The following is a 56,770-nucleotide window of genomic DNA, read 5'->3' as shown; positions in this document are numbered from 1 at the left end:
AAATATAAAATCTAAAAATGTTTGAAGATTTCATTTATTTTTTTCATATGTATATTCTATTTTTGAATAATCACCTTACATGTTTTTGTCCAACGTATATTTTTAAATTTAATTTGAATACCGGAATTAGCGTAAGAATGAAAGAACTATAGAGTACTAATCATCAATGTTTAACACTAACTTAATCTTGACTTTGAGTATTGAAACAAATTTGCAATCACACGCACTACACATGCGACACACGGGTCAATAAGCTAGTTGTTTTGTATAAACTTGTTCATGTAATTTACAAGGGAAGTCTGAGGATAATGAATAACCAAATACAGTATAAATCTCAAATAAGACAAAAAGTCTGTGCTAAATTACATTGATAAGGTTCTTTTTTTTTAACCTCTTAGAGAGGGTGTGAAGGAGGGTATTTCAAGTTTCTGTTATGTCTGGTTACGTTGGAGGTTTCTAAGATTGCGAAATGGGTCAGAAATCCTACTTTTACCATTAGAGCAATCCAAGAACTCCTGCTTGTTAGTCCATTGTTTTTGAGAAATCTGATCTGCCCCTCAACGTATGTGTACTATTGGAGTCTCAAGTGAGAGTAAGAAGTCCCATATTAGATGAAAATGTGAGTGTTGAGCAACATATAAGTAAGGGGACTATATGCTTAATGTCATAAGATTTTGTGTGAAGATGTGGTTTTCAAACCACTTTTGTGGTTGTTCTTAGCCCACATGATGATCCCTGGGTGTTTTAGGCTCCCATTGTGACCCAACATGTACACACATGAATGTGTCATAGAAGAAAGGTCGGTATATCATGAGACATAAGACGACCCTCACTCAGCTCTTATACTTGTAATGAACTATTGATACTTGGGAACCTCGAAAAAAAGGCCTCATTATTAAGTCTTATGATATTCTGTTTTGTTTCTTTAGTAACTCTCTACCAACTACTTCCCTCAAAAACTGAAGTCATTTTCCAAATGTTTGGCATATATTTTGGGCTCTTATCAATCAAGTTCTTATGTTTGTAAATTGTAATTCGTCCACCAGCAAATATAAAGTGGATTTGTATCTTCTCAAAACTTCAAGTATACCAATTTAGCATGTTTTCTGTGCATACTCCTGACCATTGGATTCAATTTCTTGCAGATGGATAATTGCCCCTCCTCTGGACATCACTATCCCCTCAAAACATACTCCATGGCCAGATGCATCTCCTGAGATCCCAATTAATGAAAAAGTGCTAACTCGCACACAAGAACAGACAACCAAACATTCTACAAAGACTAGAACGTCCAGATCTAGGCGTAGCCGAAGTAAGAGAAAGCATGACAGCAAAGTGATAGGTGTGCGAGCCTCTACACATTCTGAGTAAAACTGAGATGTCAACAAATGCAAATTTAGGAATATATACTGCAATTATGGATACAAGACTGCCTGTGCCGGCCCTCGTTGACTCACAAATGAAGAGGCTGATGTTCTTACATTCTAGTACACTGGATTTTACCTTACACGGGCCAGCAAATGTGTATTCTAATCTGATTTACCAAAAAAATTCATACTGATTGTTTTGCTCATTTTTGTTGAGGTTGATATATATATTCTGTTCACACGGAGCAATGCCATATTTGTTTGCAGCAAATGCCATATTTGTTCATTGGTTGTAATTGTAATACAAGTTCTTCTCAAAAGAAGTATATAGTGTCTTTTTTTTTTCCTTTTTCTTTTCAGTTTCTCTTTATCTTCTTTGGTTTTCCATACTAACGTGCATAATTTATTTATCTATCTCTTATAAAAAAACTCTTCCACTAATGACACATAACAATTTTACACATCTATTTCTTGTCATTTTTTCTCACATCCATACAATTTTCCGAAAGTTTTGCTAGTTTTCTCGGTCAAAATCACAGTAAAAAATTATGTCAGGTCAAAAATTACATATTGTAACTTTTAAAAATCATAGAAAGACATCCTTAAACTCACATTAAAAAAAGAAATAAAAAATGCTTAGTGAACTTTTGTTAATAAAAAATTGGCGAGGGGTATAATTTTTACTGACCAGGCATTACTGCATAAGTCTTGTTGACCGTGTAATATTAATTATTAAAATATTAATTTCATTTTATTTTGTTATTTGATTAAATTGCACCGTAGTTTATTAACTTAATTTCACAATGTTTTAGTTTTTTTTTTTTTTAAGTTGATCTTTTATTTTAATTTTAAGTAACAATTTGATATTTTATGTTTTAAAATGTCACCAATGTTGTCCATTTTTTTTACAAAAATTCAAAAAAGTCATCAAAATTTTTCAGCAAGACCCATAAAATTCATTATCATCTTCAATAAAATGCAAATTTGATCAAATTCATAACTTAAATCATAAAATAAACGCATTTTATTCTTTATTTGATGTTGTTGGAGATGAAAATATAAATTTATTTGAATATTTGAGTTATGGATTTGATAAAATTTGTATTATATTAAATATGATTATTAATTTTATAAGTTTTATTTGAAAATTTTGATACTGTTTTTTGAATTTTTGTAAAAAAAAAGAATATTTTAGATATTTTAAAACATAAAATATTAAATTGTCGTTTAAAATAAAAATAAAATATCAAATAAAAAAAATAAAAAAAAATAAAAATATTAACCAAAATTAAATTAAGAACCGCAAATTCAATTTAACTATTATTATTTTAACAAATTAATTAAGAAACCCAGAAAAACAAACATTCAAATCCAATCCAACCAAGGAATCTTCATAAAGATGAACATGAATCTTCCCAATTGAAGTATGAGAGGAACTCGTCGAACTATTCCCAATTTGTGGGTTTCTTCCCTTTCTCGGCAAGTTTGGAGCAGCCATATAGATCTAAAATTGTGGTTAAACTAGCACATCGATCCATATAAAGGTATTCAACCATAAATGATCCATATAAAGGTATTCAACCATAAATGCTCTGGTGAAATTTGGAGTTCTACAGTTCATATATTTATGCATCCCGTTGAGAAAGGGCGAAATAGGGATTGAAAAAAAACCTACAATGGGTAGAGTAAAAATCTGCATAATTGGTATAAGCATGGGGACAGGTAATTACCTGCAAAATTAAGCCGGTATGAGTGCGGGTACATGTACTATAGTACCCGCCCCGCACCCACACTTATATAAATATATTATTTATTTATTTACTTATTTATTTATTATATTAGTATTTAGTTTAATTAATTGTTTTTTTTATGTTTTAACATCTATTAATATCATTTGATCACTACAATATTTATAATTGAAAGATAAACATTTACAAACTTTTTATGAATCTGATTATGATAAATAGGTAAATAATTGTGATTTTATAACTAATAGTTATATCTTATTAATCATGATTTTATAATTATACTTGCAACTTTGTATCAATTATCCCAAATAATATTGTCATATGACATACAAATTTATAAAATATAATTATAGATATTTAAATAAGTATTGTAACGAGTGTTCATTTGAAATGTTTTAGTTATAAAATATTTTGGTTTATAATATTTTATGATTGAATTTAATATATTTGAATAATTTTAATTTAATTACAACAATGTCATTTATTTATCAATTTTTTTAGTTAAAGCGTGGGTACTGGGTATGGGTACGAACACTTAGGTATCCAGAGCATAAGTTGATACCTAAGAGGATACGGACACGTGTATGAGTATTTTTTTAAACCGTAGGTATGAGGATGAGTACTATAGTACTCTACCCAAACCCTACCTATTTCATGCCTAGGATGAAGGAAGAAGTGGAGATTGTGGATTTTTTGGATTTAATTTAGGATTAAAATTCATTTAAGTTGGATTATAAATTAAAAAAAAAAGATTAATTTAAGTTGAATTCTATGAATTTTTATTGATTTTATGAGTTTATGATTGGGTATTTTTAAAATAAAATAGATAAATAAATTAATCAATTTTTTTAATAATAAAAAATACACAATCAGCAATTTAAATAGAGCCAACACATGTTATATCACCAAAATTTGTTAACTTCCATATTTATATTAAAAAATTCAATAGACTCTTTTGATTTTTTTTTTTTAAATTTCAAACATATATACCAACAGCAAAAATTACATGAATTAAAATTAAAATAATGCATATTCACATGAACCAAAAAATATTTAAATCTTAAAAATATTAAGTTTAACAAACTAATTCCATATAAACTATTTTATTATTATGATTATTATTATTATTATTTATTTTGAAGATAAGGGTGTAATATTTTTTTGTTTCCAAAGTGAGTGGAACCATATCCATGAATGATTTGGGCAAGTGATTGCAAGTTGGGCAGTTATATATGTCTTTTTATGTGATCCATGCCACCCAAGGGCGTTGGGGTTGTCAGATTAAAGCAATGTTGAAATCAGACTCCATCACCGACCTTAACAACTTGTCGAAATGAAATGAATTGTGCCCATTACGAAGGAATCACAAGTTTTTTTTTCCAAGTATCTCAGCAATTAAGCTCACCCTGAATCTTCCCATTCTTTATTTTATCCAATTATCTTAAAGACCGATTCGTGTACTCAATCGAAAGTTTGGTATCACACATCCCATTTTATCTTCATTGCTATCACACATCCCATTTTTCAAGAAAGGATTTTTCATTCACGGTTATTTTTTAAAAACTAAATAATTTTTGAAATTGGAATTTTATTCTAAAACAAATTAAAAACAATAAATAACTATTATTATCCGTTATATTTTCAATATATCGATATAATATATATTTGGTCCAACGAGAAAGAAGTAACTTGACTTCGAGAACGACGGTGAACCAACGAATAAATCCGTTGTTATCAACTTCATGTCGGAGATATACCTACACACACTCCAACAATCAAGTAAAAATTTATTAGAGAATAAAAGATTTTAGAGTAAGAAATCATGTGTTGTTTTATATCCTCTTTATGTACCGAATTTTTTAAAAGTTTTTAAAAGGTTTCCATTATGATTATTAGAGAGAAAATTCACGATCTTTAGATTATCCTTTGATTTAGGAGACATGTCCTTCTAATAACGGAATTGGTGGCCTTAATCACAGTATAATTGTCATCAAGTGACTCAAGATAGGAGTATAGATAAGTTATAGTGTCTATCACCGTCATATTTCCTCTTTGTTCATCTAGTAGTCACAATTAGAGATCCAAATGAGGTACCACATACAAAAATTCCATATTCTCCCATAGATGGTTGCTAGCTCTAGTTTCGAACGGCTATTTCAAAGTATTCAATTGGCTTGGATTGATTCCAAATTACACGCTCTTATATTAGACTTTAAAAGACTCTAAGTTCGGTCTTGAACAATATATACCATATATATACTATGAAATAATAATAATAATAATAATAATAATAATAATAATAATAATAATAACAATATGATTGTATTATCAAAATAATATAAATTTATTATGTAAAATAATTTCTTTTTAGCAAGTGTCTATAAAATAATTAATCCACCAAATAATGTAAGGAATGGGTTAATTTCTCTAATTCTAGATTTCAATTATTCAACATCAAGTCTCTCATAAACCAAAGAGACAGAAAAAAAAAAGTCTCTCATATATCACATGGTATGGCAGTTTTTTAAAATATACGTTATAATTTTCGCACCACAATTGTATTGATCACCACTTGCCTAAGTTATTTATTTTTCCTCGCATTCATCAAACCTCTTCCAATATTTAACAATTTTTTCCTCTATAAAAAACCTACTCTCACACTTATATTCGTCACAACAAAAACTTCCAAAACTAGTTCAATCCTAACTAATCTTTCTTTCCTTAACCAAACACCAACTATGGCATCAATAACCACACCCTCCTTACTCTTCTTTTCCTTAATCTCTTTATCATTGGCATTAGACATGTCAATCATTAACTATACCCAAAAAAGTGGTCGTAGTAACGACGAGATAATGACCATGTACGAGAAATGGTTGGTAAAACACCAAAAGATGTATAATGGGTTAGGAGAGAAGGACACAAGATTTCAAATTTTTAAGGATAATTTAAGATTCATTGATGAGCACAATGCTCAAAATTACAGTTATAAAGTTGGGTTGAACAAGTTTGCGGACATAAATAATGAGGAATATCGTGACATGTATTTAGGCACGAAGAGTGATGCTAAACGTAGGGTTATGAAAACTAAGATCACCGGCCACCGGTATACATATAATTCCGGTGATAAGTTACCGGTGAAAGTAGATTGGAGGTTAAAAGGCGCCGTTACTCATATCAAAGATCAAGGAAGTTGTGGTAATTTGTTTTCTATTTTCTTTTAATTTTGCTATTTCTTTTATTTCCTAAGGTTACTTAACGGTTAAGAACTTCATTTAAGTTCTACGTATAACAAACTTTTTTCTTTCTTATAAAAAAATAAACTTTTTTTGTTTGATAACTACGACAAACTTTATCTTTGCCCAATAAAGGTTGTTTGATTATATATATTAGACTATTAGTCATATACAAAATAGTTTATTAACAATATAAATAGCTAAATTGCTAATTGAACGTATTTTTCGAAACAATTTAAAATTTAGCTAGAATATATAATATTTTAAAATTGAAATAAATAATAAATATGAATTAAAATTAAAAATGCATAATTAAGCTAAGAAATTAAACTAATATTTAATATACATAGATATGTTATCATATTACGATTTCATATAATGCATTGTTGATTTGAATAAAAGAAATGTGAAGCCATGAACACGGGATCATAACTTGATCTCTAAATTCATAAGATAAATAAGCTCAAAAGATATCTTAAAAAATAAAAGGCGTAAATGAATTATTTTTGGAAGACTAAAAACACATTTGAGCATTAATTATTACTTCGTATGTTATACTTCGATTTTCTTTAAACTTTGATCTTTTTAGCATGTTACACTAGTATTGTCCTTAAACGATGTTGGTTTAGTCTTTCATATCTTGTATTTATTAAATAAAAATAAAATTTATTTAATATATGTTTTAAAGTTTGTAAGGATACAAAAAGAAAAATATTATTAATTACATCTTAGTAGTTTTCTAAAAAAACTAAAGGTTTAGACAAAAATAAAATGTTTAAAGGATCAAATATTATAACAAAGTGAGTAAATCACTTTGACAAACATAGATTAAGGGTTTGTTTGTTACATATTTTAAAAAAATGATTTTGATATTTCATAAATAAGAGATTATTTTTTAGAGATTTTTAAAAAATGAGTAGTTTTATATATATATATATGTCGTATTGAAAATCCTTTTTTTTTTTTATAAATAAATCAATTATAACAAATAATTTTTTTTATAAACTATTAAAAACAGCTTCGCAAAATATAGGAAAAACAACATTAATATTTTATTTATATTATATAAGAAAATTATTTTTACTGCAATGATAGAGACAAAGGAAGTATTTTGTTTTAGAAAATTTGAATTATTAGTAATTCTTCGTATTTTTACGGCGTTTAATTTATTTCTATTATACAAATTTTGCTGGTAAAGAATGGTACGTTGGACTATTAGATTCATGAATGCTATTTATTTTATTTTATTTATTTATTAATGAGATTAATGGAGTGTTTTGTCCATTGTTAGCATAAAATAGTGAGTTACATGGCTCTGGTTTACCGTGCATAGTATATTTTGTTTTTATTAATTTACATTTATCTTTTGTAATGATGCAGGAAGTTGTTGGGCATTCTCAACCATAGCCACAGTGGAAGCTATAAACAAAATAGTTACAGGGAAGTTTGTGTCTTTATCGGAACAAGAGCTTGTGGATTGTGACAGAGCCTTTAATGAAGGGTGCAATGGTGGTCTTATGGATTATGCCTTCGAATTCATCATTCGAAATGGTGGCATAGACACAGACCAAGACTATCCATACAACGGATTTGAACGCAAATGTGATCCAACAAAGGTAACATTATAAATTAAATATATTCAACTTCATTATTATAATAATGTTGATTAACTGTTCATGAAAATAAGTCATTTATGGGTCTAATAGATAATATTTATAAAAAAAAATTGGCACATTCTTTAATGTTACTTTTAATATATTTTGAGTTGTTGATTGATTGTGTCACGTTCAATAAAAAAAATTGTTTTTCTAATGATATATGGGTACTTGTAATGTTGCAGAAAAATGCCAAAGTAGTGAGCATTGATGGATATGAGGATGTTCCATCATACAATGAAAATGCATTAAAGAAAGCTGTGGCTCATCAACCTGTGAGTGTTGCTATTGAGGCCTCTGGCAGGGCTTTACAATTGTATCAATCGGTAATTCCATACTCATACTCACGCATTCCCATTTATTAATTGCACTTTTATAAATAAATCAAAATAGAAAAATTGAATAATTATTATTTATTCAATTGACACCCATAATCATTTTATAAGTTATTTGGACTATTATATATTTACTGTATCAAAATATAATAAATAAAAGAAAATTGATGTGTTTGATAATTTAAATTTTGAACCATGTATAAAAATTATAATATTTTTTCAGGGTGTATTTACCGGTAAATGTGGGACAGACTTGGATCATGGTGTGGTGGTTGTTGGATATGGTTCTGAAAATGGTGTTGATTATTGGCTAGTGAGGAATTCATGGGGCACTAACTGGGGTGAAGATGGGTACTTCAAAATTGAGCGTAATGTGAAAAGCACTTCTACAGGGAAGTGTGGAATTGCAATGGAAGCCTCATATCCAGTGAAGTATGGTCAAAACACTAATTCAGCTGCACCTCAACTTTATGTTACCAGTGCTTGAAACACCCATCATTATTATTATCTTAAGTTCTAAATATGGTTACTGGTATGTCTAATGGAATTAATCTTGTAGATAGATTATGAATTTCTTCGAGTGAAAGCTACACCCCAATATCAATTTGTACTTTGGCTTTCACTGTTTTTTATTTCAATGTTTAATTTGAATTCAACGTGCAAGTTATATTTTGGATTTAGATGGACTTTAATTTGCCAACACCCTACACCCCTGTTTTTCAATATGAAAATTTGGTACACTATTTCATGGTGCTACTTTCTAATTGCTTACACCCAGTGTTTCATATTGAGCTTAATAATTGAAACAAAAAGGTTACATATTGAATATTGAATGTGGAGAAACGTTTACAATTGTCAGATAACTAAGCACTAGCTTTACAGTCATATATGCTAAATTTGTTTTCCTTTTTTTTAAAATATAAGGTCAAGTCCCAAACAAACAAAAAGAAACAAAGTTAAAAATATATGAGAAAAACAATCAAACTCTTATCAGTCAATACGGTGAGGGAGAAAAAATCTAAACTATATACTTAAGAAGAAGAAAGACCAAATTTAGTAAAATTATTCATTACCTGATTGACTTCAAGATAAACATGAGATAGTTTGTATTAGGGACTATAGTCAATATATATAGGATGATAAACAAATAAGATTTTCATTATTCTTAAATAAGGCATCAATGACATTCATTCATATTTAAACTTGTATTTTTATATCGCTAATAAATTAATATATTAATTGCTAAATATCTAATTTAATTAAATAAATATACGTTGCCACCTCCTAATATTGAAATATAATAATTAAATAAAATGTTCAAACTCAACTATCTCAAATCACATGGTGTTATCTTTAAATATTGTGATATTTTTCCCACCACTGGCCTAAGTTATACATTTTTCCTTGCATTCGTTAAATTAAACCTCTTCGAGTATTAAACAAATTTTCCTCTCTACAAAAACCCACTCTCGCACCTTATCTTCATTCACCAAAAACTTCCAAACAAGTTTAAATCCCAACTAATCTTACTCTCCTTAGCCAAACACCAACCATGGCATCAATAACCACACCCTCCTTACTCTTCTTTTCCTTTATCACTTTATCATTGGCATTAGGCATGTCAATCATTAACTACACCCAAAAAAGTGGTCGTCGTAATAACGAGGAGGTTATGACGATGTAAGACGGATGGTTGGTAAAACACCAAAAAGTTTATAATGGATCAGGAGAAAAAGACAAAAAGTTTCAAATTTTTAAGGGTAATTTAGCATTCATTGATGAGCACAATGCTCAAAATTACACATATAAAGTTGGGTTGAACGAATTTGCGGATATAACAAATGGAATTTCTATTCTGCTCCTTTCCACTGTGTTCCATTATGTCCACTCATTTTAAACTATCGAAACATGCCTATAGGGGAAATGAAATTTCACAGTCGCATATATCCTTGATGAACGGTTATCAGCAGTTTGTAAATTAAAAGGAATCACTTAATGAAATAAATGAGGGAGGAAATGATGAAATGTAAGGAAAGCACAATCCGCTCACCATAAATTTTTTGCAGAAAGAAAAAAAACTGTAAGGAAAGCATTTACCTTCGTTTATTTCTTAAAGAGAAACAGGTCAAGTTTGCGACGTGAATTTCCAAAGCAAATGGTACCAACAAAACTACTTTCAAACTACATCAGTACAAGGGCATTGCAAATGCTGAAGGGGATTCACTCTACTCAAACTACCTAAAATTCGTTATTTGAATAAGAATTCAAGAATAAGATGCATTGCCCACCTATACAGATATAGAAAATAAAGGTAGAGGAATTGAGATAGAGAACTGATGTAAATCCCAATATTTTACCACCAAAATCTAAATCCTTTACTAGGTTTAAAAAAATTCCAGGAAGTCCAAAATCTAACAATTTTAAAACTGGGAATTGAATTTCCAGTTGTCCACACTAGACCAAAAAGTAACCTCTTTCGGCAGCGATCACATCTTCATGTTGCTCCTGCTGCCAAAATTTACTGCAAATGATATCAAGCTAGATGTGGTTCTGTGACTAAATGAAGCAAATGAAGTTCCATTTAACCTGAAAAATCAGTCATCTGAAAGGCTTTTGCTTTCTGCCGATGTTCTCTTCCGATCATAGCGCTAAAAGAAAAATAAACAAAACCAAATATTTATCATTGCAACAACGATGCAATCATATAAAAAAAGAAAAACACCACTACATGGACTTAATATTAGTCAAACTATCTATGACAACAATTTTGCATGAATGAAAATCTAAATTTACCTGCTTTCCAAACGAGAATGGTACATATTTATACTTGATCATGTGAGATATCTGTCTCCTCATAGTAAGTGTGAATAGGACCACCCAGTAGAAGAGGAGTATTGGCCAGAACACTGGGACATCAAACGCACTAAAGAAAGTCATCACAAATGCAATACAAAATGCCTTCGTGATTGAGTACCTGTCCACAAAGGAAAACATTTCACTTATATAAATAAGAAACTTATTCTATAACTTTGAAGCACAAAACTCAGAGAGAAGAACATCCAAATAGCATATTTTTTATGTTAAAAAATAACATTAGCTTCATGTAGTAGTAATGAGGTGAATACAACATTGTCAAACTCTAATTTAAAGGTAGCAAAGCACGCAGAAAGGGGGAGACATTAACAAGCATAAGAAATCTAAAATGATTTTTGCATCCATCAAGATCTCTTTCCAGAGCTCATAATTGTCATAGATATAATGTAATGCTAATTTGCACTGTGGGCATTTTGGACAATTCATAGTTCCACACATGACTACAATCTCGTTCAGATAACCCTACAACTTTTGCAGAACACATACCCCTGTAAATAACACATCAGTAACTTCAAGAATAATAGGTACAAATAATATGATAAACGGAAAAGGAATTAATGACAAATTCAGAGGATGAATCCTCTATATAAGGTGAGTAAAACAGTAAATTAATTAACAGTTGATGGAATCTTCTTGCAGAATGATAAAAGATAAACGACGTCTCAATGAAGAGAGAGAGCCTCCTACTGAGATGAGAATCAATCCCAATACCCAGCACCACTAATTCGACTTCACACTCATCATACCCTCACTTTCCCCCTATGTCCCTTTTATAACTACCTCACCTTATTTCTTACCCTCCAATCACAAAGTGCCACCTGTACAATCAGTTATAATTTCCGCCCTATCTTTTCTAACTGTGTCCCTCCAAAATCACAGCACTTTGTTATTTTCCTATCAAAGAATGACAATTTGATAGAGCATAACATCAAAAAAAAGTTAAACGTAGAAGTATTAAATTCCAATGTATTTGTAAACTTCTTATTTAAGATAACTATTTTGTTTGAAAATAATCTAACAAAAACGTCCACTTTACAGTCATTAAAATGTTCCAACAAATGTGAAATATAAAATTGAGGGTGAGCTCAAAGATCAGCAAGAAAACAATAAAACAGTTAATGGTGAATCTAAGATTAACCAGAAAAAGGAGAAGTTCAATGTTTTTAAGCCAAGGCTAACTTAGTTAGCACCAAGACATCATCCCATAGATTGACTGAACCAACTCAAGACACTTGTTCTTCAGCAACAATGCCAAAATGAATATTTGCAGATATTATTTGCAAAAATGGAACTTTTACTCTCGAGTGCCAGCATCTCATCGACAAACATTGAAGCCAAAGATGCTGGAAATGAATTATATCCCTTAAAATTAGGGTCTGGATTTGGGTTGTGGCAATTGCAGGTAAGTGAGAGATCACATCACCAAATTCAAGTCACAAAATCACTTACGTAAGGTACCAAATTCAGATTGATTAACACAATTACATTTTCCATGCTCAAACAAATGAATTTAAAAAAGCAAAACCATTTTATTTAATTAATTTAATATTTCATCTTCTATTTCCACAATTACAAACAAGAACACCATGAAACATAGAATAACCGAAACAGCAATCGAATTAAACCAACAAATAAAACATACGAAATCTAAATTAGAAAAACAGAATCAATGAGGAAACCCTAGAAATAAAAAAGTGAAAAGGGGAAATTACCAGAACTTGAACTCAGGGAGACGACGAACGAAGGGACGAAACTCATCCGAACCGGAGGTAGGTAAGGAAGGGCCATGATCAGCATCAAGAATCTCTGGATCAACCTGAGGCGAAAGGAATCCGATCAAGAGATTGAGGATGTAAATGCCGAGACCGTAGGAAACGACGTAGAAGCCTTGAACCATGTAAACGCGAAGCACGTAAATCAAAGCAACCATGAGAGAGCCTAACCATCGTTGACCAATGTGCGGCGTTGATTTGTCGAGAATGTGTTGGTACCGGCGTGATAACTCGAACTTCCACCGTGTTATGGTGGCTGCCGGAGATGCATCTTCCGTGTTCATCGTTGGGATCAACCCAATAGCGCTTTCAATAAACAAACTTAATCTCTCTATCTATCTTTCTCATCTGTTTGCGGGTTCAGTTTAGTCGGGGATCATTTTCTCGGTTTTTCTTTTTTTTTTTACAATTTTATTGGTGTCGGTTCGGGGTTAAAGCCGGTTTAAGTATAACACACTTCTTTTTCTTTTTCTTTAAGGAAATTATCAATTTTATAAACTATAAATTTATCCACATGTGTTATTAAAGTATCTATTAAAATTAATTAAATTAATAGTTTTGATAAATAAATAATATATTATTAAATTATTAATGATTTAATTTTAATAATATTAAATTTTTTTAATTTTTTAGTATATCTTAGTAACATTAATTTTTCATCTCATTTTATCACAAATTGTAATTGTCATCACAACACACATCGTGGTTGTTAATGTCAAACTATTTACTGGCTCTTAATATCAAACTATTTACACTAATTTTTAGGTATGTCTATTAAATTGTTTGTATATTCTTTCTAATTCATAATAATTGACTCATTTGCGGAAAAAAATGACTCAAAATAATTTACTTTTCAACGCACTTTTTTTAATTATACCTTTTAATTAATATTATATATATTATTTTCAATGCAATATATTTCTTTCATGCAATTATGATGTTGATAATGCATAAATAGTTAATAAAGTTTATTTAATAAAAGTTGTATGATCTCATTTACTTTTATATATTTTTCTTAATATGTGTGAAAAGATCAAATAGTTTAGTTATTTTAGAATAGATAATGTATTCGGTTAGATGACCATTTTGTATATGAAATATTGGCATTGTCATATTCATCTCAAAAAGTAAAAATCTTAAATACATCCTCTATTTAAATTTAATATTTGAATACTAGGTCAAACGTTGATTTAAACGATGACATATCTCAAAATGTATAAATAATTTGACTCTTGATTAAAATGGCATAAAGACTAATTTTTCCATTAAAAACTGCAATCTATAAATTTAAAAATCTTAACTTCTTATTCCAATTTCTTTTAACCTAATTTATTTCTCCCTAAATTTATTTTTAACTTCATTTTGTTATTTCATTTAGAAATCATGTTTGCCCTTCATTATACACAATAATATCAGTTTTAATCATGTTAGACTGAATAAGTGCTTGTTTGAAAAGTTGAAAAATCACGGCATAAAACCCACGCTGAAGTGGAAGCTTCAATTAATAGCTTCTATAAATCAAGGCAATTTTTTATTAGCACACGAGAAACTAGGTAATAAATGGGTAACCAAACAAATGCTAAATATAAGAATATTTATAAACCATTTCATTTAATTTTATTGGGCTAACTTTGATTAAATATCTCATATAAAATTGTCATTTCATCTTAAATTTAAGAAGAAAGAAAAGAAACAAGTCCCATTAGACTTAAATATTTGGAGTCTCCAATTGTTATAATCCATTAATATATGATGAATGTCTATCTATCTCCTTAATTTTGGCACCTCATCTTTAGATGTATTATCAAAAAATTAAAATTCAGAATAATATTTTACACTATCAAATACTAAAATCCAATAAAAATTTAAAAATTGAAGGATTAAATGAACATTTATCTTTGTCTGGTTAACACTTTTGAGTCTAAATTCGCATAAAAACTATTTTAAAAAATTGATAGGCATACCTTACACCAGAAGATACAAAATCTTGCACATGTTGAACATAGTTGGACTTATATGTGGAGAAGTTTTGTTAGTTTGAAATGCTCAGTAAATATTTTGTAAATTATGGTTTGAATGTAAAAATTATTGAAATATAAACCGCATTTAGAAAGAAAATGACAAAAAATTAAATTAACTGAAGTAAATTACTTCTATGTAAATGACTATTTAAAAATATGTCATCGATCTAATAATAATTGTCTTATTTACAACATAAAAAAAGAAAATCATTATTCCAAAAAGACATTCGCTCTTATCTAATTGTGTTTACTTAAGCACCTTTCATTAAGAAAATATACACTCTCAAACCGTTAGTTTGTTTGCCAGATAAACTAAAATGAGAGTGAGTTAAAAATAATTTTTATTTTCAAATCAGTATTTGTATTCAAAGATATCTCATTTTCAATTATATTTAATATATGTGAGGTTTAATTGTACTTTCGATCTCTTTATTTTTATTGATTTACATAATTGGTATTCCTATATTAAAATCCAAAATATTTGATCCTTCACACAAATAACTTAATTAAAATAATAATGATTTAACATATTTTTAAAAATATGAAAATGATTTTGTAATGTAAAACAATCAAAACGCATTAATTATTTATATATTGTTAATTAAATTACAAAAATGAATAATTTTAAAATTTTAAATTAAGTTTTAAAGAGTTTTATTATAATTTTATATGTATTAATTATTTAATATCATTAAATCAGATATTATGTCATTTAAAATATGTCACACAATTATTTTTTTAATTAAAAAATTCAAATAAGAGATCAAAACAATTGAATTTTAACATCAGTTAATTAATTTTGTGAATTGATGAAACTAGAAAATCAAAACTTTAATAACTTTAATTAACGTATGTGTGAATATCACTCACTAATAGAATTCCAAATATGACCCCAAATTCAATGCTTCAAATTCTCAAATCTTGTCACAGCTTGTTATATTAATTTATTTACTTTGGTTCAATAAATTTTGGGTTTAATTAAGAAAATTGTTTCCAATAAGTAGGTTAAAAAATAAATAATAGAGGTGTTCACATCTAAACAAACTCAAAAAAAATTGTAAATTGATCTAAAAAATAAAAAATTGTAAATTGATCTAAAAAATAAAAAATTGTATAAAATTAAATATTATTAGATGAGTTTGAATTTTTCTGTGTAAAAATTTCACGGATTGGATTTCAAATTAATTTTTAAGAAATGAACCAAACCGTATTTGTATATATTTTTTATTTATCTTTTACTAAATTTATTTTTATTAGTAGTAGATACTATATTAAACTATTATTTGTAAGTTTCAATTAACTTTTAATAATATTTAATTAAGTTAATATATTTTTATTACTATTTCATATAATTCAAACATAATCAATCTATGTTATTTTGTAATATTAATTTTTAGTATATTATATATAATATTTTTTTTTAAACTTATTACATTAATAAAATTTTATAATACTATTATGAAGATCATATATTACAACTGAAAATTAATCCAATTTAAATCGCATTAATTTAGATCAGATCAGATCAGATTTTTTGTAAGTTGTAATCCAAACCGAACCAAACTGTAAATACTTTAATATTTGGATCAAATGAGTTTTTCTCTCAAAATCGATTGAAACTGCACTGCGAACACTTTTTTGTAACTGTAAACCCGATACTTGGGGATAGGTATCGTCGTCCATTCAGCTCAATTGGTACAAAAACAGCTCAACCCTTACTGTTACTAGCACGGTTAATTACGAATTTCTCGCATCTTCTTTCGTCCATTGAAAATAACGAGTTCTTATCTTTCGTATAAATCAACCCAAATACCACCATCCATTAATTTCGACTACTAATTAAGCCACAACTCAATTGGCAATAAGAGTGAATGGAGCTATTTTATATGGATGGAAAGAGAGGATAATAAAGTCGTAATTAACCTAACGGTAAAAACTTGGTTGTTACAATATACTTTCTATCAATGACACTTCATAGCTCAAACTCTATGTGGATTTAGGGTTGTTTTTTATTATTAGACCAAATCATTATAGTTAACCCATTATATTAATAACTATATAAAGTATTAGTTATTTTATGAGTTATATTTACGGGACAGCATCATAGTTTTCTTTATTTCGACTATATAAAAAAATATTTGTAACAGTCAAGTCCTTACTCTTCGTGACACTTTGATGTCCCTAATATTCATTCGACTATATGTTAGAAAAAATGTAACATTTTGATGTCCCTAATAAAGCAAGATATATATGCTTCATACTACATGTATGGCGGCAACCGTGGTATGGGTGAAACAATGGAGTGTGGGTGTCCCACTAGAAAATGAACACAATGATTTGTAAAAGTTGATATGGGCTAGTCAAAGTGGTTAGTATAGTCAAATTGGACATATTCTCTATTGCTTTTTAGCCCTTTTGCTAAAGTCAAAGGTATTATTGAAAATCACTTTTACAAGTAATATATATATGTTGAAGCTTAGGTGGATGGCACAAGCATGCATCCTTAACGATGATTACATTGTTCATTTGTGTGCGTGTTTTTCTTACAAGCAAGCAGTTAATTATATATTGCGACATCACATTGGCAGTGGAAGAAAATAATGGCCACTTATTGCAATTTGATTTGCATCCTCCAGCAGGACTCGTGGAGCTAGACCTTTCCTTGGACATCATGATTTCCAATTGGCTCGTTACTCAAGTTTGAGTTAGTCAAAAAAACAAAGTTCGAGGAGTCACAGCACTAAGCTTAAAATAATAAGTTGGTCGAGATGTTCTGTCTTTGTTGGATTAAAACAAAATATGATATGTATTTGTATTTGATCTAGAGTGCAACTTAGATGAAGGTAGAAAGTGATTAGTGCTAAGGGAGTACGCTGGAACACTTTTCATTGAAGTGTATACGTAAATACTTTGACGTTTAAATTGATTATGACACTTAGAGGGAGTGAAAAATATTAACTATTAGGAGTTGTTTTGCCGTACTCTTTCAATATTAATTATTTTCAACTATCACCAAAGTTTTACAAATATTATTGACTTAAGAATTGAATCTATCATACACAAAATTAAATAGACTCTTTCGTCTCTTAGCCTCAATTGAAATCTACTTATCTAATACATCAAATACTCTCAATTGTTTGAAAATTGATGTTAAAGATAATTTATAAATATTTATACACCTCAAGTCTTTTCACACAAAACAAAATTATAAAGACTTACACAAAATCAAAAGCGAACAATTCACATAAGGCAGAAAAATATTCCAAAAGCATATGTTAAAAGATAAATTTATATATTCAACTTCTTAAAATTTAAAAAAAAAAATGTAACAAGTGTCTCAAAGGCACTTTTTAATAAAATAAAAATATATATATAATTTTAGATGGAGCATGTGGATTTAATGTCTTAGTTAAATATTAATTTTTTTTACCTAAATTTTTTATTTTATTTTTTAACAAGTAATCTTAAAACACTTAGGAAGGCACAAAATAATATTATCACCACTTCTTCCATTATATTGCTATTTATTTACATCTCTTACTCTCGTCTTTTTCTCTCTCTCACAAAACACATAATCATATCACAATAGCTCATATCTACGGAAACAATTGACTTTACAATGCACTCGGTTGTATGAAAAAGATATTATATAAAAATAATAATTTGTAATTAAATTATTTTAATAGGGTCAATGTCTAAAAACTTCTATAAGAAAGAAAATGGGCAAGTCAAGTTGTCTTACTTCAATTATGTCATAATAATGCTTCTAGTAAAAAAAACTTATGTCATAATGGTGTTTTCTATTTTTATAGCAATGGCTCACAAGTGGAATATTGATGCATAATGGGCAGATTTAAAAGTGATTAATGTTAAAATTCACTTACATCTTGGCTTATTTGATCAAAATCAAATATTCATTTTTCATTTCGTTAAATCAAATTCAAAATATATAGTTGGAGTTATGTTCCAAGATGCATGATACAGAAAATTTAAAATGATCTAATAAAAAAGTCCTTGAACTAGAAGCTTTAATAGTCTATATTTTAACTATGAATAGAATAAAGGTTTGGTCATTCAATTACTGCTCAAAGAATTATTTATATTGAGTGACGAGCAAACAACCACATAAGTGAGATGAAAATCATATACTAATTTAAAATCTTAAAATTATATATAATATATATATTACTTATATATTGTTTAATATATTGATTTTTCTTTTTAACTCACACTTTTAAGAAATACAATTATGATATATTTAATTTTAAGTATGTCGGCAATGACATCTTTTATCAACATAATGTTCAGACTTTGTGCCAAACTTGATTAAAGGGTTGTCTTGAAAAAGTCAGATGTCCCATACTATACTACAATAGTACAATTGATTGTTTTCGCTGTGCAATTTGCCATTTGGTGAATATTGGTCATGCCAGTAAATAATATATAAACCTTTTTCTCTTTGCAGGTAAATTGCAAACGGTCCTTAATCTCTACTTATCTCTTTCTTTCTTTTTTGCCTTATTCTTCTCTAGAATAATGAGTCACGGGTTATGGACCAAAAATAAAAGTTGTGATAGTACCATAATAGGAGCTAGGAAAAAAGAAAAGGAGAATACGGGTAACAATTTCACAAGGTCAATTTTCTATATCCTAATTGTTGTGGAGGAAATAGGAATGAGGTCAAAAACTTAAGGTTTTAAATGGAATACAAAGTACTAAACTATTAGATCTCAACCACATGGATTAACGCTAAATTATTATAGCACAACAATTTATGATCTCTTAGACAAAGAAGATTGGTTGACTTCTAAGTAGGTTAATGCAAACACATCAAGTTATTTTTGTTTCTCTATGTTTGTCTTTAATTTGTGCTAGGAGCAATTATACGAATCGAATATAATGACTTAACCAATTTAATCCATCATTTTAAACAAGAGAATTTGGGTTTTAATTACTCAAGTTTAGTCACTCCACTTAATTTGCTGGAAAAAAAATAAGACGGTGATGGAAAAATAAAAAGCATTTTAAAAATAAAAATAAAAAACATTTTTTTCTATAATTTTTTTACTGTTTTTTTTTTCGTTACAACTCAATAAATTTAGCGTTTTATTATTTATTAATAATTATTGAATTACCTTAATTTTTAGTAGATTAAATTTGACTAATCAACTTATCTAAAAATTAATGTAGTTAGTTTTTAATATTTTTGTTAATGATATATCAACTCGTCCTCTTGTTGTGGAACGGATGGAAGTTTCAGTTCACCTAACTAAATTGATATGTAAAGCATTATTTTAGACAAATTGATTGTAGATGGATGAAAGTTTCAATTGAGCTAACTAAATTGACATGTAACTGGTGGATCAAAATGGAAGTGTAGATGGGTTTTGCCACCTAAATAGTGATGATTTGAATTGGAAACTTGCTTTTCAATTTGTTACTTTATTTATAAGCAAAAATATTTATTTCTACACTTATTAAGAAAATAAGCTAAATATATTTAATTTTTTTATTTCATGTAAAAAATAAAATAAATTAACTAGTTTACCTCTAGTTATAGTTGTCATATCACCACAACATTGAAAATTAATTTAAGTATACTTTTGGAATAATAACGTCAATATAAATAAACATTTACATTTACTTATATTTAAATTTAAGAAACATAAATATTTTTAATTCATAATTGACTCATTAAAAAGTACTTTCTTCAATTATTATTATAAACAGAAATAATTATTTTTACTATTATTAAAAAATTTAATCAAATACAATTAATTTTTAGTTTTTATATAAAATATAATTTAAATTTATTAAATTGTTTATTTGAATTTCAAAAATTATCAATATCAAATTTTTTTTTATTAAAATGAATGTATATTACAAACACTAATATTAAATGAGTTAAAAATAATTAACTTTTTTATTTATAACAGTGATAAAAAATTAAATTATAATTTTTCTTATAACAACGACCAGAGTACATGAAAACATAAGTGCATGCCTTTTGCCATTGATATATTAATTAGTATTAATTTTAGATGAAAGTTATGGAGTTTTTTAACTAAGTTAAAAAATAATAAAATAAATGGAGAAATATAACTCTGTTCACAGTGAAAAGTACGTCAGAGTATTCGTCTCTTCTTTATTTCAAAGTTTGGTTTTGCTGGATGACACTGCTTTCTCAATGTGCCTCGCACCTTGAGCCATAAAAGTGAAGAAAGAAAAGAAGAGAAAGTGTAGTAGAAGAAATATAGGAGCCTCACATTCAATAAAAGATGAAAGGAAAGGTAAAAAATTAATCTACACATATCATTTTCTATGGGCAAAGAAATGCAAGTTTGGCCTCTATCATTGCTGGAATTTCAGACCCTTTATCGTGCAACACAGTCGAATAGTTAAAAATTAAATAAAAACATGTGGATGATTATACCAATAAGGGTCCTTGTGTTTACCCCAAAAAAGTTTACACATGTTTTTACTGTGATGTTTTTTAGATTATTGTTTTTGTACTTTAACTTTAAAAAAATTATTTTACACTATAGAGTAATTTTTTAAATAAATAAATATTTAATTTATACACATTAATCATGTAAATTTAGTTATGTCGTCAATCAACTATATTCTTTCAATTGTGAAAATAATTTGCAGCAACATTTGCAATAATTTCTTGAAAAAAAAAACTGTTAGCATGAAAATTTGTAGAAAATCAAATATAAATTGAGAGATTAATAAATTAAATATAAATTTAGAGATTAACAATCTCCTAGTTAGAGATATCAATTGAATAGGGAAGGGGTGGAAAATACACTCTCGCTCTCCGTGTCACTTTAAATATCTTTATCACTGCAATAAAATAAACTTATACTCATATTGTGTGTGAAAAGAAAAATAAACATAACATATATAATATAATTGACGAGTTAAAGGACACCAAAAAAATTATAAAAATGAAGTTTTTAATTTAAATCCAGAAAAACTAATTTAACCACTAATTTATTAATATTTATTTATTAAAAAAATATAACATATAAAACATTTGAATATCTACATACAAGATTTATTTTAATAAATTATTGGAAGACTAGATATCCATGATATGGAGAGTATAGTCTTTGTTCACATCCTGAAATAAAATTTGAGAGCATTACTCCTAGTCTTGAACGGGCTACTTAGCTGATTAATGTGCATAAATTTTATGCTAATTTTTAATGTTAATCAGCTTCCGTGGTAAATGCTGTCTAGCTATATTTAGAATCTCATGTACTTTTTGTACTACTAGTATGTCAAATAGTGGACTACTATGGGTTTGTTTACCGATCATGTTTAATAATTTAATTAACTTCAACAAACCCCATCCCCAAAATAAGAACAATTTTCAAAAATAATGCGGTGGGAAAGGGAACAAAGTAACCCAGTGGGGCTCTTATATATACATATTAGATTTTAAGTTGGACACTAGTACTTAATATACTAGTGTGACGCTAATAGTGGACATAATATTAATTGCTCATATGACGTAGGACATCCTTTAATCCATGTAAAACCAAAAGGACAATGATGTGCCATCATAATGGTTGTTTTGGCTAGTAAAGATAAATGATTGAACTAATTAACTTGTCAACTTAATTATGAAATACCCAGTGATCCTTTGATTCATTTTCCATTTTTAACATTTTGTTAGATATTCGTCGGAATATCAATAAAATAAAGAAATCTGTGAAAAGTAAGTTACTTTTGATAAAGTATGAGTTTCATCATTCCTTTGTTTCATAATAAATTCAACCATGAGAAATTGAGATTCATATTAATCTAAGAATGTCTTTTTCTTTAAATTCATTTTCGTTTTTCATTTTTCTTCAGCTAAGAGTAATGATTTAAGACCAATTTTTACTTTGGAATTACTCATTTAAATTATCTTCTTTTCTTATTTATTGACTAAATAAGTGATTTTCAGAGATATATATATATATAGTTTTTTTTTTTTTGATTGCGTCGTTTTAGTGCGACGTTGTATTTGATTTTATGTCTTATTGTGGTGTTTGGACAGTTCAATTTTATCATATTTATATGTTTTATTATATTTGTAGATATTTTATTGTTTTATATTATTAGCTTTGACGCTATGAGTTTGTATTTAGATTCATTATTTTCAATTTTAACTACTTTGAACGGTAGTTTTCTCAATCAATATAAAATTTATCAATTTGAATAGATAAATACCGTTTTTAATCTAAAATAATAATAATAAACTCAAACATGAGAGTTTACAAATGAGATGAAAAAACATGTCTACAATAAAAATAAATAAAGTATACCATATAAATCTAAGACATTCTGTGTATTGTTAATATTTTTGAAGGCTCATTTCGAATTTAAAAAAATTAAATCCTTAATAAAAATAGTGCAATTTTAATAATTATAAGTTATTTTAAATAGTATATTTTTATCAAGTGAAACACCTAAAACTCAAACTATTTTATGTAAATTAATCAAAATAAATAAATTATAAATTATAAATAATATCTAAATAATAATTCAAGTTACTACTATAACATGCTGGCTGTTATAAAACAACCATATTTCTAACACTTTTTGAAATAAATATATCAATCAAATTTTTATATTATATTTAAATAACATTATTTTATTTATAAGTAAAAAAAATTTGAAGCCCTAATAATTTTGGGATTTTGTACAATTGACCAAATTGCACAGATATATAATTGGCCTTGGATGTGAAATTAATCTATCACTTCTTGAAATTTATCTCAAAATCAACGTTCAAATATTTGAAAGTAATACATCCAACGCAATACACTCAAGAGACTGTCCACTTTCTCCCTCGTCAACTGAACAAAGAGAAAAACCACTCGGTTTTAGCATAAACAAAACTGTCACTATAATCTAGAAGACAAATTTCAACTTCGAAACGATTGTGGTGCCATAAAAACGAGCAACTAGTTTTTTAGCTTTATTTTTCATGGTCAGTTAATTAGGCAAAAGTTATGAAGTACCCCCAATGATCCTTTGGATAATTAATACTAACTTGTTTTTCATTCTAATCACATAACTTTTCATTCAAGGTTAAAAGATTGTACCAATTAATTAATTAAATGACATGCGTTACGTATGACCAGAATCATGAGCAGGAGATATTCTGATGAAATTCACATAACGTGATCCACAATTTATCATTCCTATCATATCAATGGGTAACAAACATTCGTTGTTGGTGTGGTAAATTAAATATACACACCTATCGAATTAAAGGAACACCGCATGAAATTGAAAAGGGAGTCAAAGAACTACGTAAAATTCCTGATGCAGATACTATTATTTTGCACTAAAATTTAATTCAGCTGGAAAGAAATGTACGTAGTTGGTAGCATTAGTAATACACTTGCAGCGATGTGTATTTAATATATATAGTTACAATATTTAATATAATGGTTAAAATTGTTTTTGTTTAAAAACAAAAAGAAAAAAGTACAATTTATGTGGTTTGTTACAGACAAGAAGACGCGCGGCAAGAATTAAGAAAAAAGTAACGGAGAGAGATGAAAAGATATAATGGGGAGCACTTACTTGTTTGAGGGTTTTATGGTTTCGATGCGTGCACTTTTCTTTTCTGTGTTGTTCTTTCTTCTTTTTGTTCCTACGAGTACTGTTTCTGTCGTTTTCCCAATTCTATATAACTACCGTTGCAAAATGGCCATCACCATTCAATTTTTTTATCCCCGGTATAATACTTTGACATTTCCTCTATAACAAATTCTAAAAGCATATAGAATCATTTATCCTATCATGGGTAATTAAATGGATTTATTGTACCGCATCACGTTAAAAATTAAAATAACTCATTTATTTTTAACTTCAATAGTGTAATTTGGAAAAATTCATAATAGATTTCACAATTTAGTTTACATATTAATTTTTTTAATTTTTATTTGGACTTAAAATGTTTTAATTAATATGCGAGAAAATTTAAAATAAACAAAAATAATTTAAATGTAATAAAAATGTTGTCAAATGAAAAAAAAAGTTAAATTGTAAAATTGTAAAATAAGAATATAAAAATAAAATTGATTGTAAATTAAGAGAATAGAATAAAATTTATTGTAAGATAAAATTGAGCGTAGTATTTTAAATAATCACAATTTATAAAATACTTTTTGTGAAGAAAAAAAATAATGGTGACATTTTTCTATAAAAATGATATTTTTCTTCCAACTTTCTTTCTACAAATGTTGCTTTCCAACAAACTTAAATACCAAGTTGGCACACTCCAATAGATGAATCCATGAAATGCTAATTTCGTTCCATTGAAAAATTATGAAAGAACCTATGTTACGGTGACCTTAGTGTCTCAATTGGTCACTGATCAGTGTTTAAAAGTTATTTGAACTCTATTGATGATCGATGATACTTCTCGTATATATATTTACTGTTGAGACGATAATTTTATTGGTGTTGGTTTAAAATATTAAATTTCAAGAGACATTTGTTTTATTTTATTTTTATTGAACTTACAATATAATCCATTTATTGTCTCATGAGTAGAGAATAGGAGGACCATCAATTTATAATTCTAAAGATTGTCATTGATCGCCGTTAAATTTTCAAATAACTTTCAAACACTGGTCGAAGGCGAACTATATATAAAAATTATCCCAATATAGTATTTGAATTTGTACATACATATATAGGTTTAATTTGGGGTTTTATGTGTGAAACGGATAAGAAAAGGCACAAAAAATTGTATTTGTGGCATTGTAAGAAACATGTGATATGTTGAGAGTGTATTTAAACCTACAATAATATTTTTGTCTACATTTAGGGTATATAAATTTCATCACTAACTCTTTTAAAAAGATATTTTCATTATTTGATCTTCAACTGAATGTCATTGATTATATATTTGTTGTTTAGAGCTTTCTTTGTGTCATATTACTATATAGTAAACTACTATTTTCATTACAATGAATGTCTTTTAAAAAATTTATACACATATTAAAAAATGTAATAATTTAAAGAAAGAGATATATCATTTATCAAATTACTCATCTTAATTATCGATAAATTTTTCATTATTATCAATGTAAAATATAATAATGTTTTGAAAGTTATATATATAATTATTATTGAATGGTATTATGAGAGAAAATAATTAAAATTATATTAAAAATTATAAATGATATTTATTTCAACAAAATTTATTTTTGTTAAATTACACTCATTGTTGTGAGAGAAGGAGTATCGAGATTTAAACCTTAGAACATACTATGTCATTTACAAATATCTACTATCTAGTGAATGGTTCATGATTTCAATAAGTGGGTATCAAGGAGTCAAGGACCCTCGCCTAGTGACTTGGACTATTTAATTTAATCATTATTATATAAAATAAAACAACGATAATAAATAATCATAAAAAAAATTAATATTAAATAGTGTTTTAGCCTTTTAAAAATTCGTTATATTTGCTTTTACAAAAACGCTAATTATTACGAAATCTTTTACACAAGAAACGCACGACAGTATTGATTGGATAATTTTAACACCACTACCTAGTCGGATTTCCGTCAAACACGGAGGTTTATAGTATGGCTCTTCAAAAAAAAAAACTGAAGTGATAGTACATTTAGTTTACTTGAAAATAAGTCGTTGGTTTGAAAGAGGATATTGTTTTCACACATTCGCGTGTTTATTGCCGTTTTCTATCGTAAAATACAGTATTTCTCTTGTTTTTAATCAGCTTATTAAAAAGTACAATTTTCTTTCCAAATTTTGAAATATATAATATTTATCATGTATATATTTAAATTGTGGAACAAGTATACATATTTAAATTTGGAAACATGAAACATGCTCAAACCATTAGAGTGATATTTTTTAGTCTCATGAAACATGCTCAAACCATTAGTTGCAAACAAGACATCATCAACAAATAGAACCAAAAACATAAACTTACTCTCACTGATCATTCGGTATATGCTTCAATCGACTGGATTTTCTTTAAAATCAAAAGAGGTAATGGTAAAATTGAACTTAATATACCATTTCCTTTAGGCTTGTTATTGATTAATTAAATTTGCACACCATATGACTCTTCAATTCAATTGAAAAATCTCCATATTGGTCCATATAAACCTCTTCTTTAAGACTACCATTCAGAAAAAGTTGTTTTCACTTTCATCTAGTGTTACTCTAACTCATTATGAGTCATAAGTGTCATGATAATACACAATGACTATTTATTCGAGACAGAAGAAAATGTTTCTTTATAATCAACACTGTCATTTTGAGTACATCCTTTAACAAGAAGTTGAATTTTATATCATTTGATATTGCCATTTGAGTCACGCTTGGTCTTAAAGACCCACTTACAACAAACTCGTTTAGCATCTTCTAGCAATTCAACGATTTCCCAAACTTTATTGTTTTGCTCAGATTTTAACCCATTTTTCATGGCATCATTTCATTCTTTGACTCGTCACTGTCCATGACTTATTGAAAGTGAAATTGGGTCTTCATTAATTCCAATGTTCGACTCTAGTAAATAAGTCACATAATAACTTAGAAAAACTGATTTTCTTTCTCTTTGAAATCTTCTCAAAGGAACCTCTTAAGACTCAATTTGTTAAGACGTATGAATTAGCCTCTTCATTGAGTGTGTTATCATTCAATTTTTTTTTCATTGTTGTTATAAATTTCTACAACAATATTTGAAACGATTATCGATAAACAAACACTTATAGGTAAAGTAATATTTACCTTAACTTCCTTTATGTCAATATTTTGTCATTCCTTAATCCCATTAACTTCACCATTTTCAAGGAATTTCGAATTTATAGTTTCTACAATTCTTTGACTATGGTTAGGACAATAAAAGATATACATTTTAGACTTCTCTTGATAACCACTTATTGTTAGAGAGTCTAATTTCTTTTCATATGGATTATATACTTTTGCTTTTGTTAAACAACCCCAAACGTACAACTCCTTTAATCTTTGTTTCCTGTTTTTCCATAACTCAAAATGAGTTTTAGGAATTGTCTTGCTATGAACTCCGACCGGTGAAATTTGTAATGAAAAACTAGAGCGATATATATAACTTTGAGCTATGTCTTCTTTTACAATTCTAAGCAACGTGAGACTATTTCAATTTTCTCAATTTCAACCAAAATTTAGCAATCTTCACCTTGATTGAAATTGATGCATCTTCATTTTTTATTGTCTACACCGACAATCATAGTTCAAAAGAACTGGCATACTCCACCATAAAGAGTAAACTTCACTTGAAGTTAAACCACTCCAATAATCTTCACTTAAAGTTAAACCACTCCAATAATTTATTCTACATCCCAAAAATCATGTTGAAAATTTATGTGGTGGCATAATTTCACAGCACCCTCTGCATCACTGTAAACCAATGTTCATGTGTTAATCAAGATCTTGTGTAATCATTATTGTATCAACACATATTTGCTAACCAATGTCCAAATTGGTTCTTCCATTAAATTTATCTATCCTAAAATTCACTGCATAACTTGATATATTATAATTGTGCGAGACACAAAATATCATTTAAAAACCAAATTTTTCCTTGACCAAAACTAAATGTTTACTAAAAAACATTTCTAATGTATAACATTTCTTAGATGATGTGGAATATTATATACTAGATGTTAGGAGTCCAAGAGCACGCGAGAACAATAATGGGTCAAATGTTTCAAGACCACAAGATATTTTGATATCACATATCTACCAAAAGCCTTAAAAGCTTTAGATATATTAACACTATCTTTAATATATCTAATATTTATTATTATTTTTAATCGTTGTGGAACTTAATTACTCATAATTAAACCAAATACATAAGCTTACGAGGATTGACATAAGCTTTAGCCTTTGTTTCGGTATATCAGAAAAGTATCACATTACTTATGAATGGAGTCTAAAGTTAGTTCGTAAACAATACATACTCCTTTTTTTGATATTAATATATTTTACTAAACATGAAATCGGGAGAGTTTACACCAAACATTCAAAGCGAATAAAAAAATATTAATTCATATTTTGCTACGTGTATATTGTTATATATATTTTTATTACTACATATGCTTGTAAAATTAATTAATAATGAACTTATGTTTTTAACAAACAATTATTTTACAGACCGAGCATGACACATCCTGTCCGAAACGGTCAACGCCTTTATGGTTCCCTATACTGCGATACCCATATCCATAGGTAACAGCAAATATCATCCAACGGCTGGGGATATCCGACGTCTACGACAATCGCATCGAGGATCAAATAAAGAGATACGGAACCATTACAATATCCCAGGTTCTATGCTACCCTTCCGGACAATGTTTACTAACACCTTCTTCACTTCAGATATTACTCACTCAATTGCAAAATAATTGTTAATTTTATACAAATTAAAAACTACTAACACTAAAAGTAACTTACACCCAATAGAAAAACTAAAAGTAACCGTTTTAAGAAAAAAATTCTGTAGATAGACAGTTATTGTGAAAAATATTGAGTAAATTACAGTGAAATGGATTGAGTATAACTTACTGTATTTGTTGATAAAAATTGTAAAAGATACAAACATATTTTAGTCAATGAGAAAAAGTTAGATATTAGCTGTAGAATTAGGTGGCACTATAGTTCTTTAATACTCTCTCCAGTCCTATATATCAAAGAATTTTTTTATTTTATAAAAAAAAATTATAACTGTATTTATTATTTATATTATTTATATATAAAATGTTTGTCTTTTTAATATTATTAATGAATATTTAATATCTCACAATTTTCAATTTACTCACTCTTATTATATCAATCAAATTTATTCTACAATATTTTTTTAAATCAATGAAATTTGTATTTGAGCCTTGTAATTGTTAACAATGAAAAGAGGAAGAAAGAGGAAGAAGAGAAAACAACCACTTTAGGGTTTCATATCATATAATAAACCAAAACTACAGTTAATAGGGTTACACTGAGTATATATATAAGAAAATAGAATTGTCTAGAATTGTCTAAAATACCCTTACTACTAATATATAATAATATTATCTAACATCTCCCCTCAAACTCACGATGCATTAACATAGAGCATCGAGAGTTTGTCAACTAAAAAAAACGAAAACGTTTAATGGAATGCATCTTTGTGAACAAATCAGCAATCTGTAAAGAAGAAGAGACAAACAGTAGAGTAATGATTCTATGCTGAAGATGATGACGAGAGGGGTAACGAGGAGGATCAACAATCGCAGGAGGTGGTTGGACAGCCGGGGGGACAAGAAGGATGTCACCAAAGAAGAAGCAACAATCAAAGAGAAGAACCAAGCCAACAAAAAAATCAAACCGAAAAAGAAGCGATCAAAAAAGGAGCAACAACCATATCAAAATCAACAGATAGGAACAACCAAAGAAGTAGCACCACGAAACAACCATATCAAAATCAACAGATAGGAACCACCAAAGAAGTAGCACCACGAAACCAAATCCAAACAAACCAAACCAAATAGAACCAAACAAAACTAAATCATATCAAACCAAACTAAACAAAGAGAGAAGCAACAAAGCAAATCACTAGAGAGATTAGCAATCAAACAGAAGAAGCAACAGACAGAGCGACAACACAGAAGATCAAATTTTCAGCCTCATCCAAGTATCCAACCCTTCCTAGAAGGTCAATCATACAACCATAATGCTCAATCTGAGGCACAATTCCAAATCTCTCCATTTCTTTGAAGCATCTTCTTCCTTCCTCTACCAAACCACAATGGTAAGCAGATAACACACTAGTCATTGTTATCTCATTCGGTTCAAATCCTTCCCGTAACATTGCTGCGAATACTTCTAACGCTTCCTTCGCACAACCATTGACACCATAACCATTTATCAAAGCATTCCACGACGATGTATCTTTTTCATTCATCTCCTCAAAAAGCAATTTAGCTTTTCCAATTTCCCCACATTTTGCATACATATCAACCAAAGCATACACATGAACATCTTCATCAAGTCGGTTCCTTTGCACAAACCCATGAATCCAAACACCCAAATCCAAAGAACTCAAATCAGCAACAGCAGGAAGAACACTCACAACCGTCACTTTATTCATTTCCACATCCAAACGTCCCCTCATTTCCCAAAACAACTTCAACGCATCGTGCGGTCGTCTATTCTCACAATATCCCCTAATCATCGCATTCCAACTAAGCACATTCTTGACAGGCATACAATCAAACATAACCCTAGCCGCCACAACATCATCATCCTCACAATAACCATGAACCATACTAGTCCAAGAAATAACATTCTTATCCTTCATCTTATCAAACAAATCCCTCGCCAAATCCATACACCCCATTTTCACATACCCATCAATCATAACATTAGAAGCAACAATATCTCTATCAGGCATAACATCAAAAAGCTTCCTGGCCTCACTCATATCCCCACACCTAGCAAACCCAACAATAACAGCAGTCCAAGAAACCAAACTTCTCACAAACATTTCAACCAAAGAAGTCCCAACATACAAATTAACACAAAACCCATTTTTCAAAACAACACAATGAACCTCCAAACCTTCTCTCAAATCCATACAAATAATGAGACAAACACAATCACTGAGACAAAATAAATTAGGGATAACCTGGTGCTGTGCGAGCATGATTTCTCCCCCTACAGACGTCTTTTTACCGATCCGACCGTTGAAGACGAAGACCTGAATGTTGTGAACCTTCTGTCCAAACATCAGCCAAATCCAACGGTTAACGAATGCGCAATCGATGTTTTTGTGAGACTGATTTAACAAAATCGGGAACAAGGTTACTCTTCTCTTTTCTCTTTTGGTGGTTGCCTTTTCTATCAAAATAGTCTCTCTCTCTTCTCTACGGTAGATCCCAGGATGATAATTCTCAATCATCTCTTCACAACGATCAATCAAAATCCCCCAATTACCATGCAAATAATAATGATTTTCAAAGTAAACTTTACCACCCATTGTTCTTTTTAGCTCGGTTGGTTAGAGCGTCAAACCCTAATGGCTTGTGGAAAGGTTTATAGAACCCTAATAAATTCTTTTTTTTTTACTGATCTACTAAAAATAAACGAAAAGCTACAAAGAAAGGGTAAAGCAGAATTGGGACACGGAAAATCTCACTGAATATTGGAATGTTATAAAAGATAAACTATAATTATATTCCCTAATTGTTGGGAACTCGACAGCGGAATAGAGGCGGATCGTTCAATGAGGATCGAAATAGGCTCTAGATACCATGTTAACAATGAAAAGAGGAAGAAAGAGGAAGAAGAGAAAACAACCACTCTAGGGTTTCATATCATATAATAAACCAAAACTACAGTTAATAGGGTTACACTGAGTATATATATAAGAAAATAGAATTGTCTAGAATTGTCTAAAATACCCTTACTACTAATATATAATAATATTATCTAACAGTAATAATAAGAAATAGAGATAGTATAAAGGAAATTTGACTCTAAAGTTAATTTAAAACTCTAGTTGATAACTTCTTCCTCAAAACGTATTTATTTGTATGTGAAACCAAAGAAATTACATAATAAGTGTTGTCACCGTGATTTGTAAATAGTGATGAAATATGTGGGAAAATTAATTTTATAATTTGGTGTTCTTATTTTTGTTATGCATATTTGTGAACTTAAATAATTAAATCGAAATAGAGATTATAATATCTCAATTTTATTTTGCACGAGTAATTTTTGAAATAGTTCGATTCAAAATAGTACAAGGTACCGGCAAAAACATTAACTAGAAGAACTCATTTCGAATTCAAGATACGTGTTCAAAAGATTTTGGGACTCAATCCTGTAGGATGAAATTATCACATATTTAATATGTTCAAACTCTCTGTAACTCAATAGAGAACTTTGAAATAAGAAAAATATATTTGTTATAATATTAAAACAAACCACACTAAAAAAAATATACAATGATTAATTTTTGTATAAAAATAACTTAGCAATAGAATTTGAAAAAATACAATAATTTAATTTAGTTTTATATTGGTTTCGAACCGAGGGAACTCAATATCCGAGCATAAAAATTCTACACCAATTGAATTCGATTAGATTATATTTTGTTGCAATTGTGTTAGTCGAATATATCATTTTGGACATTGTATGAACTAATTGTAGTTAAATGCAAATTGAATAAGTTGACATAAAATTAAAGTTGAAATAATATAAATTTGAGTGTAAGAATGTCGTTTGAAGTAAAAAATTACAAATAATAAATTAAGTCAAAATCACTTTTAAAAAACATAATCAAATATGAAGAGTACATTGAATTTATAATTTAAAAGATTCTTTTACATGAAAAAGTCACCTAGATTTTAAAAGAAATATCATATTTTAAATACATACAAATTTTTTTGAAGACTTTCATAATCAGGATTATGAAGTTTTGATTATAATAGTTTTATATCATAAAAATGTGTAGAATTTTAAGAGATTTCATTGATTTATAAGATTTCAAATGACAATTTTAATTTTTTAGCAAAATTCAAAATTATGGGAGTAAAAAGTAAATAAATAAATAAATAAGATATTAAATAGTTAAATAAAAATGTAAAATTAAATCAATTTTTTTAAGATATTTAACTTATATGAGTTTTGGTTATCATTTCCATTAAATTTCTTAATAATATATAAAAATAGTTATCAACTTATTTTTATTTTAAAGATTATTATCATCATTACAATTATATTATTTTATAAATTATACACATTCGAATTGAACTAAACATGGTCGTACTTTAAAAAATTCATATTCCATACAAAATATTTACTTATTACATATTTACATATACACTACATATTAATACAATTAATACTCACTTTAATAATTATAACATAACAACTAATATATTTTCTATCCAAAATAAGTCTGCTTGTCTAACAAAAATAGTAAAGATTTTTTTTTTATTAATTGATATTATTTTTATAATAATTCTTTGAAATATCATTTAAACATGCATTAAAAATAAAAACATAATTACATATTTTTATAAAAATGAAAAGATAAATGTAAATGCATTGAAGAACTAAACGGAGGATAAGAAAAAGGATACACAAGAAGCAACATAGATGGAGGAAAGAAGGAGATGGGAATAAATAAATGTGAGAAATCAAAGACGGAGGAAGAGAAACCATAATAGATGACAAACAATAAATGAGAATGTCTAGAAATCTCATGTGGTAGAGAAAAAACATTATACAAGAAAAGTCCATCAATTTTTGTTTAATATAACATTACTTTTTACAAGTTGTAAAAAATATTGACTAAATACAGCTAGATTTATACATTTTATTTAAAAATCCAAGTTATACTGATTGAATACCCATACACCAATTTTAATTACATCAAAAGTTTAATTGGATACCTCAAGATATTTTCATCAAAAAATATTTATTTATTTTTTTCAAATCTTAATTGAATACTTTCTACTAAATTCCTAATCAACACCATAGAACACATCAAAATTAATTTTATACGTTGAAAACACTTTTGATAATCTTTCCTATCACATAAAATACACACTTATAATGATTTGATATCAAGATGAGTTTAACATAAACACATAGACTTATCTCATATTTCCGATGATCCCTAATACATCCACACTCTTTAAGACCAATATTTGACACAAATCTCCCAATACTCTAACACAAAAGTATAAAAGAAAGAAAAAAAAATCAGATACAAACTTAAAATATTTATCTCTTATGCAATCGGAATGAAGAACTAAAGTCATATATATATATAGTCTTTAATTATCTTTTATTTTACGGTTTCAAATAGAGACTTATTCAATATTATTCAATTTCAACAAAGCCTATCAATCTTTACCTTTATTGAAATTGGCGTATCTTTGACTTCCATTATCTACAATAACCATAAATAAAAATAATTATCATACTCCACTTGAAGTTAAACTACTTCAAAAATCTCTGTTTGAAGCTAAACCACTTCAACAATTTATTTTCCATGCTTAAAAATATAATGCAACTTCCACATCGCTTTATTAGAAAGTTCTTGAGCAATATACATAATTTCACAATGTACATTGCATCAATTCCAATCAACATTCACGTGTTAATCAACACCATGTGTAATCGTAATTGTATCAACACATATTTGACTTGAATTTTACACAAGTTAAAATTGTTTTTTCCATCAAATTTCTCTACGTAAAACTTCATAACGGAACTTGATATATTATAATCGTAAACCAAATAAGTTATTAAAAAAAAGAAGTGAACCACAAATGATCACTTTATAACCAAAACATTTCTTAGTTAGAATCTTGCTTAAACAACACTTCTGCAATATATATAACATTTATTTTATGACGTAAAAGGTCAGACAATGCTATAACTATAAAGCATATATATAACTCTATTTCCCTCAACTGAATAATAAACTCTTATAAAAAATGTTGAAAAAACAAACAAGAGAAATTTAAATAATAATCACAACATAAAAAAAACAACTTATAAACTCCAAAATCGAAAAATAAAATACATATATAACCTAATGACAACCAAAAAATAAGATTAAGTGAAAATTATTACAAAATATATATTTATCTCATACTTAATTCTCCCGAAGAATTTTATAAGAGTGAACATTTTCATAGCCTCACAAGTGGTGCTTTTACTTCGGCTCTAGAAAAAAATATAAAAAAAATCCCACCAAGTAATTGTAATATTATTGTAAAAAAAATAGTAATAATAATATTAGGAAGCATAGGGAGAGAGAAAAATTGTTGAGAATAGTAAAGGAAGAAAGAAAACGACAAGCGTGAAATGGTTCTGAGATAATAAAACCCTTTCTTTCATTACCTCATTCGTCTCTCTCTCTCTCTCTCTCTGCTATCCTAGTGAGAGAAATTCATGGCAGAGTTGAAAATGGCTCTGCTTTCTCTTCCTCGGGTATAATGAAGATACCATTTCTCTTCATCTTCTTCCTAGAAGATGGCTCTCAGAGAACAACAACAACACTCTCCTTCCTTCCTCGATGCCCTTCTCTGTGAAGAACAAAACAACTTCGAAGACGATTTCGATGCAAACGTTACCGATTCCGAAACCAATACCAACGACCCATCTACTAAAAAGTTCCAATCTTTACCCTCGATTTTACTTGACAATGATCTTTTCTGGGAACACGATGAACTCGTTTCGTTAATCTCGAAAGAAAAAGAGACCCATTTGTTTTCTTCTCTTGATGATAATAATAATCTCATTGTTGTTGATGGATCTTTGGAAGATTCTCGTGTTGAAGCTGTGAACTGGGTTTCTAGAGTTTGTTCACACTATGGATTTTCTGCTTTGACCACTGTTCTTGCTGTGAACTACTTTGATAGATTCATCACTAGTTTGAAGTTTCAAAAGGATAAGCCATGGATGACACAGCTTACTGCTGTTGCTTGTTTGTCACTTGCTGCTAAAATGGAAGAGACCCACGTGCCACTTCTTTTAGACCTTCAAGTATGCTTTAACTTTTAAGATGAACTCTAGGTGTTTGTTGAAATGCCACATGGTTTTGTTTTTTGGTGTTAAAAACTTGAGGGTTATTTTTTATATATTTTTTTTATTGTTTCTTATTAGGTTGAGGATTCTAGATTTGTGTTTGAAGCTAAGACTATACAGAGAATGGAGCTTTTGGTTTTGTCAACTCTGAAGTGGAGGATGCATCCTGTGACACCGATTTCTTTCTTTGAACACATTGTTAGAAGGCTTGGTTTGAAGAGCCGTTTGCATTGGGAGTTTATGTGGCGTTGTGAGAGGGTTCTTCTTCATGTCATTGTGGGTAAGTAATAACATAGATTTCATAAAAACTTTAAGTTTTCATCATTAATGCTAATATAAAAGATATTATACATTGATATTAAATAGAATCAGAGGCTTGCTATTAAGACTAATGGTACTTATGTGTATTCAATGTCATAATTGTTGCCAGATTCAAAGGCTATGATGAGTTATCTTCCTTCTACATTGGCTGCTGCTACAATGATCCATGTAATTAAAGAGATTGAACCATTTAATGCAACTGAGTACATTGATCAACTCATGGGTTTATTAAAGATTAGCGAGGTTTGTGCATTTAATTTAACTGGTTCTCTCCTATACCGTATCAATGATTATCATTTTATATTTTTCAAATCTGGTGTTGGTTTGATGAGTAAGTGAAAAAGTTTGGCGGTGATTTGATTTTACAGGAACAAGTGAACCAGTGCTACAAACTTATGCTGAAGCTGTTAGTTTGCCATGATGGTATTTACAGTCTTCATCAGAAACGCAAACACCTATCTGAACCAAGTAGCCCAGGTGGTGTCATGGATGCATCTTTCAGTTGTGATAGCTCAAATGATTCATGGACTGTGGCATCATCTTCGGTTTCTCCTTCGCTGCAGCCGGTGTTTAAGAGGAGCAGAGCTCAGGACCAGCAAATGCGATTGCCTTCTGTTAATCGTGTGTCTATTGATGTTCTTAATAGCCCTCGTTAATAATGAACAATCTTAGTCTTTTTACTTCAAATGTGGTAGCACTCTTTTACATAATTCTGGCAGTTATGTTATTGAAATTCAATTACATTATGTTCTAGTTATTATATATACATTTCTAGCCAAACATTTGAAGATTAATGGAATGAGGCAGAGACTGGGTTTCCCTCGTCCACTTTGTCTATTATTGTGAAGCAGGGATCTGATACCGTAGAAAGATGAGTTATGAACTTGTAATTCTACCTGTGAGTTATCTATCCATTGCAGTTTTTACTCATCTTACACATTTTTGTCAATAAGCACATTTGATGTTAGTTTTGCTTATCACATCTGCCAATCTATCTTTTGTTCATGAAGAATAGGTGCATATGGAAATTGTTAGGTGCTAACTAATCATCAAAGATAAGTCAAATCAAATGTCTTTAGTGATAACATAATGTCCTATTGTCCTTGGGTCTAATGTAAAGTAATGAAACTCTTGTACAATGTCAAACCAAACCCAATCAGAAAAATGTGTTCTCCTTCTATCTTGACATTGGAGGTACTCTGGGTTTCTTCCATTAATGCATCTTTTGATTAAGGTTACATTAGATGATACTTCTTTTACATTAGATAAAGCAATCTTTTGATTAACTTACCAATTTTACAATGGTTTTGTCTGATCTGCATCTGTGCCATTTCCTTTGTTATTGAATTAGATATTAATTATTTGGCTACACACAAGGTTTGAAAATCTCGACTATAAACTTCATAATTCTTGTATATTGCTTCGAATACGATTTTGGTTTCAAAATTGTTCAGTTCTACAATCTTGGTGTTTCATATTTAACCCTGCATTTGATAACCTTTGCTGGAAAAGATTGAAATTTGATGTGTATTCAATAAATTTAAGAGTCCTATGGTCAAATGACTCGATTTTGTAATTTGACATTAAGGATGACATTGGACTTTATAAAATCATTGTCAGTGGTTAAAATAATTATTGCAGTGCTTGCCTATGTGCCATGGTGCAAATTTATGTGCATATGATAATTTACATGTTTTAAATTATTTTGATTTTGTTGAAGCTCTAAAGTTTATCTTTTAACAAAGTAATATTATTGGAATATACAATGTTACACAAAATATGGCATAAATACAATACTTTCACATTTAGTGAAAAACAAAATATGATTTTTACTGTATTTTATACGCTAATGTATTTGTGTTTTATTGTGTTAAGTTTTGTGTTTCAATAAGATTATTACTGTTTAACAAAATCTATGATTGCTATCTTAGGAAAACCTAGCTAACATAAATAAGTCAAAATAGAAAATGCATTTAGTATAAGATGTAGATGGAAAAAACACTTTAAATTAAGTTTTCAACCAGCTGTTCTGTGGTACTTGACTCTTCATTTTAGGAAGATAGAATTATCTCTGGAATTCTAACATTTATGACTCTTGTTTGAATATCATATTAAGAAAGTGATAATTGAGCTATGTTGACAAATTAGGTTGCCATTAACATCAAGAGAAAATTGGTTTTCTTGACTCACTAAAATAGCATCCAATACCCAAATATGATCAAAGGGTAAAGACAAGTAAAATTTTCTGAAAATGACCGCCCATATTTGGGTAAGCCTTTGATTTTAGGATGCTACTTTGTTCCCATTGTGGTCCTGTTTTTTTCTTTTTTGCTTTTATCACTTTGAATTGGTTATGGTTGCTATTTTTTACAGATGTATGATGCCATGGTTATGATGAGTTTGTAATAGTCCATAGCAATATGAGTTTTCAAAGTGACAGCTATATTCCTGATGAACAATAATTCTTGGTGATATGATGATTTTGCTTGAGAGTCAAATTTGGTAGTTACCATACAGTGCTTTTTCGTATCTTTAGAAGTACTAGCTAAAAGTTGTGATTTTTTTAAATTAAAAATTGGATTTATGATTGTCTTATTTAGTGAACACTTTTCCTAGTTTTGACAAAATAACAGTTTTCCATATATTTAAATCACACATCCAAAATCTTAATATTAAATTCAAGTACATTGTAATTTAGTGTTAATATCTATAAGATAGGAAGTAGACATAAATATACAGTCCCCTCAACACAATAACTTTTTTGCACCTCTGTTTCTTAGCAAGTTTTGTGTGTAAAATAGGGATCAAGGAATGTATCATTGGGTAAATACAGCCAATATACTAGTAACTTGCATAATGGTATCAAAAGAAGCTAACTACCTATAGCATCCACTCAACTCCTTTTTTAGAGCATCTCCATTGTTGGTGCCTAAAGGGTAATTACCCGGATTTGCTGAACATTGAATCGTCAAGATTTTAAATTTATATTTTTAGATTTAATAATAATAATAATAATAATAATAATAATAATAATAATAATAATAATAATAATAATAATAAAATCTGCTTAAAATTTAACAACCGTAAATCTATTTACTAGAGGATTACATATAGTTTTGATTTCATAAAATCCGGATCCGTAATTACCCATTAAGAAGTGGTACCAATTTAGTATCCAAGTAAAAAAATTGATGTGTATGGATGAGTTAGAATAATTTTCATTTACTTTTTTCGTTACTACAATTTCAAAATGTTTTAAGCTGCATAAAAACTATTTAGACCACTAAATATTATATTAATATATTTATATTCTTAAAACTATGTTAAAAAAGGAACTAATAGAGTGAGTTGTTATTAAATAAACGGTTAATAGGAATAGGATTGATGATCTGAACTATTAAATTAAATTAATCTTACGATCTACTTTTGACCGCAAAGCCACTGACATGATAAGCACTTAAGCCAAGCAACTCATGCGCGTGGTCATTATTGGAATTTTTTTGTTTGAAAAACATTATGTGAATTTGTTGTTTTTCTTACGAAAAAAATTTACAGTGTGATTATGTTGTCCTAGTTTAAGTAAAAAATATTTAAAATTTATTATATATTTATAATTAAATTTAAATTTATTTTATTTTATTGATTCAAACGGAAATTAGATTTGTAATATGTAGATCTAATGGCTATATTTTTACTACTAAATTAATGATTTGGAATTTGTGTGGATTTGAGTTTCGATATTGGAAATGTCAAATGTGTAACATCAATTGCGAAATGGATCCCTCGTGTTAAAGAAAAAAAAATGAGAGAGTAATATTTGTATCTACACTTTTTATTTTTATTTTTATACACATTCTCTTTTATTTAATACATTAAATAAATAGTAGAGATTAAAACATTACCCCATCCTATCTTTTTGACCTCGACGAGATCGATTCCCAAATCAATTATGTGTGTACATACGTTGATTTACACAAAAGCAATTTAGAATGGTTCCTCCCTTGCTGCATTGTATCGTACGTAGCATGTTAATCTGCTTAAAATTTAACAACCGTAAATCTATTTACTAGAGGATTACATATAGTTTTGATTTCATAAAATCCGGATCCGTAATTACCCATTAAGAAGTGGTACCAATTTAGTATCCAAGTAAAAAAATTGATGTGTATGGATGAGTTAGAATAATTTTCATTTACTTTTTTCGTTACTACAATTTCAAAATGTTTTAAGCTGCATAAAAACTATTTAGACCACTAAATATTATATTAATATATTTATATTCTTAAAACTATGTTAAAAAAGGAACTAATAGAGTGAGTTGTTATTAAATAAACGGTTAATAGGAATAGGATTGATGATCTGAACTATTAAATTAAATTAATCTTACGATCTACTTTTGACCGCAAAGCCACTGACATGATAAGCACTTAAGCCAAGCAACTCATGCGCGTGGTCATTATTGGAATTTTTTTGTTTGAAAAACATTATGTGAATTTGTTGTTTTTCTTACGAAAAAAATTTACAGTGTGATTATGTTGTCCTAGTTTAAGTAAAAAATATTTAAAATTTATTATATATTTATAATTAAATTTAAATTTATTTTATTTTATTGATTCAAACGGAAATTAGATTTGTAATATGTAGATCTAATGGCTATATTTTTACTACTAAATTAATGATTTGGAATTTGTGTGGATTTGAGTTTCGATATTGGAAATGTCAAATGTGTAACATCAATTGCGAAATGGATCCCTCGTGTTAAAGAAAAAAAAATGAGAGAGTAATATTTGTATCTACACTTTTTATTTTTATTTTTATACACATTCTCTTTTATTTAATACATTAAATAAATAGTAGAGATTAAAACATTACCCCATCCTATCTTTTTGACCTCGACGAGATCGATTCCCAAATCAATTATGTGTGTACATACGTTGATTTACACAAAAGCAATTTAGAATGGTTCCTCCCTTGCTGCATTGTATCGTACGTAGCATGTTGGTTTGTACGAGCTATTGTTATTAGGCTTTATAGCCTGGCGTCTCTAAGTCTAACCTTCATTTTGATTGTAGGCCCAAATTGAACAAAGTCATCAACAGGGCAAGGACACGTCTATAGATAACTCTTGTCCATTTCTTCACTGACTTATCCAGATCTACATCATTATATGCTATCCACTTAATTAACCTTATGCATTAGACTTAATTACACATTCAAATTAGATTCCCCAGCCAAAACCAATCTCTTATTCATAATATTATTATATGATTTATGTTAACCTCGCTTTCTTTTTTCAGTCAATTTTAGCAGACAAAATTAAAATGCTTTTAAATTAACAGTCAACATTCTAAGCTAATAATTTTTTCATATTTACATCTCTTTTCTTTTTCTCTAAAAAAATTAACAATAAACAAATACATAATTATTTTAATTTTTGAATATGTACAACGTTGTAACTATACTTTTAAAATATATAACTAAATGTATCTTTTGTTATACACTTCCATTTTGGAATGTGTATTTAATTATATTTTGATCATCAAATATGTTTATATTAATTAGTTTGGTTCATAAATAAAAAACACTAATAGAAGATATACTATAAAATATTTATAAATTTTTTGAGATATTTTTAAAGATTTAAGTGATAAGATCTCACATATTTAAAGAATTAAATAATTGTTTCTTGTCAATAAGCATAACTTAATCGATAATGTCGATATTGATAGATCGATATTTTATGAGATAATCTAGATTTGAATTCAAGATTTCAACTTTACGTGTGAATTTTTTGGTGGTGCTTAACGTCTCATCTATAGAAAAAAAATATAACTATTTACTCTTTATTAACACTATAATATATTTTAAAGTAATTTTAAAAAAATTCATTCAAATTAATTATTTCTCTCTTATTTTAATTTGACTGTAAAATTAACGGAATCATGATACATAATTGTAATTTTAATAAAAATTATATTTTAGAGTTTAAACAAAATTAGAGTATAGTATTCTAGAAAAAGACACTATTATTCCAAAAGATACATACACATAAAGAATGTTGAAGTATAGCTATATATGATTGAAATATGATAGAGAACTAAAGATAGAGATTATGTAATAAGAGAAATAATAATTGTTCACATGTGATATAGCAGAGCGGAAAGTGAGTAGTAGTTGAGAAACAACTAGAAAATTTTGTTTTGTATACATTTAGGGACAAAATGTCAAAAGGACTAGTACTTTTGTTTATGTGGAATGAAACAGGCAAATTCGGATAGAGTATGGATATGAGGAAATTTCTCACATAAATTTGCATTGGTCGTTCTAAAATGTACCACTGCAAGATAAATGAATACATATAAAAATGGCTGTCATTTTAAGAAACACAACAACCCCTTTGAAATAGAACAGAAGCTGCCTTGGTGAAGTTTCAGCCACAGAGTTATGTAGAATGTGGGCCCTGTCTCTCAACTAATTATTTTTGGGTCTATTCTCTTCTTCTTGAGTGGTCAAAATCATTAGTCAACAACCATCATAATTACTATCACAATTAGTCACAACTGCATAGGTGTTAACTAAACTAGTTTCTCTTAAAATAATTTTGTATCAACTATCAAGTTTGAAATACAACCGTTTAGAACTTTATGTTTTTTATTTTTTGGTCAAATAAAAATAAGCTTTTATGTTAATATAGTGCTGCTATATGGTACGAATAGCTTCAACAAGAATGCGTGGTCAAATACCATCACGTGATTTATGGGTTTTAAATTTTTTTAAACAAAAATGTCGTTAGTGTTGCAATTCAGCAACCCACAATTAGAATTTCTCACTTAATTGGATCTCTCGTGTTCTTAAAAAAAGAAAAAAATTATGATGTTAGTACCAAATATATTTATTATCCCTATTAATATATGTATTATTGTTTTTCAAGGATATTTGGTTTAGCTTATCTTTTGGACTGGATTCAATATATCGTAGTCTAGATCCATCAAAGAGATGAATCCACTTCGGATTGACTCAATCTAATTAACAAGGACACAAAAGCTTTTTGAAATTAGAGCACCCTTCACTCCATGAAGGGATTTGAAGTGGACGACCATGATAAGTCACATATACCCTAAATCATAGCCACCAATGACCAAAAAGGAGATTTGGTGATGATTGACCACGATAGCTCATTTATGTCTACATCTTGAACCACTTGATGACAATCTAACCATGATTATACTTACTAGGTGGCAATATCCATTTTAAGCTAAAAGGAACCCGTGTCCCATATCAGAGGGCAATCTAATAATTACTAATCCTCTATCAGATGATTCTAACAGTAATCTTCTAGAAACCCTAAATAAACTAGTATAAAGAAATGACACTTGAAGCAATAAAAGTACATTGAAATTCTAACCTAAAACCTCTCATTTTCTAACAAAAATATACTTGATCATTGAAATGTGTGCATGTACACCACTCCAACGAGAAACTCGAAGCAACGACTCTCATATTCTTCCCCAACAACTTCACTTTCCGCCCAGGGCTAGGAGTCCAAATTCGGTTGAAAATAGCTTATTAGTTTAATTAAGTAGTGATAAGTTGATAGTTTGTGGAGGCATAGTTGAAGTGTTATGATTCTTGATTCAATTTCTTCCACAAACAAAATAACATCTCACATTTATGATTTTTAAAAGTTTGTGTAAGTATTTAGTGTTTAATTTTCTTATGTTACCATAGTAACTTTTTTATATTGTCAGTATATTATTAATAATCATATATAACATTAGAAGCAATTTATATTAATAGTAAAATATTTTTAATAATTTGATGGTTGTAAATTGATTGATTTTGTAATTTTTTTATCAACGACATTCTATATAAATTAAATTCAAATACCTATTGTATTAAAAATATGCTTCAAATTGAATAAGCTAGTTGCATTTCAGGATGTATGTTAAAAAGCTATTTCAGTTGTCTGGTAAATGCAACTCAAATAGTTAAAGACTATGGAAATATTTGTTGTAAAGTGGGGGTAAATTTGAACTCATGATATCTCCCTTATTTGCATTTAATGTATATAAATTTTACCTTTATACTCTTTAAAGAAAATACTATTTATATTCTCGATATTTGTTTTACCTTAAAATAGAATTTGGGATGAATAAGCATCCTAAAAATGATGATGTTAATTTGTACACCCAAGTGTTTTTATCTTAAAGATATTACTTGATTTGATGGAAGTAAAAAATAACTTATAAATAATTTATGGACATTTCTTATTTTTAAAAAGAGTTTATAGACATTTTAAAATAAATTTAGAAGCAAATGTACTTATTTTTCATGTCATTAAAGATAGTTAAGTTTCGTAAAACAAAGGTAATAGTTAAGTGCATTTACTTTTCTTTATTTTTAGTAAAAGATTAATTCAATTACATTACAAGCTTATATCTAATTATTATGATCATCTGATTCAACATTAAATAATTAATGGAAAGATATTTTTGTTATTTTTAAAACAATCTCATTAAATGTGGATAGATTTGTTGACTTTTGCTTACATTTAAGATCAATTAATATATACATTTTTTTACTTATAATTGAGGTCATAGGAAGGACTATTTATGTTATTTATGTAAGTAGTTATCTTATAATGAAAATCCAAATAAACTATTTCAAAGCTCCTTTTGTATGAGAAAACATAACATTAATCACAAGTCGTTGCTTTTCTGAATCATACATTATTGGGTATTTTTATATTTTGTGTTCAACAATTAGAGAGAACCTATCACCAAAAAAATAAAATTAAAAACAATTAGGGAGCCCAACCCAACCCAACACTCGGCCCAATCGTGCAGAATTCTTCGACATTTATTACTTGGGCTAAGGAAGTTTGACCCCCCCCCCCCTAAAAAATGAGGGTCATAAACGTATTTCTCTTTGGACACCTAATTGAATTGAAATCTTGAACATATAAGCGGTGCAGATGTGGTGGAGTCAATAAATGCAAAGTTGCAAACCAATCTCATTTCTTATTTCTAAAACATTTCTACTCGTATATATGATACTGCTTATTGGAAAATATTACCAGTAATGTAGCATCACGAAGTTTGACCAACAAAGCATATGCAAATCAAGATGATTGCAATGGCATAAATCCTTTTAAATCTCAAAAGGCTAATCTTGGAAGTTTCAAATTTGGACCACACATACACATGAGAAATGCCGACATCACTAAGGAATTCAATTCAACTTCTATGGTTACAATCTTATACAAATATTATGCATGTCTCCGATCCACAAAGGTGGAATCTAGATAGAATTTGGCTAGAAATAAAATAATTGTACTTGTATCTAGACATTAACTTATACTATAAATATAATAGATAGACATGTATCCGTAAATAGCGGATTACCATAAGAGCTCAATCACAAGTCAAATATACCCAACAGCTACATAACATCGAATATATTTGAGGCCCAGAAAATGAAATTTCAACTTGTGCCTTGTCCTATATTCTCCTCTTTCCCAGACATTGAAGCTGACACTTATGTACTCAATCAATCATGTTTCAACAAAGATGCTAAAACATATCTAGGAAGATGTCGACCGTTGAAAAGTTGATGTATCTTGTATTTATTATATAATCTTATACATAACTTTTCAATTATTATTTTTGTTTATATTTCATTCTATAACAATATCTTGGAAATTAATGTCCGCATTCGTGTGAACAATACTTAAATTTAACTAAAATAAAATATTAAATGGTGTATCCGTTTTCATAAATAAATTAGATCAACACGCTGATTTACGTTAAAAAAATTATAAAAAATCTTTGTAAAATTGTGTAAAAAAAATGTTTGCAATCAATGCAACTGTGATTGAAGTCTCATCAGCCTTATTTGATCAATGATTATTAGCAATATCAATAATGGAGATAGTCGTATAAAACAATTATCATTCAATGGATGTAGGGCTTTTGATCATGACAAAAGTTTTATAATAGGACGCAAAAGATCAATAATTTCTAATCTTATTTGATTGGCAGCTAGAAAATAGATTCACGTGGATTAGAAATTATACAAATAAATTCCAAAATACATTACTGATCTGTACTTCAATTATTTCAGCTTCAGCTCAATTTCTATACTATTTTTGTTTAAATTTATTTTCATTTAGATTTCATACATATTTTGGATTATTTTTAAACGATTTCTGAATAATTACTCAAATCCTTTTAAATAATCTCTTATAAAAATAAATAAAACAAATCCTTTTGAATCTCTGATATAGTGTGATTATGGTGTGTGTGTGTGTGTATGATAATATAATTGGTTGTAAAATCCCAGTATTATATGCTCTGTCTCATTGTGTAATCACAATATCTTTGGTATATTAATATTCCAATATTATATGTTCTATAAGTTTTGCTGCAGCGAGTAGTGAGACTATCATGGATAACTTGTTTGGTATCGGTTCCGGTGCACCAAAAAAGTGTTATATTATTTCAATACCAGAGACTAAAAGTAATTTATAAAAACACTCATTGATCAATAGTATCTTATAAGTTGTTGATTGGGACACACAAATTACTCCATATTATAATAGTCTTTGTACGATAAGTTCTTATCATTATCTTGGATTTAAATTGTGGTTGAAGTTATACCGCAAACCTTTCCAAATTGCAGCTCCGATATTGTTGTGGAGATTTCAATTGCAATTGCATATTACAATTTAAAAACAATGGTTATTATAATAACATGCTTTTGCATTGTAAAATTTGATACATTATTGTAATTTGTTCTAACTTATTCAATCATTGCATTGACGACCATATTCAACATCTTGAAAGATAAGTTATTATAATAAACGGAATCTATTTCGTGAAAATTAGTAAATGAATTGACAGAGATATAGTCAATGGACTTCCAACAATTACAACACACAACATTTGAACCAAAACACAAAAACCTATTACTTTATCATAACTACATACATTGTTATTTTTTCTACAAAAAAAAAAAATGACAAATCATGTTTTCAGTGGCTATAATAATACGACGACGTATATGGTATTTTTTCAAGAACTTGTAACACCTCTTTCATTTGTGGCCTTTTTTGAGGAATACTAGACACACAATTATACCCTAACTTGAAGTAAGCCAACAAGGCCTCTTCTTTACCTTCCATATCAGCCCGTATAGCCACATCAACCATCCTCAAAGCCCGATTCTTATCCTCAACAAAAATCGTGGGCCCTTGTCCCTGATCATCCAAAACCACAATCTTCCCCGTTAACAATTCAAGAAACATAACCCCAAAAGAGTACACGTCCCACTTTGGGTGAGGCTTCAAATTCCTAAGCGATTCAGGAGCATGATAAGGTGATACACCACCTATGGAACTTGGACTTGGACTTGGACTAGGCCCAAGTGTAACATCTTGAAAACTATCACGTGAGGCCGTTGATCTTTTACTCCCAAAAATACGTGCTGACCCTCCAGCTTTACTATAACTTGTGTCACCCGTTACTATTCTCTCAAGCCCAAAGTCTCCAATTTTGGGCTCCATGTCATTGCCCAATAGAATATTGGTCGGCTTCAAATTTCCATGCACGTGTTTCTTCTCGTGGAGGTAAGTAAGCCCACGTGCCACCCCTTTCGCTATCTTGAGCCGAATTTCCCACGGTAAGTGGCTTGGTGAGGACCCCACCTTTCCTAACATTCCAACCACAGCATGACAAAGAGTAAGTCCAAAAAAATAACTCTACATAAAAAAGATGAAAACAACAACTATTTTGTGCTATACACCTCCATCTCCATTATTATGAGAACAATAGAAGAGACATAACACAAGTAATTGAAGCAAACATAAAAATGGTCCAAGAGAGGGACAATAACAAAAAAACAATAGGCATGTAAATGTTTCCAATTATGGGCACGCGTATCGTTATCAGAAAGCCATGGGACAACTCTTGGCAATAAAAGTCTGAAATTTTATTTTGAAGAAAAATAAAAGTCTTGACATGGTTGACTATTTTTGTTCATTAAAGTAAAAGGTTCCGTTGCACCTACTTCACACCATCAACGTCATGACTCATAATAAAATCATATCCTCTATACCCCAGCGCATTATAGTAAAAACAAATGTATCATACTAAGATACACAAAAACAGTAAAAAATAAATGAATTACTCAAGTTAAAAGAAACTTACTGTAACGAACATTGGCAAGACAGCCATTAGGAACAAAGTCATAGATAATGAGTTTCTCTTCATGTCCCCAGTAAAACCCACGAACCCGAACCAAATTCGGGTGAACCAGTTTGGCTATGACCCGAACCTGATTCTCGAAATCCTTGAACCGTTCAACACCATTTTCACCGATTCTACGAACCGCTAACGAAGTTCCATCTTCAAGCACAGCTTTATACATTATGCTTGAACCAGTAGCACCTAATATATAAGCAGAAGCTTTCAAAAGCGTTTCAACTTCAAGCTCTCTTTCACCATCAACAATAACAAGAGTACCCGAACCCGTTTGTTTTTTATTTTCAACTTCTTCCGTATTTCGCGGTGCTGCTTCCACGTCACTATCTGAACAACTCGGTGTCTCAGAGGATTCTTCATTTTCATTTCTTTTTCTTAAACACGACCAACTCGTGAAACCTCTTGTCTCTGATGTTGTTGATTCGCTTCTCGTATAACAAGCTTCGTTTTTTATTTCATTTTTCATGTCTTTTTTTCTCTTTAACTTGTAAACGTAAATGAAAACCAAAGCTAAGATTCCGATTCCGACGAAATCTCCAACCACGATTCCTATAATCGTTCCTTTTCGAATACCACTCTTTTTCTTCTCTGAAGATTCCGTTGGTGCAAGAGGTGAATCGTTATCCAAATTTTTCGGCATTGCAGCGATTGCAGGTGGTGAAGTTGGAGAAGAAGCTTTTGGTTCAGAAGAAGGTGAAGAGGGAATTGAACATGGATTCTTCGTTGGTTCACCACAAATATCATGGTTTCCAGAGAAGGATTTCGTTTCTTGATTCAACAAAACAGGTGAATCCGGTATCTCGCCGGAGAGATTGTTAAAAGACAGATCAACCGTTGCATTACTCGGAATTTTCTCGGCAAACTCCGGTGAAATTTTCCCGGAAAATCTGTTGTAGGAAATGTTCAAGTAAACCATGGATTCACCACCGAAATCTTGAGTTAACGTTCCGTTCAACAAATTCGAAGACAGATCCAAAACCTGCAAATTTCTCAAATCGCTAGGAAGAAAACCGGTTAAGTAATTGTTCTTAAACGAAGCAACGGTTAAGTTTTTCATGTTTGAGAGATTGTTTGGTAATTTTCCCGCGAAAGCATTGTCGGAAAAGTTAAGAATCTGAAGATTTCTAAGCTCTGTTATAGACTCTGGAATTTCCCCTGTTAACAAATTGTTTGAAAAATTAAGAAAACGAAGCTCAGAGTTTGGTTTAAAAAACGAAGAAGGAAGTGACCCATTAATGGAATTGTTAGAAAGGTCGAGAATTTGTAGATTTTCAATTGAACCAAGATCAGAAGGAATTGAACTTAGAAGCTGAGAATTTGGTAGAGACAACGAAGTAACACGATATTGAGTATCATTTTTAGTGTTGGTACAAAAAACTCCGTTCCATGAACATGGTGTTTCATCGCTGTAGTTCCAATTTGAAAGAACAGAGAAAGGGTCGTTGAGAACGGAGTATTTGAAGGAAAGTAAGAGAACACCGTCGTTGTTGAGGCAATGACATTGGTTAATGGTTATGAGAATAAGGAGTGTGAGAAGAGAAAGGGTTGTGATGGTGGAGTTCATGATTTTAGTTTTAGAGAGTGATTCAACATTTCTTCAAGTGAGAACGGAGAGAGAAATATGAGGGAAATGGGTAACGGGGATTTATTGCGATGAGACAGACCTCCATGTGGGTGTAATAATATTGTTCATTCATTAAATAATATAATGAAAAGGTTACCTGACATTAAACTATATGAGCGTAAATAAATTTAATTTGCTTTTGTAAAAAAAAATTACAAATTAACATTTAACACCTCAACGAAACCCAAACCTCTTAGAAATTTATGGTTGAGCTTTGAATAGTTTAATTGCTCTTTCACTACTCACTGCCTCACTCTTTCATTCAATTGTTGTTGCTGCATTAACTATCTCTCACCCGAGTATTCTACTTATAAAGTTATTGCTATTATTATTATTATGGGAGCAATAATAATAGTATAGCATCTTTTTCTACAACTACTTGACACACAGATGGAGTTATAAGATTTGCAAACTCTTTCCTTATTGACTTTCATTAGTCCTCCATTTATAAATCCCTCTGTCCGTGTAATTATGTCCTCGACTTTATTTATTTAATTATTTATGTAACTGTCAAAGGCTGTTACATATATATAAAATATATTGACTATTTTATAATTGTATGTAATTAAATTGATGATTGTACTACGTTCTTTTAACTTATGACTCATGGCTCGCTGTATCATTTGTTTTCTTCCACTTTAATTTCTTTTGAATGGATCAAGAATAATAAAATTCTACGCTAAATCTATCTACCCCGTTAGTAATTGGATACACTTAATTTTCACCTTTACGGGTTCGAAAGAACAAGGAAGGAAGATATGAAAGTGAACCAAAATGGATCCAAAAGGAAAGACATGCCAATAAACTAGTAATTAAGATAACACTTTGTATGTCTTCGGTGGTGAAAATCTACAACTACGTACGACGCTTGAGTCAATAAATAAATGATTGAGTCAGAGTAAAAATATTGAATAGATGTTTTATAATTCGACCTACACCAACATTTATATTAATAGAGTGTGATATTTGGTCTTTTTGATAATGTAACATTTGTATCATTGACAAATTTGACATCACTTATATCTTACATTTTTTATGTCGATAGAGTCAGAGTTAACGAAAGGAGATCGACTCTCAAGGATACTAAAATGTGATATGTTGAATTTAAAGTGCTGTTTCTGACGAATTGAGTCGTAACAATCCAAAACAAAGTAAACAACCATTTCAAAAACAAAATGATTTTTAGAAGTATAAATAAAGAGTACTACTATATTTTCTTTGTAGTATTAATTTATGATAGCAAAAAATATCCAAGTAGTACACCATTATTGAAGAGGGTCCCAAAATGCAACACTGTTACCCTGTCATAACGTCATTATTGGATTCATTAATGGAAAAAAGGGAAAAAATCTTATCAAAAGTTAATGCACATCATTTCTAATTTAAATGGCGTTTCATCAATAGTATCGGATGAAGATTATGTGTGAACAAACATATTAAGAATCAACCTACATTGAATTTCATTGCCGCGAGAAGATATGGCCCAGACAATAAACAGGTAGTACTCTCTCCAGTCTAAATCGATAATTATAAACAAAAACGTGTATTAATATTATAAATATTTTGATCAATTTTTTTTTAATTTGTTCATATAAAATATGATTATAATATTTATTAAAATTAATTAAATTAAAATTTTAGTATGTTTATCTATTCAATTTTGATATCAATAATTAAATTTTCATAATTGAAATTTTAATTTTAATTAAAATCATAACAAAAAACGTCAATTCAAAATAGACAAAAAGAAAAAAATTTAAAAATTTTGTATTGTTAAATATAAAACATGGTTAAACTTATTAATAAATGATATATCATTCAACTGTTGATAATTTTATTTGATAGAACTAAAATATATTAATTTTTAAATGTATAATAGAAGTCTCGTCTAAATTATATGTTATTTAAAAAAAAAATATCATTGAGTTTAATTTACATTCATTGGTATTCTAAAATATTTTACATTATCAACACATGACAATTATTTATGTCCATTATTTTAAACGTGATTTAACATACAAATTAAACATTTTTTAATATTGAATGATTATGATTTACTTTCAAATGTAAAATATTTTACACAGTAAAATCTCTTTACACCAACGATGTACATAAATTAAATACTATGTTATTTGAGGATATCAATAAAATATTAATGTTTCATATCATATACTTTATTATTTGTTATTCTTTTTTTTTTCAATTTTATTAATATCACTCTCTTATACCATTAACGATACATAATTTTATAAAATAATTCATAATTTTTTTTTTACTTTTTTTTTTACAAAATTAACCATTTTTTTTTTTACAAAATTAACCATTTTTTTTAATTTGTGTAAAATAATCAATAATATATAATTTGTGATGGGCGTATTACAATATATACTCCATTTATATATGTAAACAAATATAACATGTTTTATGAACGAATATTAATTACAATTTTTCTCATATTTAATAATATTTTAAAATATTTTTATTTAATTTAATTTTTTATTATTTTTAATCCATTCGTTCCTTTTTAATTATTAGTATTATAATTACATGATTTTATTTTTCTATTTAACTATATTTTTAAGAGTAAATACAATATTAATTATTAATTTGTTATTAATACCTTTAATATATGAGATGAGATTATAAATGATTGAGACTATGTATAAAAAAAGATAAATTATGACTTCAAAATAGTACATTTTATTGGTTATCTTGATATGTGTAAAAAACAAAAAATGACAACTCAAAGAGAAATGGAGTGCTTTCGAACATAGAACAAGTATCCGATCTAACATTACAACATTTATTACTTGAATTAGGCTTTACGGATTAAATATGATCAAATATTCTATTCGTCTCACAATTTATTAATAATAGAAGGTGATTTAGACAATAAATTTAGATTATATAGATTAAATATATATGATCAAATACTCTATTCGTCTCAAAATCAATGAGTTATTTGTAAAATAAATTTATCTCAAATGAATGAATTTTTTTATTTTTAATACAATAATATGACAACTTCTACGGTACTATGAAAATAAGAGTGTCGATCGGCACAATAAATATTTTAATCAATAATTTTCTTTAGTTTATTTATATGAATAATACTATAATATCTATTAAATTTAACTAAATTAAGAATTTTTGTAAATTTATTTATTCAATTTTTAATCCTAATAATTATGACGCACTTTATTTTATTTATTTATTTTTTCTTATAGTTATCGATGAACTATAAAATCCGTAACAAAGATTACTTAAAACAATTTTATAATAATATGATTCTGTGAACAAAATTTGTGTTCTTGTATTGACGGTGGACAAAGACCGGACCCTTATTTTTGTCCGTTTACATCTTTATGATAACATAAACAAATACAGTGGATCTTTGCCATTTTTAGATTATTTGCAAGGTGGCACCAATCTAAACTTGTAGCAACAGTTTCTGCCTTGTACAATACAGAGCTGTTTTGTTTCAGACTTTGAGGAGCTGCATTCATATTTTAGACCGCACATGGAATCGCATTATCACTTACATTATCATTTTTATTAATAATTATTAAGATTGATTTGTATACACTTTTATAATTAGTTATACACTGTCCTCTATATATTTTTGGATAATTCATGTTTATGTATAAATTTTTTATAATAATTATATCATTTTATTTATTAAAAAAAGAAAAAATAGTTATACATTTTTCTCAAATCACAATCACTTTTTTTGTGGTAATTTTAAAATTATTTATACGGACATATTATATAAATTAAATTAAATTATTATTATTAGGATTATTATTATCATCATCAACTTGGGTCCTGTTATTTAAATATTTGGTGGCAAGTTTACTGACATTTGTTTTTAAAAACAAACAGGTAAGGAAGTATGTGATTACCCTTTTAAATAAAGAAATAATCAAACTCAAGATTCAAAAAGTCTGATAGAAATGAATTAAATTGGCAAACATGATCTAGACTAAAGTTTATTTAACTTTTACTTTATGGCGCTATTAATAGTAAAAGCTGCTTTAATTCTTTTTCATTAAGATCAAACCCTTTTATTCTTTGCTAGGAATAAAAGGGAATTAAAAGGCTCTTAAAGCACATGTACTGATGTACCTTTGTTTATTTTAATGCATATTATTCTCTTCACATATAATAAAGAAGCTAAGAGCTACTAGAAAGGAGAAGATTGGGGGCCATGGCTGTTCAGGGAAGATGACCAAAAAAGTAGCTTCAATAAAATTTAGACTATCAATGTTGGTTAGATTAGATCATCTAAGATGCACCAAACCAACGGTTAGGATTGTGACTGCTTCTTAACTATAACTAGCGCCCATAGTAGTTCAATCAAAAATATCCCTATTACATAGTTTTGTCATGGATAGGGTGGTTCCTAAAATGTCATTTAAATGATTTAAGTTTTTTTATTTTTTATGAAAGACAATTTAAAGAATGTAATAACATTTTTTATTATTTATGAAATTGAATGAGATTAATTACTTTTTTAAAAGATCATGAAATATTTTTTTTATATATATATAGGAGGGGTTAGGTGCCGAGACAAAAAATAAACAGTTGTCGTATTAGGAAAATTAATTTACAAAATATCTTGCAAAATAAGCAAGCCACAAATAAGAGAAATAATCAATAACACGAAGACCTAAGATTTGAGAATGAACAAAGTTTGTCAACCAATCTATAACGAAATTTACTTCTTAAAAAATGTAGCAAACACATACATCTCAAATATGTGCAAATAAATTTCTTCCAAGACTGAACCATCACCAAAAAAGAATGAAAATTATGGTACCTTTAAGTAACCAATTGCACAAAAATAATAACTTTATTTATAGATATGATAAATCTCAATCTATCACTGCTAAGAATTTTAAACACCTACCAGCTCCATACTAATAGCAATAGAGGGGAAACACAATTTTTATAAAGGAATTAAAAAGTGCCTAAAAAAAGAAAGGAATTAAAAAGGACATTCAAATTATATTTTTAGTAGTGGTGAATTTAGTGATGTTTATGTCATTTCTTAATTCCTTAATTTAAGACCTTTTGTATGTGAAGTAATCCCAAACTTTGTGAAAAGATTCTGCCCCCAATATCTTTATGTTGGTGTACAATGATTAAGGGCAAAAAAGAAATTTGACTATTCATTCATTGAGATAGTGTAACACTTTATTATTCATTTGGCGCTTAGCTATGCATAAGTTTGTTTTTGCCTTTTATTTTCATTGAAATTGAAAGAACAAAATGGCTGTTCCTTTGGACTCAACCTTTCTACGTTGTACAACTTTGCTTCCCCCAATGAACGGATCGTGTTTCTCCCTTCCTTATTCAATAAGTTACCAATGACAATCTTTAATCTCTTGACATTTTGTTAACTTCATTAGCAACCAAGCATTTGAAGAGATAAGGTAAAAGAATAATTACTAGTTAATTTGGGCTTAGCCCAAAGAGAACGAAAATCAATGAAGAATTTTAAGAAAGGTGATAAAAACTTGTGAACAAAGTTAAGAAGAGATTGAAAGGAATATAAAAGAAGTGAGTTTAAGCAGTTGAGCTTCGGTAAGCGGAGTCTACCCGTGCATGGGAAGGCTTGGCGTGACTTGGTCTAAAGTCTACCAATTAAATTAAGGGAAATATCACGTACTCTTAATACACTTGTTAGTGTATCAAATACATAAATTTTGTATTGAAAATTATATATTTTTTTTATAAAGTATGCCTTCTATTTGTTCAATATATAATTACTATTTATTGAATTATTAATATATATAATTGGAGTAACGTTAACATGACCCTTAAACTAAACAATAGTCGCACAATTTCTTAATATTAATGGTTGTAAAAAATATATATATTAATGGTCACATTTGATTTTTTTAATAAATTTAAAGTGAGATAATTGTGTTTCCGTTCAAGATCGG

General features: G+C 28.5%; 5 protein-coding genes across 5 annotated transcripts in view; 3 read left to right on the top strand and 2 right to left on the bottom strand.

The window, feature by feature from the left end:
- LOC101492806 (probable beta-1,4-xylosyltransferase IRX14H) overlaps positions 1-1,713 on the top strand; it is a 5,895-nt gene extending 4,182 nt beyond the window's left edge. Inside the window, exon 3 of the mRNA XM_004509050.4 lies at positions 1,146-1,713. Coding sequence (XP_004509107.1) covers positions 1,146-1,371 — 226 coding nt within the window. The 3' untranslated portion in view covers positions 1,372-1,713. The remainder of the gene's footprint in view (positions 1-1,145) is intronic.
- Positions 1,714-5,769: 4,056 nt separating this feature from the next.
- LOC101492472 (cysteine proteinase) lies at positions 5,770-8,927 on the top strand. The gene is made up of 4 exons (NM_001279237.2): positions 5,770-6,313; positions 7,732-7,967; positions 8,192-8,332; positions 8,565-8,927. Exons 1-4 carry the CDS (start codon positions 5,854-5,856, stop codon positions 8,826-8,828), a joined length of 1,101 nt encoding a protein of 366 aa, NP_001266166.2. The 5' UTR covers positions 5,770-5,853; the 3' UTR covers positions 8,829-8,927.
- A 1,493-nt stretch (positions 8,928-10,420) lies between these two features.
- Positions 10,421-13,396, bottom strand: LOC101492131 (protein RER1A-like). The gene is made up of 3 exons (XM_004509048.3): positions 12,928-13,396; positions 11,135-11,315; positions 10,421-10,989 (listed from the first exon to the last, which is right to left on the bottom strand). Exons 1-3 carry the CDS (start codon positions 13,269-13,271, stop codon positions 10,936-10,938), a joined length of 579 nt encoding a protein of 192 aa, XP_004509105.1. The 5' UTR covers positions 13,272-13,396; the 3' UTR covers positions 10,421-10,935.
- A 22,309-nt stretch (positions 13,397-35,705) lies between these two features.
- Positions 35,706-37,873, top strand: LOC101491802 (cyclin-D3-3). Its single transcript, XM_004509047.3, has 4 exons — positions 35,706-36,575; positions 36,696-36,897; positions 37,048-37,181; positions 37,307-37,873. The coding sequence occupies exons 1-4, from the start codon at positions 36,063-36,065 to the stop codon at positions 37,592-37,594; spliced, it is 1,137 nt and encodes a 378-aa protein (XP_004509104.1). The 5' UTR covers positions 35,706-36,062; the 3' UTR covers positions 37,595-37,873.
- Positions 37,874-47,787: 9,914 nt separating this feature from the next.
- Positions 47,788-51,229, bottom strand: LOC101491489 (probable LRR receptor-like serine/threonine-protein kinase At4g37250). The gene is made up of 2 exons (XM_004509046.4): positions 49,145-51,229; positions 47,788-48,647 (listed from the first exon to the last, which is right to left on the bottom strand). Exons 1-2 carry the CDS (start codon positions 50,760-50,762, stop codon positions 47,971-47,973), a joined length of 2,295 nt encoding a protein of 764 aa, XP_004509103.1. The 5' UTR covers positions 50,763-51,229; the 3' UTR covers positions 47,788-47,970.
- Between the last annotated feature and the right edge of the window lie 5,541 nt (positions 51,230-56,770).

This window comes from Cicer arietinum, chromosome 7 (assembly GCF_000331145.2).
Source record: "Cicer arietinum cultivar CDC Frontier isolate Library 1 chromosome 7, Cicar.CDCFrontier_v2.0, whole genome shotgun sequence".
Taxonomy (NCBI): domain Eukaryota; kingdom Viridiplantae; phylum Streptophyta; class Magnoliopsida; order Fabales; family Fabaceae; genus Cicer; species Cicer arietinum.
This window is presented reverse-complemented; position numbering and strand designations above follow the sequence as displayed.

Coding starts and splice junctions, on each gene's coding strand:
- LOC101492472 (NM_001279237.2), top strand. CDS start 5,854: ATGGCATCAATAACCACACCCTCCTTACTCTTCTTTTCCTTAATCTCT. Junction 6,314..7,731: donor CAAAGATCAAGGAAGTTGTG/GTAATTTGTTTT, acceptor GTAATGATGCAG/GAAGTTGTTGGGCATTCTCA. Junction 8,333..8,564: donor CTTTACAATTGTATCAATCG/GTAATTCCATAC, acceptor ATATTTTTTCAG/GGTGTATTTACCGGTAAATG.
- LOC101492131 (XM_004509048.3), bottom strand. CDS start 13,271: ATGAACACGGAAGATGCATCTCCGGCAGCCACCATAACACGGTGGAAG. Junction 11,316..12,927: donor CTCCCTGAGTTCAAGTTCTG/GTAATTTCCCCT, acceptor CTTTGTGGACAG/GTACTCAATCACGAAGGCAT. Junction 10,990..11,134: donor CATTCTCGTTTGGAAAGCAG/GTAAATTTAGAT, acceptor TTTTTCTTTTAG/CGCTATGATCGGAAGAGAAC.
- LOC101491802 (XM_004509047.3), top strand. CDS start 36,063: ATGGCTCTCAGAGAACAACAACAACACTCTCCTTCCTTCCTCGATGCC. Junction 36,898..37,047: donor TCTTCTTCATGTCATTGTGG/GTAAGTAATAAC, acceptor AATTGTTGCCAG/ATTCAAAGGCTATGATGAGT. Junction 37,182..37,306: donor GTTTATTAAAGATTAGCGAG/GTTTGTGCATTT, acceptor TTGATTTTACAG/GAACAAGTGAACCAGTGCTA.
- LOC101491489 (XM_004509046.4), bottom strand. CDS start 50,762: ATGAACTCCACCATCACAACCCTTTCTCTTCTCACACTCCTTATTCTC. Junction 48,648..49,144: donor TCTTGCCAATGTTCGTTACA/GTAAGTTTCTTT, acceptor TTGGAATGTTAG/GAAAGGTGGGGTCCTCACCA.